The sequence below is a fragment of the Chionomys nivalis genome, chromosome X, assembly GCF_950005125.1.
Source record: "Chionomys nivalis chromosome X, mChiNiv1.1, whole genome shotgun sequence".
Classification (NCBI taxonomy): Eukaryota; Metazoa; Chordata; class Mammalia; order Rodentia; family Cricetidae; genus Chionomys; species Chionomys nivalis.
This window is the reverse complement of record NC_080112.1, coordinates 37,634,829-37,697,888: the sequence shown is the minus strand read 5'-3', so window position 1 is coordinate 37,697,888 and position 63,060 is coordinate 37,634,829. Positions and strand designations below refer to the sequence as shown.

Sequence of the window (63,060 nt, the reverse complement as noted above, 5' to 3'; positions counted from 1 at the left end):
TTCTCTGCTTCTCTCTGGGGTTTGTGGCTTCTCTGCTTTCATCTTGTGTGTTGGCTGAATGCTTCTCTTTTCCCTTCTAATCTAATTATGGATGGTCTCCAACTTGACATACATGTAGACTAGGGTTGTAGCTCAAGGTTAAAATACTTGCTGAGTATGCTGTAGGTTCCATTTCAGCACCAAATACTCAAAAAAAATTGCATGTTTCTGCTTGCTTCTCTCTTTTCCTCTCCCTCTCGCCCCCTTTCCTCTTCCTCCTTCTCCCTGGCTAATAAGCATGTAAGGAAATAACCATCCCTGGCACTGAGATTTTTGTTTAGCAACTTACAGATTATGGAAACATCTTTTTTCACCCATACATTGTACCTTCATTCAAACTCTTGTTTGCTTTTTTTGAGATAGGATCTCATATAGCCCAGACTGAGATCGAACTCATATGGTAGCCAAGAATGACCTTGATCTCCCAATCCTTCGATCTCCTAAACACTAGGATTATAAGTGTGTACCATGTCTGGCTCACTCAAACTCTAAGCATTATTTTGACTAAAATTTGCAGGCGTAGGCTTTTGTAGGATTTTTATCATTCATCATGGTAGGTATCATCTGCATTGTAAAGCTTCTAAAATTTTTATAGGTGTCCTGGCCCTTATAACCCCATATGATTTCCCATACTTGCTTCTTTGGGTGTTGCTCCCATGCTTTTCATATGTGTTTCTAAATCTGTAAAACACTCAGAGGTTAGTATTATATATAATCTATGTAATGAAATTACATTTTTGTGTGTGTGTGCATGCTTCAGAAGACAACTTGCAAAAATTGATTTCCTCTTTCTGCCATGTAGTTTACAGGGCTAGAACTCAGGTCATCAGGCTTGGTGATAGGAGCCTTTATCTACTGAGTTATATATCACTTTCCCTATACCACTTTACAAAGGGTAGTCAGGATTATTAAAGGCCCAATACTTACCATTCTAAGCAAGTGCCAATGATCTCAGGAATCAGCTGCTAAGGGGATAGTTAAGAAAAATTTTACCAAGGTCCAATACAGAATGAAAAGATTCCATTACTTGTATCATTTTCTCGAAAGATCAGAGGTAAATTAATGACTTGATGGGAGGCACTATTTGAGTTATCCCTCCACAATGCACAGTCATTCTCCATGAGCCTTTTTGCCTCATCCTAGAATATGCCATGGGACTCCATATGTCTCCCATCTCTGAAGAACTAAGTGGAGCTGACTCTTACTGCTTCGAACAGCTTGAAGCCAGGGGGATGTAGGGCTACACTCTCATCTTCTGTCTATAAGGCTCCACATACTTGACAGCCTTTAGGCCAATGCTACAGCTGGCTTCTGCCTCGCCATTGACCATATTTGGCTGCTGAAAGGGCCCCAAGCTAGATAAATAATCTCTACTTGGCATACTTTATTTTATTGTTCTTAATTATGTGTATGTGTGTGCCAGTAGGTAGTCATGGACGCCAGAGGTATCATCTCCTTGGAGCTAGTGTTACAGGTGAGTCATCCAATTGGGTGCTGGAAATTATATTTGGGGACTCTCTTCAAGAGCGATTTGATCTCTTAGCCACTGAGCCATTTCTCCAGTATCCAGTATACTTTTAAAAATTATATATTCATTTTATATGTATGTCTATGCAAAATGTGTGCAGTGCCCATGCAGGCCAGAAGAGGGTATTTCCTGGAACTGGAGTTAAACAGTTAGTTATGAGCCACCACGTGGCTGCTGGAAATTGAAGCCAGGTCCTCTGAAAGAGCAGCCAGTCCTCTTAACTGCTGAGGCATCTCTCCAATCCCATCCCCAGCATACTTTCTTTTTCTACCCTTTCTTCTTCTTTTTGTTTTTGTTTCTTGAGACAAGATCTCACTATGTGGGTGGCCTAGAACTCACTCTGTAAACCAGGCTGGCCTTGAACTCACAGAAATCCACTTGCCTCTGCCTCTGCCTTCTGAATGCTCAAGTTAAATACATGCACCACCCTCCTAGCCTCACTTTTTGTTTGTTTTGTTGTTTAGATGGTCTCACTATGTAGCCCTGGCTGTTCTGGAACTTGCTCTGTAGACCAGGCTGGCCTCAAACTCACAGAGATCTGCCTGCCTCTCCCAGTATACTTTCTTACAGACAGGAGAGAAACGTGTAGTTAACTCTAGGTAAGTGTAATTGCCTACTCCTGGAACAAGCCATGTTAGGATTGCTCCCATGGATGCTACCTGCACCCTGGGGTGGCTTAGCTTCAGTTAGTTGTATGTCTCTTCACCTACAGTAGAGATAATGTAACTGTTCCTCCCCAAATTCATCATTGTCATGTCTCCGGGTGCCAAGTGTTGCATTAACTTTTCCTGGGGAGACAAGAACAAGCATATTATCTATTCACTCCAAATAGTTCACCAAGGACAAACTGTGGGGAGCTGAGGAAGCCCTGCGTGTGTGAAGTCCTGAGTGAATGTGTGCTGTTAACATAGCTATGGCCATGTCAAGGACCCCGATACCTCAAGTCCATGGGAAAATGGTAAAGCCTTTCCCAGGCCTAGCTTGGGGAAATGACAAAGGCTTCTTTCTTCCTGGTCCAAGTGCAAATGTTGATGGTGTATACAGAAAACGTCCACTATAGCTTTCTCCACAGTTCCATATTTACATTCGGAAGACTCCTACCCCTACAGAGACTGCTCCTACTGATATTAGCTAATTCTGTCTTCTTCATTCAGCTATATTCCATAAATCCTGGCTCCTTATTTATCTGGATGCAATAATACCTTCTCTCATATAATAAGCAAGCCATGCTTCTTAGAATACCATGTATGGTTTCTCCATCAGAGAGCCCAATCTACCAGATTCCAGCTTTTCTGTGTGTTTGTGTTTTCTTCACTCCATTGCTGCCCCAGTCAAGTCCATCCTTGGAGAAATGTACTGGAGAAACATTTTCACCCAAATCTAGCTTGGTAAACCTGTAGGTTTAATTGGGGGTTACTTACAGGATCATAGGTGAGGGGTTCAACTGTTTTCATTTTAAGATAGCAATGGCAATTCCAAGCCTGGAGAACAGCATTCCACCGGGATATAAATTCTAGAGGGACTGGTGTCAGGTGCATTCTGCTCAAAGCAGTGCTCAGCATAGTGTGTGCTTGATGAGCATTTGATTCATTATCATGTCTCAGCCTTTTAGCTAATATGAAGTTTTGTATCTATTCTTAACCAGTTTACTATCTGACATGTCCTTTATCTGAGGAAAATGTACTAAATAAATTTTTTCTATTTTTTTTAATTTATTTAATTTTTATTGAAAATTTCCACCTCCTCCCACTTCACTCCCCTCCCCCCACTCCCCCTTCCCCCCCTCTCCAGTCCAAGGAGCCATCAGGGTTCCCTACCCTATGGGAAGTTCAAGGTCCTCCCTGCTCCCCTCAGGTCTAGGAAGGTGAACATCCAAACAGACTAGGCTCCCACAAAGCCCATCCATGCAGTAGAATCAAAACCCAGTGCCATTGTCCTTGACTTCTCCATCAGCCTCCACTGTCAGCCACATTCAGAGAGTCCGGTTTGATCACATGCTCCATCAGATCCAGTCCAACTAGCCTTGGTGATCTCCCATTAGATCAGTCCCGCCATCTCAGTGGATGGACGCACCCCTCGCGGTCCTGACTTCCTTGCTATGTTCTCCCTCCTTCTGCTCTTCATATGGACCTTGGGAGCTCAGTCCAGTGCTCCAATGTGGGTCTCTGTCTCTATCTCCATCCATCACCGGATGAAGGTTCTATGGTGATATTCAAGATATTCATCAGTGTGGCTATAGGATAAGGCCAGTTCAGGCACCTTCTCCTCTGCTGCCCAAGGAACAAGATGAGGACATCTCTAAATGAAATTTTTAAATTTTTTTTATGATTTATTTATCTTTATTTTATGTGCATTGGTGTAAAGGTGTCAGATCCCCTGGAACTGGATTTTCAGACAGTTGTGAGCTGCCATGTGGGTGCTGGGAATTGAACCCAGGTCCTCTGGAAAAGCAGTCAGTGCTTTTAACCGCTGAGCCATTTCTCCAGCCCTCTAAATGAATTTTTTTAAACAAGGAGATGGAATAGCTGGTTCTGTCCATTCCATGCATGAATCTGGTATTATAAAACCCCTAGAAATTAATTCCTTTGGGGGATTTAAAAAATTGTTTTATTACCTCTTGTGTAGATGACACTGATCTATCCATGATCTTCTGGCTTATAGATCAAGAGTGAATGCCTCTTGTTCTCCCAAGTTCTACTTCATCAAGTTCTCAGCCCTTGAGAAGTTTTCATTCTTAGCTATACATGAATTAAATCCTAAAACCTAGAGGTAGCAATTATAAAAAAAAAAAGGCACAGAAAGGAAAGGCAAGTTCCCAGTGGACTGTCAGGTTGACACTAAGCATTTTATTCTTGTCACATGATCTACGATACTGGTTTCATGAAGATGAGGGAAGGAAGAATATGGTCAAAGTATATGACTTGCTTGAAAGAAATTGTCTGTATAAAACTCAACACTACATACAATAAATATATGTTACATATTCATTAGGGGAAAAGCAGTCTCCTTGCTCTGATGTTCAAAGTGCAATTTTTCCCAATAAACTTTAAAATTTTTTTTTATGTCCATGGATGTTTTGCCCACATGTATGTATTGCACCACATGCTTGTCTGGTGCACAAAGACAACAAAAGATGGGATCCTCTGAAACTGGATCGTGAGCCTGCATGTGGGTGCTGGGACTCAAACCTAGGCCCTCTGGAAGTATAACCAGTGCTTTTAACTCCTGCCCCTGCAAAAACTGTTTTGTCAAGGCAGGTTTTCACTATGTAGCTCAGGCTGACCTTGAATTCTGTGATTTTCTTGCCTCAGCCTCCCAAGTACTGGGATTACAGGTATATGACACTATTCTGGCTCAGTAGAATTATTTATAAAATTTAATGCACAGAGAGGAAAATGCCTACAAAGCTCATTTTCTTTTTACAAATTAACCACAGCTATGTGATTAGCTCAAGAAACAATATGAGGTCAGGTTGTGGCAGTGCACACCTTTAATCCTAAGCACTTGGGAGACAGGCAGGCGAATCTCTGAGTTCGAGGCCAGCTTGGACTACAGAGCAAATTTGAGGACAGCTAGAGTTGTTACACAGGGAAACCCTGTCTTGGAAAACCAAAAAGGAAACAGAATACAAGGTCGACTTATTATTATTGTGTGTGTGTGTGTGTGTGTGTGCACAAGTCTGAGCAAGCACATACATGTCCAGAAATGAAGGTCAGAGGACAACTTTGTGGAATTTGTTCTCTCCTTTTAATATAGATTCCAGGGATTGAACTCAGATCACCAGGCTTGTATGGCAAGCACTTTTGCTTGCTAAGACACCTTGCAGGCACACTCTCCTAACTTCAAAACTATAGACGCTGTCGATTTTTTTCTTAAAGCTTTTACTTTGAGACATCATGGAAATAAACCATACAGGGGCACATAGAAAAGACGTGATTACAGAATGAAGTTAACACATCAATGACTGTCAGCTGAAGTTCTGGGAGTTTGATATGATCCAGGGCCTGAAAGAACAAAATTATGGAACACTTAATGAATTTGTGTGTTATCCTTGCGCAGGGGCCATGCTAATCTTCTCTTTCTAGTGCTTGCTGCCGAAGCAAGCACTTGAACTACATCAATTTTGAAGTTCCTATAGTGTTCTGCCTGCATGTACACCTGCAGGCCAGAAGAGGGCACCAGATCTCATAGATGGTTGTAAGCCACCTTGTGGTGCCTGGGACCTCTGAAAGAGCAGTCAGTGCTCTTAACCTCTGAGCCATCTCTCCAGCCCTTGGGTTAGTTTTTATGTGTGTCTGTTAAGAATAATTCTGTAGCCAGGCAGTGGTGGCGCACGCCTTTAATCCTAGCACTCAGGAGGCAGAGGCAGGCAGATCTTTCTGAGTTTGAGGCCAAGCCTAGTCTACAGAGTTAGTTCCAGGACAGGCTCCAAAGCTACACAGAGAAACCTTGTCTAAAAAAAAAAAAAACCACAAAAAAAAGAAGAAAAGAAAAGAAAAAGAAAACGTAATTTTGTGTTGGAAATGGAACCCAAGGTCTCTTATATGCTACGCACGTGCTCTACCACTAAATGACCTCCCTGGGCTTCTATGGGCATTCTTTTTTTCCTGATCCAAAAGAAAGGCCTTGGTTTTGCTTTGTAATTGATATCAAATTGCTTCATTTTCAGTGTAGGTGACAGGAAAAAAGAATTGAGACCTGGGTTCTTTTATGATATTATGGCCTTCACAAAGCTCCAGGGAAGCTGTACAGAGTTCTGAGACTTCAAAAGAATTTTACAAAGATCAGGTGGAGGGAGAGGAGGAAGCTCTGGGCAAATGTGTATTTTGACATAGGCATGTCCTGTCCAGTACTCTGAGACCAACTGACCCCATGGTAAATTGGCAAAGCCATTACCCATATGGGCTTTGCTCAAGAGAGTTAGCAAAGCTTTCCTGGAAGTCTGAGTGTTTAGGGATGATTGACCAGTGTGCAAAGACTAGCAACTGCAGCTTCTTCCTCTATGAAGTTTAAAGCCTGAGACTGCTCACTGAGAGGGATCTCCTAAGGAGACAAGTTAGCCCCTCCCCCTGCTCTTCCTAACAGAAGTGCTGAGGTTCCTGGCTGCAGCTGTTGAAGAGTATCACTTGAGCCCAGCTTCACTGCCAGTCACTGTCTTCCTTCCCTCAAAGCCCCTAGCCAGGGTTTGGACCCAAGATTTTCCCTAAGGCAGCCAGGGTTGTTGAGAGGAAATGACCAGAGAAGAGGGCTCCATTCATGGGCCTGCTCAGCTTGGGGCTGCCATGTGTATGGTGGAGAAGGCGGCCTGGCCTGAGATTTCCCCCTCGTTCTCCGAGTGCCCCTTGGCCAGTGTGGTTTGATTCCACCAAGGGCTTAACTGAGAGAGGAGCTGGAAGGTAGTGTGGTCTGGCTACTTCACAAGGTCATTGTGCTTGTGCCCTGGAGCCTGAAACTATAGGAAAAGTGTTCCAACAGGTCAATGATAGCTGCTGAAGGGCTTGGGGCTGCTTCCTGAAGCCACAAAGTGCTGTTGTCCACAGCCTAGGGCAGGGTACACCTCCTGCAGCTGTATATCCAGGTCATTCAGGACTGTGAGACTGGGTTTGAGGATCTTAAGGAGACTGTTGTTAAAAAAAAAAAAAAAAAACTATCAGAATGGTTTGAGAGTGAAGAACTGAAAGATTTGGCTTCTGGGGCTGGAGAGATAGTTCAGTGGTTAAGAGCAATAGCTGCCCTTCCAAAGGTCCTGGATTCTAGTCTTAGTACCTACGTGGTTGCTCACAACCGTCTGTAACTCCAGTTATAGAAAATCCCATGCCCTCTTTTGGACTCTGTGGCCACCAGGTATGTCTGTGGTACATACATGCAGGTAAAACACCCATACACATAGTAAAATAATTTTTTAAAAAAAGTTTCTGCTTTGGCCAGCCTTTAGTGAGAAGGCAGGAGGTTCTCAGAAGATCAGGTGGTAGGAGGCTCAAGGAAGTGAAGGACATGAATGTAGGCCCACTTTCAGTGCCAGGGATCAGATTCCATTACCTGGGGACAACTGCAAAGATTTAAAATCCTGAGAGTAGCCGGGCGATGGTGGCGCACGCCTTTAATCCCAGCACTCGGGAGGCAGAGGCAGGCGGATCTCTGTGAGTTCGAGACCAGCCTGGTCTACAGAGCTAGTTCCAGGACAGGCTCCAAAGCCACAGAGAAACCCTGTCTCGAAAAAACCAAAAAAAATAAAATAAAATAAAAAATAAAATAAAATCCTGAGAGTAAACTCAGCAGACGGCCTAGCCTCTAGAGCCACCTATTTGCCATGCAGTTCACTACTAGAGGGACTAAAAACTCTGAGACAGGGTGAAAGCTTCTCCAAGTCTTCAGCCTCCTCCCTTCCAGAGGGTGTTAAAAGCTAAACAGAATTTGCAAGCACTGAGACTGGTCCTCCAGTCTAGATCTCAGTGCTGTTTCCTTCTTTCACTCTCCAACAATTGTTAGCAACAATCCTGTGTGTCTTCGGGCATCATGGCTACAACTGAACAATGTTCAGAGAGAGAGAGACTTTGGAGCACTCATAAATGGGATGTCTTTACCAAACTCGTCCCCTCAAGGCTCAAGGATATACTCAGAAGAGAAGGCAGAAAGATCATAAGAGCAAGAGGTGTTGGAGGACGCCAAGGAAGTAGCATCTTCGAGACACAACAGGGGTGATACACATAGGAACTCACAGAGACAGTGACAGCACACATAAGGCCTGCAGAAGTCCAAGACAAAATCTCAACATGAAGGGGAAAAGGACACAAAACCCCACCCCTTGGCAAAAAGGTATATGCAATTGATAGCTTTTGGGAAAGGTAAAATCCATTTTCTACAATGGAGTGTCACTGGAGTAGTTGACCAACACAAAATGGACTCCATGTTTTTATGTGCTTTTTGTTTTGGTATCATTTTTTTTTGAGTGTGGAGTTTATTGAGATAAAGGGAATGGGAAGGGAAGAGAGAATAGGAGAGAGACAGAGACAGACGCACACAGAAAGGCAAAGGCCTGCTTGCCTCTTCAGAAGAGCAGCAGGGAAACAGAGCTTGTTTTGGTATCATTTGTCTTATTTGTTTTGTTGTTGTCATTGTTTATTTTGATTTTTCAGTTTTTTTCTTTTTGAGAAAGAAGGAGGGAGGGAGAGATGAGGGAGGAAGGGAGGGAGGGAGAGAGATATTTGCATGTGTAGGAAGGATCTGGGAAGAGTTTGGGGAACAGATATGATCAAAGTACACTGTATGAGCCAGGCGGTGGTGGCGCATGCCTTTAATCCCAGCACCCAGGAGGCAGAGGCAGGTGGATTTCTGGGAGTTCGAGGCCAGCCTGGTCTACAAGAGCTAGTTCCCAGGATAGGCACCAAAACCACAGAGAAACCCTGTCTCGAAACCCCCCCCCCCCAAAAAAAAGTACACTGAATGAAAACATTGAAAGAAAGCCTACCATAACCATAACCAACAGCAACTTGTCAAGGAAAGGGTTCGTTTTAGCTTACCATCCTGAAATCACACTTCATCACTGAGAGAAGTCAGAGCAGGAACCTGGAGACAGGAACTGAAGCAGAAGCCATGGAGAAACACTGCTTACTGGCTTGCTCTACAGGGTTTGCTCAGCCTACTTTCTTATAGACCCACGACAACCTATCTATGGGTATCACCACCCACAGTGGACTATGCCCTCCTACATCAATTGCTAATCAAGAAAATGCCTCCACAGACTTGGCTATAGGCAACCTGATGTAGTCATTTTCTCAGCTGAGCTTCCTTTTTCCAGATAACTGCAGCTTGTGTCAAACTGACAAAAAAACTACCCAGCACATATTAAAATGGCAATATTCAGACATGTTAGATACTTGACTTAAGAGCTTGACTCCAGTAGAGAAGTGAAGAATATCAGTAACACTGAGTCCTTTGCACAAAACCCTCATCAAATACTGCAACAGGGAGGGCAAGATTACTCAGCAGGTAAAGGGAGCTGCCTCTAAGCCTGACGGGCTGAGTTTGAGCCCTGGGGCTTGCAGTGAAAGGAGAGAACTGAGTCCCACAAGTTACTTTATGACCTCATAAATAAATGAAGTGTAAAATTTTTAAATTGCTGCAACAGACTCAGCTCCAAGAGGCCTTGCTACTTCAAAGGGACAAGAGCTCTATGCTGGCTGGTTTTATGTCAACTTGACACAAGCTAGAGTTATCTGAAAGGAGGGGACCTCAACTGAGAAAATACCTCCATAAGATCTTGTTGTAAAGGTTTTTTTTGAAATAAGATATTTCTGTCTAGCAACTCTGACTGTCCTGGAACTTGCTCTGGAGACCAGGCTGGCCTTGAACACAGAACTTGCCTCTTGCTGGGATCAAAGGTATGTGCCACCACCACCCAGGTTGTTTAGTGTCTTCTTTGTTTAGTATCTTATATAGAGATAGATTGTTGCGATAATGAGGGTCACATTCCCCCACAAATTCTTGGCACATCCAAAGCAGATGGAGTTACAGCTTAATTAGATTACTGGATATGGGTAACACTGAACTTGTTTGCCCAGTAGGTGGCAATGTTATGAAAGGTTTTATTTCTCCTGATTAACCAGGACACCTTAAAGCAATTTTCTCAGACTGTAATGACAGTAATGTCTGAATGGCCCTTTCACAGGGTCACCTAACACCTTTGGAAAACACAGATATTTACATTATGATTCGTAACAGTAGCAAAATTACAGTTATGAATTAGCAATGAAAATAATTTTGTGGCCGGGGTCACTACAACATGAGGAACTGTATTAAAGAGTCACAGCATTAGGAAGGTTGAGAACCCCTGCCTTAAAGGGATGTGTGTATGCCCTAATTGGATGTGACCAATCTTACTTACTGTGGTGGTTTGGAAGAAAATGACCCTCAAAGGGAATGGCACCATTTGGAAGTGTAGCCTTGTTGAAGTCGGTGTGGCCTTGTTGGAGGAAGTGTATCACTGCGGAAGTGGGTTTTGAGGGCTCAAATATGTTCAAATCATGCCCATGGAGACAGTTTACTTCTGTTGCCTTTGGATCAAGATGTAGGATTCTCAGCTCCAGCATGTCTGCCTGCATACCACCATGTCCCGCCATGATGATAATGGACTGAATTTCTGAAATTTTAAGCCTCCACCTCAATTAAATGTTTTGCTGTGGTCATGGTGTCTCTTCACAGAAATAGAAACCCTAATGAAGACACTTATGAAGGTCACTATTCCTGAATCTATTCTACATTGCTGGCATAAATCCTGGTATGTTCTTTTTTAAAATTGTTGTTGTTTTTGAAACAAAATCTCACTATGTAGCCTTGGTTGACCTGGAACTCAGTCTTTGCCTTTCTAATGTTGGGATTAAAGTTGTGCACTACTGTACCCAATCTGGTCATTCTTTTTTGGTATTTTGAGACAGGGTTTCTCTGTAGCTTTGGTGCCTGAACTGGAACTAGCTCTTGTAGATCAGGCTGGCCTCGAACTCACAAAGATCAACCTGCCTCTGTCTCCCGAGTGCTGGGATTAAAGGCTTGTGCCACCATCACCTGGCTCTGGTCATGTTCTTAAAGCTTGTGGGTAAGGTACCTAAGTTCCTTGGCCTTATCATTTATATAAGAAGCCCACTTGCAACATAATATTATAGTTAATATTGTCTTATTCTGCCTATGCCTTCAATGCAATCTAAGTTCCTTTCAGGACCCAGATGATTCTGTTGAGATCAGGCTGTTCCCTGCTCCAAGTTACTCCATATTGTGTGAAAGTCTTTTCAGACTGTAAATTGCTCTGAAAAACCTCACTACAATTTTTAATATATTGCTATTATATGTATGGTGTGTGTGTGTGTGTGTGTGAGTGTAGGAACATACATGCCACAGTGTGAAGATCTGGTTCTTTCCTTCTACCACAAGATCCTAGGGTAGAATCCATGTTATCAAGCTTGTATGGCAAACACTTTTACCTGGTAAGCCACCTTACTAGCCAGAGAGAGTCTAAGTTGCTTTTGGAGTCCATTTTGAGAAGCAGGATAACTCTGCGCCCGAGTGGAAAGATGAATGGTGCCATATGTCTGGTACTACCCACATAGCACAACCATAAACAGCTTATTCCTAGGCGTGGACAAGATGCAACTCCATGAACTTTTTGAGTGAACTGGGACTGTAGGGGCACATGAGCATGTTAAAATTATATCAGAAAGCCAGGCCCCAAGAACTTAGTGGACATATCAGACCAAGGAAAAAGTGTAACTACTTCACCCAGATCCCATGAAGAGATGGACATTGTGGTGGTTTGAATAAGAATGGCCGCTGGGCGATGGTGGCGCATGCCTTTAATCCCAGCACTCGGGAGGCAGAGGCAGGCAGATCTCTGTGAGTTCGAGACCAGTCTGGTCTACAAGAGCTAGTTCCAGGACAGGAACCAAAAGCTACAGAGAAACCCTGTCTCGAGAAACAAAAAACAAAAAACAAACAAACAAAAAAAGAATAAGAATGGCCTCCATAGGCTCATATATTTGAATGTTTGGTCACCAGGGAGTGACACTAATTAGAAGGATTAGGAAGTGTGGCCTTGTTGGGCTAAGTGTGATCTTGTTGGAGGAAGCGTGGCACTGGGGCTGGGCTTTGAGGTTTCAGAAGCTCAAGCCAGGCCCAGTGGCTCTCATCTGCTGCCTAGAGATTTGGATGTAGAATTCTCAGTTACTTTTCCAGCACCATGTCTGCCTGCACACTGCCATGCTTCCTGTCATGATGACAATGGACTAAACCTCTGAAACTGTAAGCAAGCCCTAATTAAATCCTTTCCTTAGACAAGCAGTGGTGGCACAGGCCTTTAATCTCAGCACTCAGGAGGCAGAGGCTAATGTATCTCTGTGAGTTCAAGGCCAGCCTGGTCTACAGAGCTAGTCCCAGGACAACCAGGACTGTTATACAGAGAAACGCCGTCTCAAAAAAAAAAAAAAATCAAAGCCAGAAAAACAAACAAAATCCTTTCTTTTCTAAGAGATTCCATGGTCATGGTGTGATGGAGGAAGGTCATTAGTTAAAAAATAAAGAAACTGCTTGGCCCTCATAGGTTAGAACATAGGTGGGTGGAGTAAACAGAACAGAATGCTGGGAGGAAGAGGAAGTGAGCTCAGACTCGATAGCTCTCCTCTCTGGGGCAGATGCGATGAAGCTCCAACCCAGGATGGACGTAGGCTAGAATCTTCCCGGTAAGCGCATCTTGGGGTGCTACACACATGAATAGAAATGAGCTAGTCCAGGTGTGAGAGTTAGCCGAGAAGAGGCTAGATATAATGGGCCAAGCAGTGTTTAAAAGAATACAGTTTGTGTGTTGTTATTTCGGGATATAAGCTAGCCAGGTGACCAGGAGCTGGGGCGGCAGGAACACAGCCCGCAGCTCCCACTACAATGGTGTCTCTTCACAGCAAAAGAGCAGTGACAAATATAGAAGTTGGTACTGCTGTGATACAGCTGACCATGCTGCTTGTCGGTGGAACGTGGACTTTGGGACTCTGGATTGGGAAATCAGTTGAATGCTTTAGCTAAAGCAGAGCTTAATGGGCCATAGTAGTAGTGCTGGGAGCAATGATGACCCAACTTTATTATGATCCGGCTGAAGAAGTTTCAGAGAGAAAGAACATTAGCAAGTAGCCTAGTGGCTGTTCTTATGACAGTTTGGCAAGGAATATGGCTGCCTTCTGCCCTTGTCTCAAAACCGGGTCTGAGACTAAACTGAAGATTTTATACTCATGTCATTGGCAGAGGAGATTCCAAGGCAGCCTAGTATTGACTGTGTCCTGTGGATATTAGTGCTCACTCTTATGCAAATCTATAATGAAAAGAAGCAAGCTGAGCAAGGAAAAATACAAAATGTACAGTTTTGGAGAGAAGAAGCACCAGAAGTATAGTGGAGCTAAGCTCAGGTTCAAGGAGATAAGAAATTTAAAGAAGAATCTGGTGCTAAATAGAATAATTGGTACTGGTGACTTCAGGAAAGACCCAACTCAGTTTGGCAGTGAAGGAACAATCAACAACAGAAAGTTGATGCAGATGCAATTGAAAGAGGGGGCCATGTTCCAGCCCCAGAAAACAGCAGAAATTGGCAGCTTTGGCCATGTGGTTCTGGCTTTTACAGTCAAGGATAGAAGAAGGGGGTTGTAAAATCTTCATCCTTGATTAAGGGAAGCTACTGAGGCCAGGCATGTGTCAGGGATGTCCCTGAGTGGAGGCTCAGAAAGGCCATTGTGTGATGCTGTGAAAGAGAAGTCTCATTGGAGACCCCAGGATGTTGGAGATGCCAGAGTCATGAGAAGTGTGCTGCATTCAACAAAGCTGAAGGAGTTGGAGATCTGAAGAGTGCTTGGACATCAGATATGGAGATGCAGAGTTTGCAGTTTGCCCAGCTGGTTTTCAGTCTTTCTTTGGTCCAGTGTTTCCTCACTATGTTCCTTTTTCTCCCTTTTGGAATGGTAATGTATATTCTACACCATTGTGTGTTAGAAGTATGTGATCTGCTTTTTTATTTTGATTTTATGGGGGATTACAGTAAAGAGTCCCAGAAGCAACTTTGGACTTTGAAGCAGTTTTAAGACTGTGGTAGGCTATGGGGACTTTGAAGTTGGACTGAATGCATTTTTGCAGTATGGTATGGCTACAAGCCTATGGGGGGTCAGGGAATGGAAGGATGTCTCTTTACAACAATAGGACACTGACTAACACAGACGCCTGGCACTGAGATAGTGACAGCCCTTATTGACTTGTTATTTGGCTATTTGGTGTGTGCACCAATGACTGCTGAGCAGAGAACTTTTCACTGTTCAAGGAACTTAAGCTCCTCTTGCTCCCTACGGTTGATGTGGCTTACTTGAATTACTGCTTGCTCATCCTCCTGCTTACCTATCCAGACCTGCCATCTGTTCATCCATCTGCCTGTTAATTCTTCTGGAGCTTGTTCTACCCTTTCATGTCTGTAGCTAGACTCAGCTCTACAACTCATCTTTGATCCTGTGGTTCAAACCTAAGGCCGCTATCTAGCAGCCAGTTCTCAGCTTTGTTCAGTTGATACCTTATCAATACAGACTTCATTTGAACTTTCATCAGCTTCTGTGCTTTTCATTTCTCAAAAACTCTTGAACTCACCTATAGCCTCTGAACTCTTTACAACTATTCTATAAACTTTATATACATATATGTATCCATATGCATACATATCTGTATATGCATATATATTTACTGTATGCTGTGTAATATATATCTGAGAGTTAATATTATTACTAATATTGGAATTAAAGAATATTATGGTTGGAGAGATGACTCAGCAGTTGCGATTGAGGACTCCCCTTGTAAAAGACTTAAGTTTGATTCCTAACATACAATTGCCTGTAACTCCAGTTACAGGGTATCTGATGCCTTCTCCAGAACTCTGCAGAAACTCAGCCAGAAATCGGAAACAACCTATGTGTTCCATAACAGAAGAATGGATAAAGAAGGGGCTGGAGAGATGACTCAGTGGTGAAGAGTACTCACTGGCTGCTCTTCCAAAGGACCTGGTTCAATTTCCAGTACTCAGATGGCAGCTCACAACTGTCTGTAACTCCAGTTCCAGAGGATCCTACATTATCACAAAACATCCATGCAGACAAAACACCAACAGACATAAAAAAAAAATTTTAAAAATTTTAAAATAAAGGATGTAGTGGCATTTCATTTGTATTTTAATAAATCTTGCCTGAAGTTCAGAAAAGTAAAACAGCCACACTGGCCAGCCTTACAGGCCAAGTAGCAATGACACACCCCTTTAATCCCAGTAGCCACAATGACACACAACTTTAATCCCAGTAGCAACAAAAGCACACAGTCTCATTCTGAGATTCCTGGAGGCAGAATCGCCATTTCAGACTGAAGTAAACGTAAGAACCAGTGGCTGGCTATTTTCTTTTCTGGCCTTCAGGTTGAACCCCAATTTCTGTCTCTGAGTTTTTATTAATTGTGATTCTAAAGGATAAGGGACTGGAGAGATGGCTCAGAGGTTAAGAGCACTGGCTGCTTCTCCAGAGGTCCTGAGTTCAATTTCTAGCAACCACATGGTGGCTCACAAGCATATGTAATGAGATCTGGTGCCCTCTTCTGGTGTGCAGGCAGAATGCTGTATACATAATAAATAAATAAATCTTAAAATAAGAAAGGATAAACCTGGCAGTGGTGGTACACACCGTTAAACCCAGCATTTGGGAAGCAGAGGCAGGCAAATCTCTGTGAGATTGAGGCCAGCTTTGTCTACAGAGCAAGTTCCAGGACAGTAAGGGCTACACAGATAAACTCTCTCAAAAAAGAAAGGATAAAGAAAATGTGGTACATTTACACAATAGAGTATTACTGAGCACTTAAAAAAAGACATCATTTGCAGGCAAAAGGATAGAATTAGGAAAAAGACTATCTGAGTGATGTATCCCAGACCCAGAAAAACAAACAACATATATTTGCTTGAATATGTGAATATTAGCTGTTAAGTCAATGAGGACAAAGCTACAATCTGCAGAACCACAGAGGGCAGGTATAGAGTATAGAGGGAACAGACAGACTTTGTTAGGGAAGGGAAATAGAATAGATAAATTATCGATTAACTGGCCAGGTAGTTAATCTCAGCACTTGGGAGACAGAGACAGGAAGATCTCTGTGAGTTTGAAGCCATCCTAGGCTACAGAGTGAGTTCCAGGACAGACTTCAAAGCTACAGAGAAATCCTGTCCCAAAAACCAAAACAAAAAATTATTGATTGACTGGGAGGAGGAGCTGAATGGGAGGGTCAGGTGGGAGCAAGAAGGGGTTATGGGAGGGAATACAGGGAGAGATAACTAAAATTGAGGGTAGTATGGAAACCAAATACAGTAGAAACCTCCATATATGTATGTATATATATACACACACACACATATATTAAGGTGATCTAAATGAAGCTGCCAAATAATGGGGGAGACAGAGTCCCAGCTGACCATCTCTTGTCACCAATGAAGCTTTGGTTTCGGTTACATCTAATTGAGTTACTGGCCAAATGGGTACCACAGGGATTGGATCCCCAAACAACCTAGGCTGTTGCCAAGACTATAGGCTGCTCCCCACAAACTGACAGCAAGGTCCCATGACTGAAGACAACACCTACACAATTCCTTGAACATGGAGATGTTGAGATTTGAGCTGGTGCCTACAAGGTGCCTCTACTCCTACATTCTATTTGCTGTTCTGTAAGCTTCTTGTATCTTCATAGGCATATCTTTCTTTAGGTAGGGAAAGTTTTCTTCTATGATTTTGTTAAATAAATTTTCTGGGTCTTGGCTCTGGCCTAGTTCCTGGGAGGTCCTGGACTCTCACCCAGACCCACCGGGGTGTTGGCTTAGGTCTACTCCCTTGAAGGTCCCAGATTCATGTCCGGACCCTCAGTAGTCTCTGGCTCTGGCTCACTCGCTCAGTGGTTATTCCCCTGTACCTGTTCCGGTGGAGATCGCTGACTCTGGATCTGGTCACTGGCTGAATCCTGATCCGCCCATGTCCCAGGACTGGGTTTGCTCCTGGCTTCTGCTCCTGGTGGAGCTTGTTCTCTCTGTCTTAGGTAACTGGTTCAGTCCCACTCCGGTTCAGGTGGAGATCACAGACTCAGAGTCAGGTTGTTGGCTCAATGTTGGTCTGCCAGTGTCCCAGGACTGGGTTGGCTCCCAGGACTGGATTTGCTCCTGGCTTCTGCTCCCAGTGGAGCTTGTCTCCAAAGCTGCTGTTCTTCCACCTGAAAAGAAGCCTCTGTGTCTCAATCCTGGTACTCCCCGCCAGTCTCGGCATCCAAGCTGCGCTGGCGCGGCATAACACTGCTTGGATATTCAAAAACCTGAGACTAGATAGCCCAGGGACCTAGGTTAAACCCAAATAATAGTGCTCAAAAACAAAACAAAGCAAAACCCCCACAAAATAAACAAAACCAAAAAAATGTAGTAATAAAATGACTCCTAATGATACGACATTCTACTCTTCTCATAGACCAGAACCTTGTTCAGCCATCATCAGGGAAACTTCCTCCAGCAGAAGATGGCAACATATACATATACTCACAACCAGATATTACACTGAGAGTGACAATCTTAGACTGCTCAGACCTAAATGGGAGGTCTCCATCAACTCCCTCCTCTTCGAGCTCAGGGAACCTCGTGGAGGAGGAGCAGAAAGAATCTAAGAGTCAGAGGGGATGGAGAACAAGGCCTCTGAATCCTCACGGTTCTCAGATTTTGTGGGTTTTTTTTTTGGGGGGGGGCTCTTTTCTTTCTGTTTGTTGTAGTCTTTTAAAATATGAATGAATGTAAACCTAGCCACTAGGGTAAAGGTTAACAACTGAACTGTCACTTACACCTGTTGGGAGAGGGAAAGTCAGTTTCTTCAATGGCATAACACTGGGTATATCATCAGCCTCACATTCAGGAGAAGTCCAACCTATAATTCTACAGGGTTATTTTGTGTGTGTGTGTGTGTGTGTGTGTGTGTGTGTGTGTGCTTTTATCTGTTAAAGTTTGGTGGTTTTCTTTGCTTTGATTTTGTTCTGTTTAGGTGTTATTTTATTTTGTTTTCTTAATGGGGGCTTTGTTGTTGTATTGAATTTTTGTTATTTTGAGGAAAAAAATTGGGTTTGTTGGGATGGGAGGACTTGGGAGAGGAGATGAAAGTAGGGTAAAAAGCTGATCTTGATTCCGGACTTGAAAACCCAGTAATCCCTGGGTTCAAAAACCCATCTCTCTGCAGGGCAGTGGTCATGCACACCTTTAATCCCAGCACTTGGGAAGCAGAGGCAGGAGGATCTCTGAGTTTGAGGCCAGCCTGGTCTACAGAGTGAGTTCAGGACAGCCAGGAGTACACAGAGAAACCCTGTCTCTGAAAACCAAAAGAGAAAGAAAGCAACCCATCTCCTTGAACTCAAAATCCCTGGGATCGCCCCAAACTCAGAACTTGAAATTCTACCAATCCTTACCCTGGAAATCTTCACCCTGGAAAACTCCTCCCCCAAGAAGTTCTATTTAAGCCTGTCTACTGTTCAGTTCTGCCTCTCACTACTTCTCGCCCTAGCAGAGGCAGCCACCCTCTTGAGTACCTCCCAATAAATCTCTTGTGTGAGTTTTGTTGTACGATGTGACATTGTGGTATTCTGCCAGGATACCTTTCCCCTCAGAACTGCAAGTCTTCCATTGGGGAAGCCTTTCTATTCAGAGCTGCAACATTTACAAAGAATATGATCAAAATATATTTAAATTTAAAAATTGTTGTAAGTAATAAAATAAAAAAAGAGAACTTGTTGCTGTTGCAGAAGATCTGAGACCTATATGACAGTTTACAAACATTCCTAACTCCAGTTCCATGCGGTCTGATGCCCTCTTCTGATCTCTTAGGGCGTCAGGCACACAAATGATGCACATACGTAGATGAAAGTAAAATAGTTATACATATAAAATAAACCTAAAACAATAAAATTACAATAAATATTTGGCTAATTGAAAACACCACACCCTGTGAAATCTTTCTTATTCAATGAATTGTGACATTGTGGAAAGATGAAATCATATTTGCCTATGTTTGACGTAGGACACTCATGATAGGTACTGTAGGTAAAATAGGTGCCTGTTGTGTGGCTATTCCTTCCACACTGAAGCACCCCCTCCTGGTGGGGGTAGCTCCTTAAGACTGAAGAAGCTAGTGAAACTTGAAAGGGGCAGGAAGTAAACATCTTGCAAATCTCAAGGAGTTCCTGGAATTTACGAAGTTCACTCTTCCTCCCACGAGGTTACAGATACAGTAACAATTGTTGAGATGAGGAGAATCTAACTGGCCCAGCTGTCTGAGTCCTACAGAGAGCTCCAGTAATACATCTTTCAGGTATTTTGGTGCTCAACTGTCTTTGAATCACCCATGCTCCTGTATGTAACCCTTCATTCATACTCTTGTTTTTTTTTTTTTTTTTCTTTCCAAGACAGGGTTTCTGTGTAGCTTTGGAGCCTGTCCTGGAACTCACTCTATAGAGCAGGCTGGCCTCCAGCTCACAGAGATCCGTCTGCCTCAGCCTCCTGAGTGCTGGGATTAAAGGCGTGTGCCTCCTCACCTGGCTTATTCGTACTCTTGAAAGTATCTCCAGTAAACTCACTTGTTCATGAAACTAGGCTTGGGTGAAACTGTTTCTTTAGTCAAAAACAGAAGAACCTACCTCTGAGATCTGGTATTGCCATCTTAAGCTAATAAAGGAGAAACACACTGGCTTTGTCACATATACAATAGGGATAACCAGGAAACTCTGCATGGTCATATTTATCCTCTTTTAAAATTACTAATTTTTTCATATAATGTATTTTGGTAATATTCTTTCACCTCCCCAATTCCTTTCAGACCCTCTCCATTTCCCTACCTACCCAACTTTGCATTCTTTCTCTCTCTCTAAAAAAAGAAAACAAAGTAAAAAATGAAAATCAAAATAGACAAACTAAGAGCCGGGTGGTGGTGGCGCACGCCTTTAATCCCAGCACTTGGGAGGCAGAGGCAGGCGGATCTCTGTGAGTTCGAGACCAGCCTGGTCTACAAGAGCTAGTTCCAGGACAGGAACCAAAACCACAGAGAAACCCTGTCTCGAAAAACCAAAAAAAAAAAAAAAAAAAAAAAAAAAAAAGACAAACTAAAACAAGAGAACCAATAAGACAAAAATATCAAAACAAAATGAAAAGTGCACACACACACACACACATACAAAACCCACATGGAATCTGTTTTGGCTAACTCTTCTTGGGCCTGGGTCCTGCTCTGAAGTGCTTTGGTTATACCCAGTGACATTCCAATGGACAAAAACCCAACTCTTCTCCTCCTAGCAGGTATCAGATACAAACAGACTCTTGGTTAACTGATGGTCTTTGTGTCTGGTCCTTTTTCCAGGGCTAGAATTTTGTTTGGTTCGAGCCTGTGTAGGTCTAATGTGTGCTGCTGCAGTCTCTGGGAGTTCATATCGAAAGGATTGGAGACTCAACAAGACTTCCAAAGACGAAGTTCTCAGCACAAAGGATATTTATTTGACCCAGAGGGAAAAAGGACAGGGAATAAGAGACAAAGACAGGAAAGGAAACAGTTGAGGAAGAAGGGAAAAGGAGCAAGGGAGAGGGAAAAGGAGCAAGGGAGAAGCGGGGGGGGGGGGGGGGGGCGCAAGGGATATTTTCCCAGAGGGATAGAGAGGAGACAGATGTGACCCATAGATAAATTGCAGTTTATAAAGGGAAAAGGAGAAACCCCATGTTAGGATGAGTTGGTTTGTTTTGATTGGGCATGTTAATAATGGTAGCCAAAAGAGAGTATTTTAGTTAAGGTTTTATTGCTGTGAAGAGACACAGAAAGTTAGCTTTGTGTGGGGCCTGGGATGGGAGAAGGATCTTCAACAGGTCCAGGCTGCTGTGCAGGCTTCTCTACCATTTGGACCATATGATCCAGCAGACCTGATGGGACTTGAGGTGTCAGTGGCAGATAACCACGCTGTTTGGAGCCTTTGGCAGGGCCCCTATAAGTGAAATCACAGAAGAGTCCTTTGGGATTTTGGACCAAGGCCCCGCCATCATCTGTAGACAACTATTCTCCCTTTGAGAGACAGCTCTTGGCCTTCTATTGGGCCTTAGTGGAAACTGAATGTTCAATAATGGGCCACCAAGTTATCATGCAACCTGAAGTGCCCATCATGAGTTGGGTGTGGTCAGATCACCAAGTCACAAAGTAGGATGTACACAGCAGAAAGCTATTATCAAATGGAAGTGGTGTATACGAGATCAGGCCTGAGCAGGTCCTGAAGACACTAGCAAGCTACATGAAGAAGTTGCACAAGTGCCTATGATTCCTACTCCTGTTCAATGCCATCTGCTGCCAAACATGCACCTATAGGGGTGTGCCTCATAGGGTGTGCCCTATGATTGGTTGACTGAGGAAAAAATAGGGCCTAGTTTACTGATGACCCTACATGATATGCAGTCACTATCCAGAAGTGAACGGATGCAACATTTCCACCCCCTTCTTGGACAACCCTGAAAGAAACTGGCAAAGGGAAATCTTCACAGGGGGCCTAACTTCAGGCAGTATACAGGGTCATACAGTTTGTTTGGAAGGGAAGTAGGCCAGATGTATAATTGTTCACTGATTCATGGGCTGTAGCCAATGGATTGGCTGCATGGTCAGGGACTTAGAAGGAGCATGGTTGGAAAATTGGTGAGAAAGATATCTGGCGAAAAAGTGTGTGGATAGATCTCAAATGGGCAAAAAAACTTGTGTCCCATGTAAATGTTCATCAAAAGGTGACTTCAGCTGAGGAGGAGTTCAATAACCAAGTAGACAGGACGACCCATTCTGTGGAGAGTCAGCCTCTTTCCCCAGCCATTCCTGCCATTCATTTCAAACAGAGACTGGGATTATGCATGGGCTCAACATTATGGGCTTCCAGTCACCAAGGCTGGCCTGACTACAGCTACTGCTGAGTGACAGATCTGCCAATAGCAGGGACCAACCTGATATGACACCATTCCCTGGGGTGACCAGTCAGCGACCTCGTGGCAGGTTGACTACACTGGACTGCTTCCTCAGTAGAAAAGACAACATTTTGTTCTTACTGGTGTAGATACTGATTCAGATATGCATTTGCATTTCCTGCACATATGCTTCTGCCAAAACCACCATCCGTGCACTTACAGAACGCCTTATCCACTATCATGGTATTCCACACAGTACTGTTTCTGACCAAGGAACTCACTTTACAGCCAGAGAAGTGTGACAGTGGGCCCATGATCATAGAATCCACTGGTTTTACTATGTTCTCCACCATCCTGAAACAAATAGCCTGATAGAAAGATGGAATGGCTGTTTGAAGACATAGTTAAAGTACCAATTAGGTGGCAGCAGCCTGGAGGAGTGGGACCGTGTTCTCCAAAAGAAGGTGTATGTTCTATGATTTGAATAAATATCTAAACATGGTACAGTTTCTCCCATAGCCAGGAACCACAGGTCCAGGAATCAAGGGGTGAAAAAGGGAATAGTTTCACTTATTATCAGCCCTAGTGACCCACTGGAAAATTTTTGTTCCCTGTTCCCGCCATTTTTTTCTTTTGGCTTTTCAAGACAGGGTTTCTCGGGATGGAGAGATTTCTCAGAGGTTAAGAGCATTGGTTTCTCTTCCAGAGGTCCTGAGTTCAATTCCCAGCAATCACATGGTGGTTCACAACCATCTGTAATAAAATCTGGTACCTTCTTCTGGCCTGTAGGCATACATGATAAATAAATCCTTTAAAAATGTCTTTTAAAAAAATATAAGACAGCCAGGCAGTGGTGGCGCATGCTGGGATTAAAGGCATGCACCACTGCCACCCAGCTTGTTCCCCTTGTTCCCATGATCTTAAATTCTACTGGTCTAGAAGTTTTGGTTCCAGAAGGGGAAGCCCTTCTGCCAGGAGCCACAACAAACTTTCCATTAAACTGGTCTTCTTGGCCATGTGATTTCTAATGTCCTTAAACCCACAGGCTAAGAAAGACATGTGTGAGGAGAGGTGATTAATCCAGATTACCATGGGGAAATTGAATTGTTTCTCCACAACAGAGCTAAGAAAGATTGCATCTGGAGTGCAGGAGATCTACGAGAAACTACAGCCTAATCCAGGCAGGATGACAAAGGGCACAGATCTGTCAGGAATGAAAGTATGGGTCATTCCTCCAGGAAAAGAGCCAAGCCTGATGAGGTGCTTGCAGAGGGTAAAGGAAATACAGAATGGGTAGTAGAGGAAGGTAGTTCTAAATACTAGCTAAGGTCACATGACCAGTCACAGCAATGGGGATTGACATGAAAATTTCTGTTTTATTTTGTTAAGACTGTATTTTTATATGTTTTCTTTCCTGTATTTCTTTATCATATGTTGTAATATCAATTAAGAATTATCAGTAATTACCATATTTAAGTTTGAGATACTAAAAGAATGTTTCTCAAGGGACAATGCCACCTATCCTCTATTTATAATGCGTTGCGGTCATATGAGGGATAGTTATATCATGTTAGGCTTCATTATGGCCTGGTTAAATATATAATGTGCTTGTGATTGTATGTGGTATAGTTATGTGTAGGAGTTATTATGAGCTGGTTATTGTTTTCATTTGGAAATTAATCATGACATGAGGAGATATGATTTGTGTCAAGTTGACAAGGGGTGGATTGTGATGGCTGTTCTCGGTTGTCAACTTGACTGTATCTGGAATGAATTATAATCCAGAAACGGTCGCAAACCTGTGAGAGATTTTTCTGCTTGGGTTGAAGTAGGTAAATCCACTTCTAGTTGGACCTTTGGAGGCAGGAAGACATATGCCTTTAATCCTGGCCACACCTTTTTGCTTGAAATCTATATAAGGACATGAAAGGAAGACTTTTTTTTTTTTTTTTTTTTTTTGGTTTTTCGAGACAGGGTTTCTCTGTGGTTTTGGAGCCTGTCCTGGAACTAGCTCTTGTAGACCAGGCTGGTCTCGAACTCACAGAGATCCGCCTGCCTCTGCCTCCCGAGTGCTGGGATTAGAGGTGTGCGCCACCACCGCCCGGCAGGAAGACATTTTTGTTCTTTACCTGTTTGCTTTCTCCCTCCCTGGGATTAGATTCTTGGACTTGTTCACAGTCAGTCATTGTTGGATTAGCTAGACTTTAACCTGTAAATCATTTAATAGATCATATATATATGTATATATATGTATATATGTATATATATATATATATATATATATATCTGTGGTGTATGTCAGATTCATTTTATAAGTTCTGTTCCCCTAGAGAGCCCTGACTAAGACACTCATCAAGTACCTGTGGCAGGAGTTGTAACAGCTGCTCTTATCACCCTTGACCTTTCCTAGCTCCTAGCTTCCCCCTTACTCTTCCTACCACCTGCCTTTACAACAGGCTCAACTAAACTCTTTCCGTGATTTTCTGACTGTCTTCAGACTAAGCAATAATTCAAAAGTCTGGGTAATGCTTTAAACACGTTTTCTTAGGTCAGCTCAAGTACAGTCTGGTTGCTCTTCCCTACCCCATCTCATGCCCTTCCCTTGGGTCCTTTGGCATCTGGCCTAGTGCTAAAACATGAGCTCCCACCTTACTCTCTGGCAGGTCCCAGATTCGATCTGCCTTCTAAGAGGCTGGCTCCAAGTCTTTATTTACATAGTATGATGGCTAATTCCGGTTATTAATTTGACTATGACCGGAATCAACTAAATCTCAAACATGCCTGTGTGGGGATTTATTGATTGGATCATTTGAGGTAGAAAGACCCACCATAAGTCTGGCCTCACATTCTGGTGGCAGTCCACATAAAAAGGCAGGAAGTTTTGCTTTTTGCCTGCTTGCTTTCTCCTTTCCTGGCAAGTTCATCTACTCTGCTGCTGAGGCATTTATTCACTGGTGTTAGAACCAACTTCTCAAAACCCCTTCTCCCCAAATGGAGAGTTGTGGAGGCATCCCAACTGATACATCTACATAACAACTCTTGCATCTGAGGCACAGGGAACATTTCAGAAGACTGTAAGAACCAGAGAAACAAGGAGTTTGCTGTGACAATGTAGCTTCCTAGAATGTCAGAAACTACAGCCATAATGTTTCATCACCATGACTACCTAAGCAGGAGTTGAACAAGAACCACAATAGGTGTGCCAAAATGGAAGGGGAAGGCTCAGGAGGCCTCAACCCTATGCAAAGAACTATAGGCAACTAAGGAATGCTGAGAGAGGGAGAAGTAGCCTTCCGTGGAGTACAGCATACCAATTGGTTGTTCATTACCAAAAAGGTCAGCCCCCAAAACACATACAAAATTGCATTATACAGACTGAACAGGTTATATTTAGGAATATATATGCATATAACAATAATTAATGAAAAAAGAGGCCATGAATTTGAAAGAGAGCAAGGAGGAGTGCATGGGAGCGTTTAGAAGGAGGTTTTGAAGGGAGAAATGATGTGATTATATTATAATCACAAAAGTAAAGGAAATAATTTTTAAAGTAAAGAAAATGGGAGGGGGACTTGTTTGGGAAAAGGCTACATTGGGAGTAGGAGAGAGATGAGAGTTGGCAATGGGACTGAAAAATGGCCCAAATCTATTATATACATGTATGAAATTGTCAAAGAGTAATAAATCAATAAGAAAAATGACTGGATATATCCAAGAGGCTAGACAAAAACCTTTCAGGAAGCATTAGAGTCCGCAAGGCCGTCCAAAGCCTACCCTATGCCTCCCATCTGCAAGTAGCTAACAGTACTGACTGGCTTTGCCCCAGCTCACTGCAGGGGCAGGAAGAGCACCAGAAGGCTTCAGAGGCTTTTCATGAGAGAACACGTCTGAGAAGTTCACAGGGCCCAATGCAGAGTGCTCAGAAGTCTTTTATAAGAGGTCTTTTATATAAATAAAATGTCTGAAGTCCTTAAGACACACTTCCCCAATATCAACTGCAACAGCCAGCTAATAAATTAATGTCAAGTAGATCATTCCAACTGTTGTCTTATCCATACCTAACTCTGACCCTGACTCCAAAATCAATATTTGAATGCTGACCTCAATCAATACATGATCCTGGTCTTGACCATGAGCCTGACTTGCCCTTCTCACTAACCATAGCCTTGAAACCCACTCTAAATCTGACTCTAAACTCTCAGCCTGAACGAAACAATGAACTGCATTCCAAACACCACCTCATCATGACGCTGGCTGGCTCTAACCCCTGACCTAAATGATGCCAAATTTGATCTTTTTAAATATTTATTTATTTATTTATTTATTATTTATTTATACAATATTCTGTCTGTGCGTATGTCTGCAGGCCAGAAGAGGGCACCAGACCTCTTTACAGATGGTTGTGAGCCACCATGTGGTTGCCGGGAATTGAACTCAGGACCTTTGGAAGAGCAGGCAATGCTCTTAACCACTGAGCCATCTCTCCAGCCCCCCCAAATTTGATCTTTAACCATGACCCTGCTCTAACCCGAGTCAGAACACTGGTACAGACTCTGAACTAGACCTAATACTTAACTCTAACCTAGACCCTGATGCTACACTAAGGATAGCCCGAATTTTATCTTTGACAATAAACCACTCATTCTTACCTTCACTCTGAAATTGTAATTCACTTCTACTGACCAAGAACCTGACTCTGGCCTCATACTGATGAGGAATTAACTTTTTTCTCTGATCTTGATCCTAAATATAACTATAACCCTAATATTATTCCCTAGCCTAGCCTTAACATTGATTTTATAGGAGAATGTATATTTAGGAAGTGGCTAGACCCTATCTCAAAACAACTCTGGGTTCAAATCGTTTCACTGGTTAACTTTGTCAAATATTTAAAATTAAGCAACAATAATTGTATGCAAACTTTTCCAGATATATGCAAGATCTAGTGAAAGACATTGAATAGTGAGCCATGCTATGTTCTGAAATCAATGATAAAAACCAAAACTCTCTGAGCACTGAAAAGCATAAAGATGCTGGGATGTTAAGTCTTTATTGTCAACTTGACAGAACTTAAAATAACCGAAGAAATATGCCTCTGGGAGTGGGTATGAAGGCATTTTTCACTAAAGGTGGAAACCCACCATGAATGTAGGGGGAACCATTCCATGGTCTGGGGTCCTGGACTGAACACAAAGGAGCAATAGAGGAAAGCACCAGAATTCTTCATCTTCAGGTTCCAGAAAGCAGATGCAATATGCTTCCCCAGTGAGTTTCCCTCCCACCATGCTTTCCCCTCCATGAGGAACTGTACTTGCAAACTCTGAGCTGAAGGAAATGCTAAGTTGTTTCTTTTAGGTATTTTGTCACAGCAACAAAAAGTTTCTAGCGCAGGAGCCAATTCTCTCAACTTATTCAACAACTTTTAAAGAATTTCCAGTTCACATTGGAGCACATTTATTCAAGGTGATTTAAGAATTTATAAATGGGCTGGTGTGCATTTCGGTACTAGAGCATGTTTAACATGTGCTCTAATTTTAATCCCCAGAACCCAAATATGAGTAAAATTAAATATTATTGAAGGTCAAACAAACACAACTAAAACAATTTTGAAGTTGAGCGCTGGTAGTGGTGGCTCATATCTGTAATCCCATTACTTTTGAGGCTGAGACAGAAGGACTATCATGAGTTCAAGGCCTGTTTGAGTGCCAGCGATATTTTGTCTAAAAACAGAAACAAAACAAAGCAAACTTAAACAAAATATAATAAATTTGGAGAGATCACACTATCTAGTAGTGTGTGTATATGTGTGCATGTATATAGAAGTGTGTGTGTGTGGTATGTGTGTGTGTTACTAGGTACTGAACCCAGAGCCTTATACATGGTGAATAAGCTTTTAACCGCTGAGCTATAACCCCAGGCTGGCACTACCCAATTTTAAGGTCAATTTAAAGGGACAGAAAGAATATCAGTGATCTGAGGATGGGGTAAAAGCATGCTGAAGGGCAGAAAGAAAAGATGACAGTGGGACACAAGTAAACTTTTGCTTTTTATGTGGTTGATATGAATATATATGACATATATATGAATATATGATAATTTTATACACTTTAAATATGATCAGGCTAATTATAGCTCAACAATATTACTTTTAAAAAATTCTTTCTTCCAGGTAGTGGTGGCACACTCCTTTAATCCCAGCACTCGGAAGGCAGAGACAGGCAGATCTCTGTGAGTTTGAGGCTAACCTGGTCTACAAGAGCGAGTTCCAGGACAGGCTCCGAAGCTACAGAGACACCCTGTCTCGAACCTCCCCCTCCATAGGAAGTCCTACAGCCAGTAGTTACCTGCCCACTTGGGCGTGGCCTCTTATACTATATATGCCGATGTAGAGCATGTGTCTGGCCTCTTTTCCAGCTGCGGGATCTGGTTTCTGATCTCCGCTCCAGCAGAGGATTCTGATTTGTGAGTCTGCCCCTAAATAAATAACCATCTATTTCTCAATTCTGAACTAGTCTTGGATTTCTTTTAAGCGTCCTTCTTCACCCCCGCCCCACCCGCCACAAAAAATTCTTTCCAAACTCGGCATGGTGGCACACACACATCTCTAATCCTAGCATCTGGGAAATGGAGGCAGGAGGCTCAGGCATTCAAGGCCATCCTCACCTACACAGAAAGCTCAAAATCAGCATGAACTACATGAAAGGGATCACATTTTAAAAAAGAAAGTGGAAGAGGGCTGGAGAAATTACTCAGCAGTTAAGAGCACTGGATGTTCTTCCAGAAGACCCAGGTTCAATTCCCAAGCAATGACATTAGCTCTCAAATGAGATCTAATGGTCTCTTCTGTCTGATGCCCTTTTCTGTTATGCAGGCATACATGCAAATAGCACAGTCACATCCATAAAATACATAAATATTTAAAAAGGAAGATGAGGAAGAGGAAGCAGTAGCAACACTCAGTGAGATGGCTCCGTCAATAAAGGTACCATCTGAGATCAAGTCCTTGAAATAGGATTTGCACATTCACACACACACACACACACAGACACGGATGAATAAATGTAAAAAAGTAACGTAAATTCTTTGCCATGTGATGTATTTTTTTTATATCCAGTAGGCGGCAGTTAGAACCACAGATTGTGACACGGTGTTTGTATCATATCCTGTGACAGTATTTTAGTTTGTAAAAATAACACACAGGAAGTATTCCAAAATCATTATAAATCACCAAGTTTCTATGCATTAATTTTTTGAAGCTTTGGATACAGCAAGTATGGAATGCAGGAAAAAATGGACATAGTCCCATTTCAACCCAAGAGCAATTTGCAGTCATCAGGCTGATTGATAGTTGAACAACTTTTTGCGTTTCTATAGGATTGTTTTTAATAGAAGGCCTAGAATGTGCTATTAAAGCCACTTATTCTCTGTGAAAAATGCTCTACTTTTAAAAAAAAACTAGGAATGTAGTTCACTGTTAATTTATGTTCTTAATTAATATGTCACACACTGGGTTTATTCCCCAGCACCCAGTCAAAACTATAAATTAAAGCCTAACCCTGCTATATCATTGTCTCATTAAAAAAATAGATTGAAATTTCATTGATTTAAGTCCCTTAGTTCTCCAGTTGTCTTTAAAGCATTTTCTTCTGACAGCAAGGAAGAGCTGCAGTTTACCCTGCATAGGAATATGGGGCGATTCCTTTGACCCCAAGACCAGTTATCTGTTGGGAAAAAAAAGAATGAAACTGGTAAATTATAGTCTTCAAACCATTGTTACAAATCCAGGCATGGTGGCTCATACTTGTAACCTCAGTACTTGGGCGGTTGAGGCAGAAAGACTACATAGCTAGCCTGGGCTATGGAGTGAGATCTTGTCACAAACAAACAAACACCAAGCAAATTGAGATAATATGTCTAGGGGCTGGAGAGAGGGCTCAGTGGTTAAGAGCACTGACTGCTCTTCTAGAAGACCTGAGTTCAATTCCCAGCAACCACATGGTTGCCATATATATATATGGCAACCAAAGCTACAGAGAAACCCTGTCTCGAAAAACTAAAAAAAAAAAAAAAAAAAAAAAACTAAAAAAAAAAAAAGAGGTATTACATGGTTCAACCAGTCATTCACATACATTCTAACTAAATGAGCAAGCATGCACACTGATATAGAACAATTTAGTTTTAGTTCTATTTTTCTCACCTATCAAGAAAGGTTTTTTTTTTTTTTTTCTTTTTCGAGACAGGGTTTCTCTGTGGTTTTGGAGCCTGTCCTGGAACTAGCTCTTGTAGACCAGGCTGGTCTCGAGTCTCGAACTCACAGAGATCGGCCTGCCTCTGCCTCCCAAGTGCTGGGATTAAAGGCGTGCGCCACCACTGTCCGGCTAAGGTAGGTTTTTATTTATTTGTTTCGGTTTTTCAAGACAGGGTTCCTCTGTGTAGACCAGGCTGTCCTGGAACTCTCTCTGTGTAGACCAGACTGGCCTCAAACTCACAGAGATCTGCCTGCTTCTGCCTCCTGAGTGCTGGGATTAAAGGCATGCACCACCACCGCTTGACTCATGTAAGATTTTTAAATCAGTGTTTGCTCTGTCACAAAAAATTGTTAAAAACCTGCACATCTTTTTATAACATCAGAACAATCAGATGATCTTACAAACACTATTGAAGCATGCAAATATTTCAAAATACTGAAAGTAGGTCAGACACATCATTCTGAACTTTACATAACTTATAGTCTAGATTAACATGCCAATCACATGTTTTATGGGAAGAATGCAGAAGCACTGATCAATTATTTAATAGAATACCCTCCACACCCCCCAAAAGGCCACATCACCTTGAAAATGCCACCAGCATCAGGCTGCCTCAGAAGGCCTTCAGCATCCATCCCATCCCTGGCACAGGTCACATACATTTCAGAGTAATCCTTTCCTCCAAAGCAGCATGATGTTGTTTTATCAACAGGCAACTTTACAGTTTGGAGTCTTTTTCCTAGTTCAACAAATACTTTATTTGAAATTTAGGTCTAAAAATTTGCAACATACACAATGCTTCTGGAGCTTTTATGAAGGATAGGGATGGTCTAAGAGACTGTGGGGGTCAGAATTTATCCCTTGGAAGGGCCTAATGCACATCAGAATGGCGTACCAACATGTGCAGACTACAACAACTTAAAACCTGAGGAAGCTTGGAAAGGAATTCTAGACACAAAAGAAAGCATGGCTTCTTGGTAGCCAGCATTCCCCCCCTCCATGGGCTTTACATGCTGGCAGTGAGCAGGAGCTCCGCAACTCCTTTAAGAGAAGGCTTACTGACTCAGTATAAGACATGGCAGCTTCTATCCTAATACCCAACAAAATAGACTTCAAACTAAAATCAATCAAAAGAGACAAAGTAGGACATTTCATATTAGTCACAAATCCATGAAGAGGAAATTTCAATACTGAACATCTATACCCCAAATACAAGGGCACCCTCATATGTCAAAGAAACACTTCTAAAGCTTAAATTATATATTAAACCACACACACTAATAGTAGGAGACTTCAACACTCCCCTCTCACCACTGGACAGGTCAATCAGACAAAAAATTAACAGAGAAATAAGGGAACTAACAAATGTTATGACTCAAATGGACTTAACAGACATCTGTAGAATATTCCATCCAAACAGAAAAGAATATACCTTCTTCTCAGCACCTCATAGAACCTACTCAAAATTGACTACATACTCGGTAACAAAACAAACCTCAATGATACAAAAAAATTGGAATAACCCCATGTATCTTATCAGATCACCGAAGCTTAAAACTAGAATTCAACATCAATACTAATTCCAGAAAGCCCAAAAACACATGGAAATTAAACAATGCTCATCTGAATCATCAATGGGTCAAAGAAGAAATAAAGGGAGAAATTGAAGATTTCCTAAAATTCAATGAAAATGACCACACAACATCACCCAAATTTATGGGACACAATGAAAGCAGTGTTAAGAGGAAAGTTCATAGCATTAAACACCTATATAAAGAGGCTGGAAAAATCCCACACTAGTGAATTAACAGAACATTTGAAAACTTTAGAACAAAAAGAAACAAGCTCACCTAAGAGAACTAGAGGCGGGAAATAATCAAATTGAGAGCTGAAATCAATTAAATAGAAACAAAGAAAACAATACAAAGAATCAATGAGACAAAGAGTTGGTTCTGCTAGAAAATCAACAAAATAGACAAACCTTTATTCAAATTAACTAAAAGGCAGAGAGAGAATATCCAAATTAACAAAATCAGAAATGAAAAGGGGGGGCATAACAACAGACATGGAGGAAATCCAGAGAATCATCAGGCCATATTTCAAAAACCTATACTCCATAAAACTGGAAAACTTAAAGGAAATGGACAAACTTCTGGATAAATATCACTTACCAAAATTAAATCAAGACCAGATAAACAAATTAAACAAACCTATAACTGCTGAAGAAATAGAAACAGTCATCAAAAGTCTCCCAACCAAAAGAAGCTCAGGACCAGATGGTTTCAACTCAGAATTCTATTAAGATTTTCAAAGAAAACTAATACCAATACTCCTCAAATTGTTCCACACAATAGGAACAAAGGGAACATTGCCAAACTCTTTTTTTGAGGCTACAATTATCCTGATACCCAAACCACACAAAGACATTGTTAAGAAAAAAATTACAGATCAATTTTACTCGTGAACATTGATGCAAAAATACTCAATAAAATACTGGCAAATCAAATCCAAGAACACTTCAGAACCATCATCTACCATGATCAAGTTGACTTCATCCCAGAGATATAGGGATAGTTCAACATATGAGAATCTGTCAATGTAATTCACCATATAAACACACTAAAATAAAAAAACACATGATAAATCACATTAGATGCCAAAAAAGCTTTTGACAAAATACAACATCCCTTCATAATAAAGGTCTTGGAGAGAGCAGGAATACAAGGAACATACCTAAACATAATGAAGGCAATATATAGCAAGCCAACAGCCAACATCACACTAAATGGAGAGAAAGAAATCAGAGAAACATCACCCTTCACAATAGCCGCAAATAGCATAAAATATCTCAGAGTAACTCTAACCAAACAAGTGGAAGACTTGTATGACAATAACTTTAAATCTTTGAAGAAAGAAATTGAAGAAGACACCAGAAAGTGGAAAGATCTCCCATGCTCTTGGGTAAGTAGAATAAGCATAGTAAAAATGGCAATCTTACCTAAAACAATCTACAGATTCAATGTAATGTCCATCAAAATCCCAGCAAAAACCCAGACACAGAAAGACAATTATCACATGTCCTCACTCATAGGTGGTTTTAAAACATAAAACAAAGAAAACCAGCCTACAAACCACAATCCCAGAGAACTTAGACAACAATGAGGACACTAAGAGAGACTTACATACATCTAATCTACATGGGAAGTAGAAAGTAGGAAAAGACAGTATCTCCTGAGTAAATTGGGAGCATGGGGACCTTGGGGGAGGGTTGAAGTGGGGAGGGAAGAGGCAGGGAGGGGAGCAGAGAAAAATGTAGAGCTCAATAAATATCAATAAAAATATCCCAGCAAAATTCTTCACAGACCTTGAAAGAACGATACTCAATATTATATGGAAAAGCAAAAATCCAAGGATAGTCAAAGCAATCTTGTACAACAAAAGAACTTCTGGAAAGATCACAATCCCTGATTTCAAATTCTACTAACAGAGATACGGTACTGAAACCAGCCTAGTATCAGCATACAAACAGACAGGAGGACCAATGGAACCAAATTGAAGACCCGGACATTAATCCACATACCTTTGAACACCTGATTTTTGACAAAGAAGCAAAATATATCCAATGGAAAATAAAATATCAAAAAGAAAGCATATTTAACAAATGGTGCTGGCATAACTGGATATCAACATGTAGAAGAATGAAAATAGATCCATATCTATCACCATGCATAAAACTCAAGTTCAAATGGATCAAAGACATCAACATAAAGCCAGCCACACTGAACATCATAGAAGAGAAAGTGGGAAGTACACTTGAACGCATTGGCACAGGAGACTGCTTCCTAAATATAACCCTAGTAGCACAGGCACTGAAACAACTAATGAATGGGACCTCCTGAAACTGAAAAGCTTCTATAAAGCAAAGGACATGGTCAATAAGATAAAACGGTAGCTTACAGAATGGGAAAAGATCTTCACCAACCCTGCATCATACAGAGGTCTGATCTCCAAATCAAGAAATTGGTCATCAAAAGAACAAATAATAAAAAAAAAAAAAAAAGGAATACAGACCTAAACAGAAAACTCTCAACAGAGGAATCTAAAATAGCTGAAAGACACTTAAGGAAATGTTCAACATCCTTAGTCATCAGAGAAATGCAAAGAAAAATGTGGTACACTCACACAATGTAGTTCTACACAGCAGAAAAAAATAACGACATCTTGAAATTTGCAGGCAAATGGATAGAGCTAGAAAACATTAATTTGAGTGAGGTAACCCAGACACAGAAAGATAATTATCATATGTACTCACCCATAAGTGTTTTTAAACATAAAGCAAAGAAAATCAGCCTGCAAATCACAATCCCAGAGAACCTAAACAACAATGAGGACTCTAAGAGAGACATACATGGATCTAATCTACATTGGAAGTAGAAAAAGATAAGATCTCCTCAGTAAATTTGGAGCATGGGGACAGACCTTGGGGGAGGGTTGAAAGGGAGGGGAGAGGCAGGGAGGGGAGCAGAAAAAAAATAAAAATCAGTAAAAATATAAAATATATAATATAAAAAATAAAAAAAGAAATGGTAGCTTCCTGGTTTTCCTTGTTCATGATGCCAGCATGAACTCTGACTCTTTCAGGAGGCTGAGCACTTAAATGGGGTTTGTGAGCAACATGTTGCTAATTGCTTAATGGTGACATAGACTGGCTGTGACCCTGGAGCTGGGGCAGTGTGTATGGCTCTCAGAGGCCTCCACCATGTTGGATTGGGTGAAGCCAACAGGTAGGACTGTGGAGCTGGTGCTAGCAATGCCTGCTAAGCATTTTTAGAAGTGGTCCTGGTCAGAAAAGTACTACAGATAAAATTATGTTTTGCAATAAAAGCAAATTCAGATGGAAAAGACCTCTAAATAGGTTACATTATTGGATATATGTACATGGGTTTGAGAGAGAGAAGAAAATTATAGAAAAAAATAAAACATAGTCTTTAAAGAGAGTACAGACAGTCATAGATTAAAGGAATAAAGAAAAATAAGCAGTGTATAGCTGGAAAATACACAGAGTACAAATTATGTATAGTATTGTGTTTTCTTTTGAATTTTTTGACTACAGAGAGATATTTGCTTTGGGGGCTGCTAAGCTAAACAAATATATATATATATATTAAATATATATATATTAAAGGTATTTTGACTTCAAAATTTGGGTTGCTTTGGAAAGAGGTCCTGCTTTTGTGGATTCTTTCCAGACTAATGTGGTTTGATGAACCAAGACCATCCAAAAGGTCTCTGTGAACTCCCAAAATTACTTTGCCCAACAAAAAGCAAGAAACGGTTTGGAAAAAACTATGCACAAATTACCTAAATAATTGTTTATAAATGTCTGTTTACATTTAAAGGGAGATATCCTATAGAGATTTGTATTGGTATGGATTTTGGTTTATTGATACAAATTTAAGATCAATTTTGTTATATGTGTATTTCGGCTCTTGTTTAAGGTATTGTGTTCGTGCAGCTCTTTTAAAAATGTAATGTATAATAAAAAATATAGGTTAATAGAAAATCATCTATGATAGTCAGATTTGTAGTCATGTGTTAGGTTTTCTAGATATATAGAGATATATTTCAGTTAGATAGGTATTCTTCAGATCTTTCAAAGACTAACAAAATATGGTATTTAAAATGTTTTAAGAACTTAGGACTTTTCATGACAATGAGATACATCTGCTCCTGGCAGCACCAATTTACTTCAAGAAGATGATGGGCATCGAAGAGACACCTTATGGAGTTGGTTAGCCATTTGGGCAAGAAACTGCTCTTGCCTGAACTGCTTGATGTTCTGTTGTATGAAAAGGATATGCAGGACCCACAGAAAAATGACTGCCGAACTTGCCTAAAGATGAGATGGTCCTTCAGGGTTCCTGCTTCATGAAAAGAGTCTGCCAGACATTCTTCAGGATACAGAAGAAAGTGACTGACAAACTATCAATATAGGGGGAACCGTCTTTGAAATTTCCTGCTTCTTGGAAAAGTCTGCTGGATACTATGGGCCTGTAGGGTGAAGATGGGTATCCCAATGTTACAGAAGAACTTTGGGTGTCTGTTTAGGCAGTGAAATGTCTCTGTCAATTTTAGAGTTTTGGAAGTTACTTAAAATGCACTTCCTGTTTACTTAGGTAATATTATATACTTCTGAAGTCTTTGATGGAGTTAAACAATAGATAATTATAATTATAGTTTTCCTTAGTTATGATAAAATATAAAGTAGATATAAATATTGTAACTGTAATTCTTGCTTGACACCTATTTTGTTACATGTAATTTTTAACTAAACCTTCCTTTTTATTTAGACAGAAAAGAGGAAATGATGTGGGAAGTCCTTCTGTATATATATTGCTTTTATTGGTTAATGAATAAAGAAGCTGCTTTGGCCTATGATAGGGCAGAGTTAGCTAGGTGGGAAAACTAAAGTGAATGCTGGGAGAAAGAAGGCAGAGTCAGTGAGAAGCTATGGTGCCGCTGTAGAAGACAGATGCTGGATGGTCTTAACCACTGAGCCATCTCTTCAGCCCTACAGATGCTGGATGGAACCTTACTAGTTGGCTACAACCACGTGGCAATACACAGATTAATAGAAATGGGTTAATTTAAAATATAAGGCTAGCTAGTAATATGCTTAAGCTATTGGCCAAACAGTATTGCAAATAATATAGTTTCTGTGTGATTACTTCGGATCTGGGCAGCTGGGAATGAACAAGCCATCTCTGACTACAAACTCCCACATGGCTTGACTGACTCAAACTCACCATCCCCTTGGTTTAATCTCCTGTTTTCTAGGTTTATATATAAGCTACCATATTACCTGGCTCCCATCCATGTATTTAACTTACCTTCTCTGACAATTAACTTTTGGCAGACTTACTTCCATAGAAATTCTTGACTATAAATTTGGCGTTGTGTATTTTGCCTTCATTTCCAAAATTGCCCAGTTAAGACCACTAACATAACTCTAACTGTATTAGTAATGATCTCTAGTTTTCTGGACTGGGTAGGGTGTTCCATTTTGTTTCCAGCCTACCTGTCTCAGGATCTAGACGAATTACTCTTCCTCCATTGTAACAGGCCACCCAAAGCTTTCCCTCAGCATCAATGCACATTCCATCTGGGATTTGTTCATCTTTCTCCATCTTGTAAACAATTCTGCGGTTGGCTGCAGTTGAAAACCAAAACCAAAACACGACAAAACAATGGGTCACACAATGCTGACGAGTAGACAGTGCACTCTCAAGCTGCTTATAAATACTGGTCACTTATGCTTGTCTAGTGACTGGCATGTGAACAGAGGATTTTTACTGCATGATTGAGATAGATTCACTCCCTTTTGTCTTTATAGATATATATGCCTAAGATTTCTAAGACTTCAGAGGAAAAGAAAAGTTTTCTTTTCTTTTTTTTTCACTTCTGGAAATAGAACTCAGAGCCTCGTGTATGGTAGACAAATGCTCTACCACTAAGCTCAATAAAGCTGCATTATTTATGTAGATACAAGTTTTCATTTTATATCCAAGGCTGGCCCAGAATTCATTGTGTAGCCCAATCTGTCTTTAGAGTCTTAAAATAATCTTTCTGCCTCAGACTTGTGAGCACTAGGATTAGTCTTGAAGGAGCGGTCATCGTGTCATTTCCGAATTCTTAGTAAAGTATCAATAGGTAGCTCTCTGAGGCTGACCAAAACTAAGCTTTGCAAGTCTATCTCGGACGTTCTTCAGTCTGTGCTTAGATCACTCTCTTAGTTACCAACACTCCTGCTTTTACTAAGCTGAAGATTTATGGCAGCCTAATGGTACCATATGAATAATGCATGTACAAAACCTGGGGAGCCACTCATTATTTTTCTTACTTGCTACAAAATCAAGAAACAATATTTAAAGAGCTTACTTATTAAAAAGGGCATTCTAAAATCCTCAGGCTGCTTAAAGGAGATCCAGAGTAAATAAACAATGGACACTGAAAGGTAGAGGAGGGCTGGAATTGTACCTTAGCACACATACAAAGAAATGAGTTTGGTCTCCAGCACCTCAAAAAAAAATGCAGAAGAATAGACAGCGACAAAATTCAGGTCATTCCAGCAATCAGATTGAGGTATAATGGAAAAATGTTAAAACCATGTGTAAGGAAATTGGGTAAGAATAGTCATAAAAAAGAACACTACACACTTCAAAGAAAAGCCTCTGTACTGGAAGAGTTTGCCCTTGATTAAATCTACATAAAGCCTTGTGACTTTTTTCAAGTCATTTTTATGATTGGTTTTGCTCTTCCTGTATGGCACTTTTCATCAAACAGTTTCAAGGTCTCCGTTTTAAAGTCTTCTAAATAATTTTTTCCCTAGAAGTTCCCAGTGATGGCTCATTTTACAGAACATTGATGGAACTGAACCAACCTGGAAGCACTTTTCTGTTATTTTTCCGTTTCAAAGGTTGTTCATTTGCCTATGGTTAACTAAAGATCAAATAAGAATCGGGCACCCAAATGTTCAGAGTTTTCCCTCTTTTCTCGCACTCTGTTGTATATTATGTGCCTCTAGGCACTATCTGATAGGTTAAGATTCATTCTCCAGGGAGGAGATGGAAAGAAAAAGTTCATGCCTAGTTGCAGTAGGCCAGCTATAGCCCTAGTCCCAAATAGAAGAGTTCAGCTGTGCTGGGGACCACAGTTTGACTGGCAGCTCAGTCAAGTCTGAGTCATCTTTAATTTCAAAGTTCTGTAGTTGACAAATAAATACTTTTTCACATGGACTGTGGGAGAGATTCCTTACTGATAATTAAGATATAAAAATGATATGAGTGGTATTATAAAAAATAATAAAGATGTTCTTACAGATCTGTCCTGTATGCAGGTCATAGTCAAAGGCATCCACAGAGTAGGACAGGCTGTCAATATAGTAGAAAATTTTATGGTCCAGGGACCAATCCAAACCATTGGAGATGTCTACTTGGTCAAAGTATTTCTTAACGTTGTGATCAGGAAAGAGGGAGTACAAGGACCCTTGGTGCCGCTCAAGTACTGCTGGGGCTGTTTCCTCAGCCATGGTGCCTTTGGGACACAAAGAACATTAGCTCAGTCCTGTAGATGTTCATCCTGTACAACCCCCATCTTCCCTCATTATGGATCATGATACCAACACTTTAGATTAGGAGACACGAGGGTGAATTTGAAACAGCTTGGTGACTTTGAGGTCCAGCTGACCCCCTTCCTCAAACACACTCTCTCTCTCTCTCTCTCTCTCTCTCTCTCTCTCTCTCTCTCTCTCTCTCTTTCTCTCAAACATGCACACACATACACATATACAAAAATGCACACACACACACACACACACTATTTAGCAATTTAGAGATATGGTTTCAAATAAGAAGGGATAAACATGAACTAACCTCATTTTCTCCTACTGAGCATAAGTATAAAACCTGAACAAAATGCATGGTATACCCTAAGTGTGGTGGCCCCTCCCCTGTAATCCCAGCACTCTGGAAGCCGAAGAAGGACGATCAGAAGATTGGGGACAGCCTGAGATATGTAAGAAAGTAACCCCTTAAAAGAGATTTGTGGACTCCTAGGCTCATCCTCAGCCTGTATCACATGTTCTAAAGGATTTAAACAATGTGCAGGGTCTCATAACACAATATTCATAATCTCTAGGATATAAGCTAAAATTATTTGGTGCTATAATTTGGCATTGAATGTCTCTGAAAGCCCATGTGTTAATGGCTTTTGAGATGCTGTGACTTTTTAGGGGGTGGAGCCTAGTAGAAGTCTCAGGTTATTGGATGCATGACTTTTAAGGGGGTTGTGGAACATTGGCCAGTCTAGTCATCCTTTACTTGCTGGCTCACAAGATGTGCAATTTGCTCTACCACACATTCTCAACACTATATGTTTCCTTATCAGAGGTCCAAAGCAATAGGGTCATTTGATGATGGACTAGAATCTTTAAAAATGTGTATCAAAATAACCTTTTTTCTCTTTATAAATTAATCACCTTAGCTATCTCATTATTGTGATGGAAAGATAACTAATAAATTGAGCAACACAGAGAAGGAAGGGTGGATGACTCAATAAGTGTAGGAAATCATAGATTATGAAAATCATATGGCACAGATGTTGGAAGGTTTTGTTAAAGACTAATGCAAGTTTTATAAAAAAAATAATTGTAAAGAGTCACGAATCTCAGAATAGAGCACATTGCCAAAGTATTAGAAGCTGTGAAGAATAACCAAACAAAACTAGAGAGTGCAATGGACCAACTCAATAGCAGAAGAGCATCCACAAGAACAAAGGGTCAGTGTAGTCTATGTTAGAGCAATGGAAATAAGGTCATGGGCTGGAGAGATGGCTCAGTGGTTAAGAGCACTCCCTGATGTCCTGAGTTCAGTTCCCAGCAACCACAGGGTGGTTCATAACTATAATGAGATCTGTAGGTGTACATGCAGGCAGAACACTGTATACATAATTTTTAAAAAGCTTTTAAAAAAGAAACCAGGTAAAGTGAAAAGCAGAGCCAAAAAGCTTTGGAAGACAAAAAGAGTAGATCCTGTAGCCACAGGACAGCAAATGGCTAATACCTCAGTGGGTGCCTAGAGAAAAAGAAAAAGTGCAGGCCAAAGGTTTTTGAAGGTTATGTGGCTCAAAACTTTCCAGATTGGAGAAAATTATCAAAGTTTTCAGTAGACTTAAGAAGCTGAGCAAATCCAAAACATAATGAACAGAAAGGAACCCAGACCCCCACACACTCTGTGATCAAATTGCTGAAACCCAAAGTCAAATAAAGATACTTGAAAACAATGAAGGAAAAATGTCATATTACATATGGTGGGCAAAGAGGGGAGTTACAGGTTGAAAATGGCCAATTCACTAAGAATACACAGTAATTTTAAATGTCTATGTATTTAATAGTAGAGCTTTAAAATACACAAAGAAAAATTTGTCATACCTGAAAAGAGGTAGAAAAATACTGAATTATACTGGGAACAATTAACATCTTTCTCTCAGTGGCAGAAGGTAGATGAAATGACGGCAAGGCCGTAGAAGAACTGAGAGCGGAGAGTTACTGCCGCTTACAGAATGCTTTGCCCAGCAACAGCAGCGTATGCATTCATCTCAAGTACTTCATTCCCTTAAGTCGGTGTTCAGTATTCAGGGAGATGGACTGGGTGACACATGCTCTCAGAGGCCAGAGCAGACTCTGATTAGAGCAAAAAAACTGGGAAGCTACTATTTCATACTTCATTTGAAAGAAGAGGAAAACAGATTGCAAATAGGAGAAGCAAGCTTGAGCGGCAAGAGGACAGTGAATAGGTCCCCCTTCTCTATACACACATACACACATACATACATGTATGTATATAGTGTATATGTCCTCTATATATGTATATAGTATATAGGTCCTCTCTATAGGTATATAGTGTATAGGTCCTCTCTCTATATATAGGTATATAGTGTATAGGTCCTCTCTCTATATATAGGCATATAGTGTATAGGTCCTCTCTCTATATATAGGTATATAGTGTATAGGTCCTCTCTTCTGTAAAGCAAAGGACACTGTCATTAAGACAAAAAGGCAACCTACCGATTGGGAGAAGATCTTCACCAACCCCGCAACAGACAAAGGTCTGATCTCCAAAATATATAAAGAACTCAAGAAACTAGACTTTAAGATGCTAATTAACCCAATTAAAAAATGGGGCACTGAACTGATCATAGAATTCTCAACAGAAGAAGTTCAAATGGCCAAAAGACACTTAAGGGATCATATTCTTTAAAAATGACAATGCCATAAAAAAGAGAGAAGGGGAGAGGGTCAAGAAAATGCTTCATTAAGAGGATGAAAAGACAAGTAAGTACAATATGTGATTCCAGACTAGATCCCTCACTGGAGAGGAAAATTCCATAATGGACATTATTTAGTCAGTTGACATACTAGAAATACAGACTTATTGAATCAATGCTAAACTTTTGTAAGTCGCTTACTAAATTGTGTGCATGCCATTCTCACCAGGCATGGCACGGTGGCACACACTTTTTTTTTTTTTTTTTTTTTTTTTGGTTTTTCGAGACAGGGTTTCTCTGTGGCTTTGGAGCCTGTCCTGGAACTAGCTCTTGTAGACCAGGCTGGCCTCGAACTCACAGAGATTCACCTGCCTCTGCCTCCCAAGTGCTGGGATTAAAGGCGTGCGCCACCACCACCCAGCCACACTTTTAATTCCAAAACTCTGAAGGCAGAAACAGGTGTATTTCTGTGACTTCAAGGTCAGCCTGGTCTACTTAGCAACTTTCAGTCTGGCCAAAGTTGCATAGTAAGACTGTGTCCCAGAAAAAAAAGTCACTTTCCTTAGGGAACACACAAAACACCCACACATACACATGCAACCCTAAATGTTTCTGGAGAGAGAAAGGCTCAGATAGAGTACATATGAAAACAAGAACAAAATGTTTACAAGTTACTCTCTAACTCTAGGTAAGGTTTAATACATATATATGTTCATTATATAGTATTACTTATTTTGGTAGAACACTTATCTAGTATATATACATTTTTTGTTTCATCCCACAGCAACACACACACACACACACACACACACACACACAGAGTAAGATTCAAACACAAGAAATAGGGGCAAAAAAAGAGAGAAAGAAATCATACCAGCAAAGTATCTCCCAGCAGGATCTACCTTCCCATCATTGAATCGATTGTTTGTCTTATCTTTATCCACCGTGGCTAAGACAAATACTGATTGATCTTCCCAGTTCAAAGCACAAAATTTGGTTCCAATGGTGGCAACATAGCCTCCCAACTGTCGAAGTGCCACTGAGCTAACTGGGGCATCTGCAGAAGTAAAGACAATACCTAGAAGGTAGTAGGCAGTCTGGTGGTCCAGCACAGAGGTCACTGTGTCATATTTCATTTCTTAGACAGGGGTTCAGTGATTTTTTTCTTTTTTTTCTTTTTTGCTTTTTCGAGACAGGGTTTCACTGTTTAGTTCTGGCTGTCCTAGAACTTGCTTTGTAGACCAGTCTAGGCTGGCCTCAAACTCACAGAGATCCACCTACCTCTGCCTCCCGAGTGCTGGGATTAAAGGAGTGCACCACCACCCCGTGGGTCCAGTGATTTTAATGGTACTAAGATGTTGTCTGACTATGTAGCTGAGGGGTAGCCCCAATCTCAGTATTCTCTTGCCTCTTGCCTCTACCTTCTGAATACTAGTATTATTGGTGTACACTGCCGTATTAGTTAATACCATGTTGAAACAGTCCTTATTTTTAATATATTTAATTACAAATTGTTTTTCATTTTCCAAATATTTTTGAAAGTATGCATGATAAGAATAATACGATTATATATGCAATGAAATACAACCCTTATATCTCTATTATATTCCTATATTTTTATTTTAATAGTTAGCTTTTCTGGTTTTAATATTCTTCTCTGTATTAAAAAGAAATCATTTTAAGTGGAGAGAGATTATCATGTTGAGTATCACAGGAAATACACTTATCTGAGCTTGTTTAGAAACATTTCCCAAGCACCTCATCAAAGCTAAATGCTCTTAGCTCAAAGCCCTGCTCAGAAGTTGACTCAAGCCCTTGGGGACCCTGGGAATATACAAGACCCTATAAGGAGGGTCATGCTCTTTTTTTTTTTGTTTCTTTTTTTTTTATTCTTTTTTACTTAAAATTTCCAACTGCTCCTCGTTTCCCATTTCCCTCCCCCTCCTCCCACATATTGCCCCCTCCCCCCGCTCCCCTCCCCCTATCCCCACTCCACTTCTCCTCCCCCTAGTCCACTCCCCCTCCCTCTCGATACTGAAGAGCAGTCCAAATTCCCTGCTCTACAGGAAGACCAAGGTCCTCCCACTTCTATCTAGGTCCAGGAAGGTGAGCATCCAAACAGGCTACGCTCCCACAAAGCCAGTTCATGTATTAGGATCGAAACCTAGTGCCATTGTCCTTGGCTTCTCATCAGCCTTCATTGTCCGCCTTGTTCAGAGAGTCCAGTTTCAACCCATGCTTATTCAGTCCCAGTCCAGCTGGCCTTGGAGAGCTCCCAATAGATCAGTTCCACTGTCACAGTGGGTGGGTGCACGCCTCGTGGTCCTGAGGATAGGGAACCTGAAATGAATCTATCCTATAATCATACTGAGGGTCATGCTCTTAACAAGGAATCTAACTACAGCCTGAGATGCCTCCTGATAATTTAGCTTTCCAAACTCCTGCTAACACATAGACCCTTTGCAAGACTGGGAGACTGCTAATTATGGGTAAGAATTTGGGGAATGCTGGGAATGAGGGACCAGGGAAGGCAGAGGCAGAAGCATTCTGCTTGGAGCTATAAACACATTGATGGGTAAGTTTGAAGCTGCTTCTAGTGGAAGCAAGAACCTGTGAGTTCCACATCAACCTTAGCTATATATCAAGCCCTTGCCTTATAAAGAAAACGGTTCAGTAGGTAAGGGCTTTTTGCTACCAAATCTGATAATCTGAGTTCAATCCCCAAAACTCATATAGTGTAAAGAAAAGAGTTCCAAAAGTTATCCTCTGACTTTATATGGTGGAAGGAGTGGACCGACTCCTGCAAGTTCTTCTCTGACGTCAACATGGGTGCAGTGGAACCAGTATGCCCCTCACACAAAATCAATTTTTTCAAATGAATGCAGCTCGTGGTGTGTGTGTGTCCTGGTTTCAATCTTCAGCACCAGGGAAACATGCTTTAAACTCACAGTTGGATTCATGGGAAAAGAGCAGAAACCAGAAATTCCCTTTGACTTAAGAAAATCCTGCTATCTCTTCCCAAGGATCCAATAACAAAAACAGAAACTTGTTTGCCTACTCGATAAGCACTTCCCGCCCGTTGCCTTGAGACATAGAAAGCCCTAAAACTCCTCTGAAACCACAAAGCTCTCTTGGGAATCCTGTCAGTAATCTCACATTTGTGCAGGGAGTAAACAGTACTGGTTGATGCTTTTGAAGCCTAGGAACTCTTTTTTTTTTTCCACAAAGAAGTGATACATCTGTTTATATTGTTGGTTTTTTTTTTTTTTAAAATGGAGGTCTTGGCCTAACCAGAGCAGATAGCTTTTGCTATGCCACTAATGGAGTGTTCGCCATGGATACTGTTATCCGAAGGCAATTACTATACTGAAAGAGACACTATATATAGTACCTCAGCATTAAAACAAAAACAGGGCACTGGAGGCATAGTTTGGTGGTAGAGTACTTGCTGAGCATGCGTGAAGTCGAGGGTTCCATCTCCAGCATCACAAACTAAAGCAAAGGAAGGTGGGAATGCTGTGCTCCATGCAAGAGGATGAGAAAAATATTGATAATCATCATTGGGTTCAAGTGGGAACACATGGATCGCAGGCACAGAGACCATGATAACCCAAAAGATTTCAAAGTATCTTTAGTCAGGCTTTAAGAAGAAGGACCCAGCCGGGCGGCGGTGGCGCACGCCTTTAATCCCAGCACTCGGGAGGCAGAGGCAGGCGGATCTCTGTGAGTTCAAGACCAGCCTGGTCTACAAGAGGTAGTTCCAGGACAGGCTCCAAAACCACAGAGAAATCCTGTCTCGAAAAACAAAACAAAAAACAAAAAAAAAAAAGAAGAAGAAGGACCCAAGGCAATGATGTCCCCCTTATATTCCCCCAAGCTGGGAAAAGATGGCTAACTGTGAGGAAAGGAGCTCGGCTTTCATTCTTACCCACGGGCACTCGTTGCACATGCTTGCTGAGTGAGTCCCATCGACAAACCTTCTTTGCAGGGATGTCTACAAACAGCAGACAGTTGGATGCCTCCTCCCATACTGGAGACTCCCCACACCTGCAGTTCTCCCGTAAAACACATTCGATCCTGATGGAAGACATGGTCGCAGGAAAAGTCTATTAAAGGGAACAGAGAATAAATGAAAGGCAATTATATGGAGCAAATTCAGCACAAGACCCAGAACAGACGGCAGGGATACCTTGGTTTCTGGCATCGTGCAGATACGACAATTTTCTGAAATTGCAGGTTAATGGCAATCATGCATCAAGCAATTCTATCTGCACCAGGTTTCCAACAGCTCAGACAGTACTGAGACCTTTGAGCAATAAAGTATTTTTTTTTAGTTAAGGTATGCACAGTAGCACTTCTGTACACTGTAAATGTAGCTTTTATATGCAATAGGAAGACAAAAAACCTGTTAATTGTTTTATTATAAAATTAATTTTATTAAGGCAGCCTGGAACCAAATGTGAAATCTCCTTGAGGTATGACAGTATTGGATCAGAACAAAAAGGCGAGTGCACCCCCCCCCCATCAGAGCAAGGCGTGCAGCATGGCAGCAGGTGGTGAGGAGGAAAAAGAAGGGCTAGTAGGACACGGCATGAGGCATCTTCAGTCAACTTACCAGTGAGGGTCTTTTCAGGCTGCCTTTAAAACAGAAAAGAAAAGAAGCACTCTGCCACCCACACCTTGGTGGTACTAACTCAGCAGGAGTGCTGGTCAGCCTTTTATGCTAGCACCCTGACCTCCAAGGGGCGGGCAGCTCCCTTATTGGTGGCCCCTCTGGGTGTCTGCAGGTCACCTTTTTATGCTCTCACTCCTCCCTCATCAATGGATGCTATTGATCTCCTTGGGGGGGGGGCAGCCAGTTTTAGAAATATATTCATCAGTGATAATATACTGAATTAAGTTACCAGCCAGAGGCTTGGTGTGTGGCCAGGGTAGAAGAGTTTCCTAGCGCTAGGGCTTGGGGTTAATATCTAGTTCTGTCCCTCCCTACCTCCCCCCAAAAGCCCATGTCCATTTTCAATTCAGACAGTCGCAGGTGTGAAGGGCATTTTCCCTGGTTCGTGGTTTTTTTTTTTTTTTTTTTTTTTTTGTGGCAGTACGGGGCGGGGGTGCGGATAGAACCAGGACCTTGAAAGCGCTTTGCGACAGCACTCTGCCTCTCGCTCCCTTAGTTGTTGAAGCTTGACTCCTTGAGGCTAGTTGGCAGGGAGCCTTGAATCCGAATCCGACAGGCAAAGAACAATCTAGGCTTGAATTTTAGGCCAAAGACTGTAACCAGTGAACTGGGAGAATAAAAAAGAAAAAATATCAGAAAAATAGAGATCTGTCAAGAATTCTCCCTTGAAGGAGCAGGAAACTTTGCAAGTCTGCCCCAATAGGCCTTAGTGCTGATGGGAACTGCGGCACATCATGCTTCTCCCAGGGGTCTACCTGCTTTCAACTAAGCAGTTCCACGCATGGGTGGGCAAGTGAATACAAGGGTCGGGGGAGAACAAGCTTTGGTTTAATGTTTCCTTCAACAAATTGCATGATTTTAGAAACACAGCTCAGACCTCTGTCTCAAAGTATTAACTACCAGCACTGTAGCATTTGCCATGTTTCATTGGCTGTTGAAAATTGGCCCAGGCTCCAAAGGGCTTTCATGCTATCAATCTTAGATAAGCCGCAAGATCAGACGCGGGACTTTTGCAATAGTATTTTTAACCCCACAGTCTGTCCTGCAAGCAACGTGTGTGGGGGGGGGAGGGGGCAGTCGCTGCCAAATGACCCATTTTTTGCCCGGGTTGGGGGGAAGGGAAGTTCTGACCGGCGGCTTGGATGGGGGTGGAGTACCTGTGCCAACGGGAGGGTTCTTCGGACACTGCTGCGCTTCCCGAGGTTGGGGACAGTGACAGCAATGACAGAGCTCTGGGAAGCTGACCGCCACCGAGCCTGCCTTGCTCCTGGCACGGGGTCTCCGGCTGGTCTCTGCGCAGGGTGGGAAGACAAGGGTGAGCGAATCTAGCTTCCCGGTCGCCTGGGAATCTAGCTTTCTTGCCTTCTCCACTAATGCTGTCCTGTCCTGGATATTCGCAAGGCTAGTGTGACAGCGCAGGCAGCTCAAAGGTCACGCAGAGAACCTTGGGAAGGAGAAAAAAACTCGCCAGGCAGGCCTCACCTTTCTCGCTCCTTGGGCTTACGCTGTTACCCTCATGTCTCCCACAGCAACTGGAAGCACTCAGCTGAATCCAGCCGGGGCAGGCGTGAGAAGCGGCAGGGGCACAGCAAACGTAAACTTTGGAGTTTGGATAGCTATCTAAAGTTAATCTCTTAGTTCAACAAACAGAAAGAAGTTGTTAAATGCCTAAGGGATTGGGACAGGGATCTGGTTAAACACAAATAGGTTAAAAAGAAAAGAACAAAGCGGTTAAACAAAGCCCTTCCTCTCCCTAGCTGGGAAGGCCTTGGTGGCAATAGGCCAACCCTTACAAAATATTTTTGGAAGGGGAAGAAAAATGACTTTATTTGATATGGTTTAAAAATCACATGGAATAAATGATCCTAAACAACAGTTAGCTTTCCAGTCCCCACCGAGAGCTATACATAGCTACACACTTCTCCAAAACACCCCTGAGTTTGTGCTGATTCTAGAAGTCAGTAGTTATAGTGCTCAACTGGTATGTCTGGAAGTTTCAAAGGTACTTTCATGTTATTTCTTTTCCCTTCCTTGTTGTAGGGTTACGGTGAAACTCAGGGCCACCTACCTGCAGGTATTCTACCACTGATCCACACCCCTAGTCCTTAAGAAATTGTTGCTTGACAGTCTCATTGTATATCACCAACTCCACATCAAAACTCAGCCCCCCACCTTTCTTTTCTTTTGAAACAGTCTCAGGTAGGCTGGGCTGGCTTTAAACTGGTTATGTAGATAAGAATAGCCTTGATTCCTCTTACCTCTGTCCCACTTTTCCCTTTTTTTAAAAAAATATTCATTTATTTTTATGTGTGTGTGTGTGTTGCTTGCATGTATATAGGTGCACTGGATACATTCATGCCTAGTGTCTGTGGAGACCAAAAAAGGGTGCTGGATCGGGTGCTGGGAGTAGAACCCATGTCATCTACAATTAGTAAGTGCTCTTAACTGCTGAGTAATTTCTCGAGCCCCAATTTTTTTTTCTTAAAAAGCAATGGAGGGGGCACCAGGAGACAGGGTCCAGGAACCCCAGGCATGCCTGTGCTTGCTTGGGCAGTGAACGAGGGCTGCCAGTTTTTGCTGATAAAAAATAACTGCAAAGCCCCCCCCCGAAAAAAAAGCAATGGAGGGAGGTGGCTATGGTGGTACACAGAGGTGGAAACAGGAGGTCACTGAAAGTTCAAGGACAGCCAGGTTTAGGTGAAGAGTTCCAAGTCAGCCATAGATGCATAATGAGATCATTTCCAAAATTCAAAATTAAAATAGGGGCCGGGGACTTGGTGTATGTGCATGGGGACCCAAGTTTGGATCCCAGCACCTACTGAAAAAGCCTGGCGTAGCAGGTGGCTTCATATCTGTAACTCTGGAGTAGAGAATGGAGCATCTCTGGCCAGCTAGCCTAGCTAAGTTGGTGACTTCAATCCCTAGGACCCATTTGGTGGAAGGCACGAACAGAATCCCACTAATTTTCCTCTGACTTACATGCACAGACTATGACATAAGCATGATACCCCTCCCATAAATAATAAGTGTAGTTAAAAATAAACATCTAGTATTACACTTGAGATTTGTGTGCTTTATTGTATGTAAATACTCTAAGATCGCCTATCCTGAATATACTGACTGTCCCATTCGTTGCCTTCTGAATGATTTGAAAGTCATCTGACACATTTAAAACACCATTGGCTTGGCATAGTTTTAATTCACTAAGTAAGAAAAGAATAAAATGAGCAACCCAAAGTACAAGATACTCCAGACATGTTGGACACAATCAGAACAAACTCATTTCAAAGTTTTCTTTCTTTGGGGACAGTACTGGGGATGGAACCTAGGCTTTGTCCTTATGCATCACACACACATAGTAGCCCTGAGCTGTACTCCCAGAACTCAAAGTTTAAGGAGAGGGGGGAGTTTAAGGACAGGGTGGAAGGGGTGGGGGGAGAGTTTAAGGACTGGAACTTGGAAAAACCAGTTTTTGACTGCCTTCACCCAAGGATATACTTAAAACAATCACTATAATGTGTTCTCAAACATCTGCAAAGGAGGGAGCCTCCCAAACTGTTCAACTGGAGAAAAGCCTCTGGCAAGCATACTAAGCCATCCAGAGCAATGTGGGAACTTTTTTTTGGAGGGAGTGAGAAGGGTTTCACTCTATATCCCAGACTGACCAAGAACTCACATTGTAGCCCAGGCTGGCCTCACACTCAATGTGATCCTCCTACCTCAGCATCGCAAATGTTGGGGTGACAGCATGTGTCACCACACCCGACTTCTGCTCTACTTTCTAGGCAGTCTCCTTTTGTTCCTGTCTGGTCTTCCTCTGCCTCCTGGAATGCATATGGCTCCCTCCCTAGTCTGTATCTCAGCCCTGATCTTTCCCAGAGCTATATCAGGAGATCAACCTCTTTCAACAGTCAGCAAGCCTGGTGAACAGGCCCAAAGCAATCTCAACAAACTTCCTGCCCTGCCTTCATGAGTGGGAACATCCAAACTGGGACATCTCACCATTTCTTGTTTCCTAATTAAAGTCCATAGAAATGGTCCTTCTGACCACCTGAGATGAATCCAGAACCCACATGGTCATGGTAGAAGGAGTGAGAACCTAGTCCTACAAGTTGTCCTCTGACTTCCAGAAGTGTGCCCTGGCGCACACACGCAATGAACAAAATTCCCTATAGTGTAGCCATGGTTGAAAACTGGGTCCTCTACTCTGGTGTAAGTTTATACAAAATGGTGCAGATGTCAACAAGTCTGGCTTTGGTGAGGTTGCCTAAAGTAGCGGTGTGACCCCTGACCAAAGTGCAACAATCAGCAGCAACCAGAATTGTTGCTTTCTTCAGCACAGGCACTAAGAGCGTCCTAGTATCTCTGGCTGGAGATTAGGTGCAGAAGCAAGGAGCCACCTTGCAGGGTTGTTGTAGGGTCTGCTGCTCTCTCAGAAGCATTTCCACACAAACACAATGACAGTTGGGCCAAGCCAAGGGTCTGCTTCTGCATCAGCATGATCTTTAATGGGGTTGGGGAAGATGAATCAGTAAAGTGCTTGCTTTGCCAATGTGAAGACCTGAGTTCAAAGCCTAGAACCTGCCGGCCGTGTATAACAGCATGTGGTTGTAATCCCAGTGCTGGGAGGTGGAGGCAGGAGGGTCCCTGGGGCTCAATGACCAGCCAGTCCAGCCTAATTGGTGAGATGTGAGCCAATGAGAGACCCTGTCTCAAAGGAGGGACATCCCCCAGGCAAAGGTTATTTATTTTATTTATTACTTATCTCAGACTCTTAATGGTTGGAGAGGGGAGACAGAAGCCCCCCTCTGTAAATTGATCTGACCAGATGACTTCCATGAGTCTGCAGCCTCAGCCCAGCTAACTACTGTGGCCTCAAGGCTGCTGCTGCAACATCCATGGAAGCTGCTGTGGCCCCCATGCCTAGTCCAGGAGTTCTGTGATCCTCCCCATGGTGCTATCTGCCATTTGGTGTTATCACCAGGAAAGAAGAGTAATCTCCCTTTAATTGCCCGATGGTTTTGACATTCTTTTTTTTGTTGTTGTTTGTTTGTTTTTTGAGACGGGGGTTTCTCTATAGCTTTGGAGCCTATCCTGGAACTAGCTCTTGTAAACCAGGCTGGCCTCGAACTCACAGAGCTCACAGAGATCTGCCTGCCTCTGCCTCCTGAGTGCTGGGATTAAAGGCATGCACTACCACTGCCTGGCTGTTTTTGACCTTCTTTAATTCATTCAGGCCTCCACTATTTCACTCCTAGACTTCTGTCATCCTCCTGGGGACTTCATCTCAGCTCTCTGGATCTGCTGCTGGAAAGACTCACTAGACAGTCATACAGGTCTGGGAGTGGTGTTTGTCACCTTTATTTTCTGTCACATGCCATGCTGACAGTTTGTTCAAGTTGTTACTGTTGTATTTTTTTCACGGAGGGATAACCTTATTTTTAATTTTGGCTTTTTTGAGACAGGGTTTTCTTATGTGGCCCTGGCTGTCCTGGAGCTCACTCTGTTGACCAAGCTGCTCTCAAACTCTCAGAGATCTGACTGCCTCTGCCTCCTGAGTGCTGAGATTAAAGTTGTGTTTCACCACAGCTAGCTGGGACAATTTAGAAAAAAAATTTTCATCTTACAGAACATTCGTGTCCTGGTTTCATTTCTGTTCTATTTTAGGGGAAGAAGGGGCTTGTTTGGCTCATAATTCCATTACAGCCCAGTACTGAGATGTCAAGGCAGAAACTCAAGAAACTAGTCATAACAAATCAACAGTGCCACAGGCTACTCACTTGCTAGCTTTGCCAAGTTTCCTCACTCTTGTGCCTAGCCTAGGAAATGGTGCCTCTCACGTCATCCTCACTGGATTCCTCCCAGGTGATTCTAAACTAACCAGCACAAGTTGCAAAACTAGTGTAAAGAATTTCTGATTATCTTTTAGCTGGATTCTGCAAATGTTCTCTCTCTTTCTCTCTGTCAGTCTGTCTTTGTCTCTCTTTTTTGGGGGGCGGGCAGCACTTGAATCTAGGGTCTATTCATGCTACTACATTACTATATAAACTACACTACTGACCTACATCTTAATCCTTCAAGGGTGTTCTTTTACATAGCCATAGCACAATAGCCACAATCAAACAAACTTAAGTTCTCTGACTCATGGCTACGAGAAAGGAGAGCACACACCATGGAAAACTGTGCCATATTGCAGCAACAAAGTTTTGGACAGAGACTATAGAAGGTTTTGACCTTGTCTAGGGTGATTTCATGGAGAGTCTGAGGACTGGATGCTGTCAGGGAATAGGAATAATTATATGATTGGGTATTTAAATTTTTAAATTATTTATTATTTTACACGAGTAGGTCTCTTGCCTGCTTGTAAGTCTGTGTACTATGTATGCCTGGTAGCTACAGAGCCCAGAAGAGAGTGCATGATCCCATGACCTTGGAGTTACAGATGACTGAGCCACCATGAGGGGACCGGGGATTGAGTCCAGGTCCTCCAGAAGTGCTTTGACAAATCTGCTGAGCCATTTGCCAGGCCCTATTTAGAAAATTGTTAAAAATATATTTTGTATTTTGGGTCTTTTACCTGCGTGTATATCTGTGCACCACACATATGTCTGGGACCTGTGGAGGCCAGAAGAAAGAGGTGGATTGCCTAGCTGTAATTGGCTAGAATAGTTGTAAGCCTCTATGAGGGCACTGGAAATTGAACTCTGATCCTCTGGAAGAGCACCTTAATCATCAATCTACCTCTCCAGCCCTTATGATTGGGTATTTGAATTCTAGTCTAGTAGATAAGGACAATGATAGAGAAATAGGACTCACTAGTGCAAGCCAGGGTAGGGTAGTTTTGGTCATTTCTGTGAATTGGACAACTTCTATAACTAGTCTTTTCTTTTTTTACATTTATTTGTGTGTGTGTGTGTGTGTGTTTCTGAGAGAGAACCCATGACCTTGAACATGCTTTGCAAACATCCCATCAGTGACCCATGTCCCTAGCCTGAAACAATATTTATGAGACCATTGTAATGATAGGAAGAACTTCCCAAGCAGAATGAGCCTCCAAAAAGAAATGGGCTTGTTAAAAATGTTTAAGGGAGAAATAATGACATTTTGGTCAATCAACAGTTAAATTCAGGAGAAAGTCATCAGAGTGATTTCTTTTTTCCGCCAGGTGTTGTGGCACACAGCTGCCATCCCAGCATTGGGGCAGGTGTGTTAGCTACGGCAGAGGCAGAGCCCCAGCTCTATCCTGTAGCCTGGAGCACTCTCGGGAGTTCTCCTAATCAGGCTGGGGATCTTGACTAGGTACAACCAGATCCTTGGTCCCAGCACAGAAAAGGCTTTCAGGATGAGTGGGTAGGGAGCAGAGTTGGAGTTCAATAGAAATGGGAAGACAGGCAGGCAGGGGAAGAAGCCAGCACAGCCAAGATTATGGGTATGAGCTTCTGGAAGATGAGTCACTTTGAAGTCTCTTGGCATTGGCTCCATATACAGTTTTGATGGCTCGCTTAAGTTACATTTCAAAGGGCTTCTAAGCAATCCTTGCATTTTTTTGATTAAAAACTTGGTGGCTCTGGAGGAGCCTGATAAGATAAAATCAGGAGCCACCAGGTCTACAAGATTAGGATGGATCTTTTTACTATAGAAGGGTATCTGGTGAGATTCCTAGAAAATTCTTAAGTTTTTATCTGGGTCAGGAAAAACCTTCATCAGCTGTTAACTATGATGAAAAATTTTAAAGCTTTATTTTATTTTTAATTATGTGTGTGTGTCTTTGTGCGGGTATGTGCTCGAGGGTACAGGATCCCCTGAAGGTACAGTTAAGGGTGGTTGTCAACTGCCTGCCATGATTTCTGGGAGCTGCACTTGGGTCCTCCACATTCATTGTTAACCACTGAGCTATCTCCCGCACTTCGTGCTGGCAATATTGATTCTCAGTTGTTGAAGGGCTTCAACCAGACTTTGGGGTGAGGGACTCCTTTCCCTTCATGTGTTCCCATAATCTCCCCTGTCTTTCTATCCTGCCTCAGGGATGGGAGGATCTGGAGTTCAAGGAAACCCTTGCCACTAACAAACAAACAAAAGTATTTGTTTTTTCTAAAATGGGAGAAGCCTCTAAGGTAAAAAAAAAATTACTGAGTGGTTATAAATAACTCTATTGTGCTTCCCATGGTGCCCAGTATGACTTTTAACTCCTGCTCCTTCTGCCTCTCCATCCCAAGTGCTGCTGTTAGAGGCAGGCATGACCACCTGGCTGTTCTGGTTTTTATTTATTTGTTTATTTATTTATTTTTCTTATCTTTTTTAATTAAGAATTTCCACTTCCTCCCCTCCTCCCATTTCCTTCCCCCTCCCCCTCCCTCTCCAGTCCAAAGAGCAGTCAGGGTTCCCTGCCCTGTGAGAAGACCAAGGTCCTCCCCCTCCATCCAGGTCCAGGAAGGTGAGCATCCAAACAGGCTAGGCTCCCACAAAGCCAGTTCATGCAGTAGAATCAAAACCCAGTGCCATTGTCCTTGGCTTCTCAGTCAGCCCTCCTTGTCAGCCACGTTCGGAGAGTCCGGTTTGATAGCCTGCTCCATCAGTCTCAGTCCTGCTGGCCTTGGTGAGCTCCCATTAGATCAGCCCCTGTAGTCCAGACTTGCCTAGAACTCACTGTTTAGTTCAGATTGATTTCAAACTCTGGGCAATCCTCTTAGCTCAACTTCACGGGTCCTGCAGCTATAGTTATGTGCCACCATGAGTAGCAATCCACCACTGAACAATAGATAAACTTTTTTTTTTTTTTTACAAAAAAGAAAAGCCATTTCTCAAAGTCACAGGATCAAGAAAGGAATGTATACTGATAGGGCTTCCAGCTGGTTGCTGTGTGAAGTAGAGCAAGCGTGATAAAGGTGGGGGGGGGGAGAAGGGAAGAAAGACTGAAGAAACAGGAAATTAGCCTTGGACTGACACGATCTATTTGTCAGCAGCTTTTGGAGGGTTCCTAAGAATTCTTAGGATTTCTAGACAATGTGTTTAATTCCAGTACTCAGGAGACAGAGGCAGGTGGATCTGAGTTCAAGTCCAGCCTGGTCTACACAGAATCAGGACTACACAGAGAAATCCTGTCTAAAAAAAAAAAAAAAAAAAGGAAAGAAAGAAGGAAAAAGAAAAGAGAATAGAATCTTAGGCTTTTTTTTTTTTCAGAGGTGGGGTAGAAGTTGGGGGCAAGAATTCAAACAGGGCCTGGTACATGCTGGATAAATACTTAATTTAGCTACATCCCAAGCCTGACTTCTTAGCTTAAAGTTGCCTTAGGGAATAATGTTCAATGGTGGTCACAGCAAAGGGATGCTTACTTGTCAAGTCAGGAAACTGAACTTTGCACAAATGCCTTGGAATTTGGTGTGACGTCAGTAACCGACAGTTCCTGACAAAGTCTTTCCTTTAAGGCTCAAGGGCAGTTTTTCTCTGGCATTTTTTAGAAAACCCCACCTTCAGGTTTGAGATTTTGTACAGGCTTGAGGGCGTTTTATCTTTTGTAGCTTTGATGATGAAACTCAGGGAAGCCCCCTCCTGCTGAACTCCATTCCCAACACTTGTGCCTACTGGGGATGAAGCTGGGGTCATATCTGAGACCCAGAAATAGTTGGCCATGTTCTCTTGGGATAAAGCACAGTTCAGAAGTAGGAGTATTTTCCAAGTACCTGATCAAACTCCTTATTTAGCACAGTACCTGATCAAACTCCTTATTTAGCACAGAAGGAATCACACTTGGGACTGCCAGAGGAGACAGCTTTTTGTCATCAAGATGACAGCAAGCCAGGCACATACCTGTAATCTCAGCACTTGGCAGGTAGAGACAGGAAGATCAAAGCTATTCTCAGCTACATACAGAGTTCAAGGCTAGCCAGGGCTACATGACCCTATCTAAACAAACACTTTAAAAATGAACCAACTATTTATCATGAATAATTAACTTAATTATTTTAATGGCTGCATTTTAATTTTCATTTATGTTGTATTCACCTGTGAATGTAGTCAGTACAGGAAAATACGGCCATAGTTTTTGATAGAAACACATGTTAAAAGTAAACAGTTTGAAGATTTTTTTAAATTTTAATGATGAAAGAACATAGCCTAGAATTACACTTCCAGAGGTGGATGGAAATTGCCCTCTTTAAGGTGCCATTCTTCTTTATTCTGATTTAATTAATTAATTGATTCTCTCTCTCTCTCTCTCTCTCTCTCTCTCTCTCTCTGTGTGTGTGTGTGTGTGTGTGTGTAGGTTAGAGGAAACTTTCAAGACTTGGCTCTCTCCTTCCTCCTTGTGGGTCCTTAGAATTAAACTCAGGGCAACAGTCTTGGCTGTAAACATCTTTACCCTATCTTGCCAACCCTAAGGGCACCATCTCAAAAGCTAAGAATTTGGTATTTGAAAGTTCACCTTCAGGGAATGACATGTAATATAGTTGAAATAAAGGTATAACCTTAAGAGTATTATAACTGAAGACACCGTGGGTGAATTGGTTAAATGTAGTGACTTTGATAAAGAGTTCATGCACAAGCAAAATGTAGTCATTAGATTTTCCTGCAGTGATGCAGTACAATTAATAAAAACCCAGAGACAGATATTGGGGTTCATCCTGAAGGTCAGAAAAGCAGAACAGCCAGGCACTGGCTCTTACCTTGACCTCATTCTGAAATAGCGATCCTGCCTCCAGGAATCTCAGAATGAGACTGTGAGAGCTGTCTCCTCCGTCTTATATTCTTCTTTAGGGCTAGGATTAAAGGCGTGCACCACTACTGCCCAGTTTCTACAGAAAACTAGTGTGGCTACTGGGATTAAAGGTGTGTGTCACCATTGCCTGGTCTGTAAGCCTGACCAGTGGATCTGTTTCACTCTCTGATTTATTAAAATATAAATGAAATATCACTACATAGTGATCTGTTTTTACTTTGTTATTTGTAGTCCTCAAATGGCTTTTATTGCAAAAGTAAGATCTATCCCTACACTCAGGTTTCTTGTTCTTTCTTTGAATAATGTCAATACTTTAGGCTGCTAATATTCTAGGGGTTTCTGGGAGCCTTGGTAATTGTAATTCCATCAGTTCTCTGTACTTCTCATGAATTTATGCTTGATAAGAGTGGTGTCATTCTAGGAAAGAAGAATACAAGATTGCATTCAGTGGCCAATATATCTCTATTTGAACTGTCAGTTTCTCATCTGTCCATTGTATTTATTAAGCAATTCAGTATTTATTTTTCAAAAGTGAATTACATTTGTTTACTTATTCAATGCATGTGCCTGCACAAACATGTATAGGCACATATTTGCCACATCTGGAGATCAGAAGACAACTTGTGGGAGTTGGCTCTCCACTTCTACTATGTGGGCCCCGGGGATAGAAGTAAGATCATGAGGCTTGGAGGTAAGTGCCTTTATCAGTTGAGCCATCCTGTTGGGTTCCCAACTTACTATTGTATCTAAGGTCTTGGAATTAGAGTTGGAAAATGTCCATTCATGCTAACACTTGAAATTCTTATCATTTGTAGCAACAATGTAAAGGTTTTATAAACTCGGACTTTCTTCTAAGACATCTGTTATTATCATTCCATATAGCTGTTCTCATATGTATGTATCTGTAGAAACAATGGAGACTCATCTAACTCCTGATGGCATAGGGGCTGGCTGTGGAACTAAGTGGCAAAGCACTTACTCCATAAGAATGAGTGAGGCTAGCCGGGCGGTGGTGGCGCACGCTTTTAATCCCAGCACTCGGGAGGCAGAGGAAGGTGGATCTCTGTGAGTTCGAGACCAGCCTGTTCTACAAAAGCTAGTTCCAGGACAGGCTCCAAAACCACAGAGAAACCCTGTCTCGAAAAACCAAAAAAAAAAAAAAAAAAAAAAAAAAAAAAAAAAAAAAAGAATGAGTGAGGCTTCAGCTTTCATTCATAGCATTAGCAAACAATAAGAAAATAGAACAGGGAATTTTTAAAAGTTTAACTAATGTACCCCTTATTCTGTATAAATTAACATTACATATATGGTGTTGACAATTTAATTTTACTTCATTTTTTGAGGGGTGCAATGAACTTTATTGATGGTATTCAAGAGAGTAGGGCTCTCTAAGCCCCTCCTGCTATCTGGGGATCTGGGATTGAAACTGTGAGGGAGACGCTCAGTGTTAAGGGTTAGTTAGGACAGGGACTGCTCAGCAGCCGAGGGCCTCTCTCTTGCTGTGTCCTTGCTGGGATGGGTGGTCCAGGGCGGGCTTCTTACTCCTTGGAGGCCATGTAGGCCATGAGGTCCACCACTCTGTTGCTGTAGCCGAATTCATTGTCGTACCAGGAAATGAGCTTTACAAAGTTGTCATTGAGAGCAATGCCAGCCCCAGCATCGAAGGTGGAAGAGTGGGAGTCACTGTGAAAGTCACAGGAGACAACCTGGTCCTCAGTGTAGCCCAGGATGCCCTTTAGTGGGCCCTCGGATGCCTGCTTCACCACCTTTTTGACGTTGTCATACTTGGCAGCTTTCTCCAGGCGGCATGTCAGATCGACGACGGACACATTGGGGGTATGAACGCAGAAGGCCATGCCCGTGAGCTTCCCGTTCAGCTCTGGGATGACTTTGCCCACAGCCTTGGCAGTGCCAGCGGATGCAGGGACGATGTTCTGGGCAGTGCCACGGCCATCTTGCCACAGCTTCCCAGAGAGACCATCCACAGTCTTCTGGGTGGCCGTGATGGCATGCACTGTGGTCATGAGTCCTTCCACGATGCCAAAGTTGTCATGGATGACCTTGGCCAAGGAGGCTAAGCAGTTGGTGGTGCAGGAAGCGTTGCTGACAATCTTGAGGGAATTGTCATACTTGTCATGGTTCACACCCATCACAAACATGGGGGCATCGGCAGAAGGGGTGGAGATGATGACCCTTTTGGCCCCACCCTTCAAGTGGGCCCCAGCCTTCTCCATGGTGGTAAGGACACCGGTCAACTCCACAACATACTTGGCGCTGGTATCCTTCCATTTGATGTTGGCGGGATCTCGCTCCTGGAAGACGGTGATGGCCTTCCCGTTGATGACAAGCTTCCCATTCTCAGCCTTAACTGTGCCTTTGAACTTGCCATGGGTGGAGTCGTACTGGAACATGTAGACCATGTAGTTGAGGTCGATGAAAGGGTCATTGATGGCAACAACGTCCACTTTGCCAGAAGTGAAGGCAGCCCTGGTAACCAGGCGTCCAATACGGCCAAATCCGTTCACTCCGACCTTCACCATCGTGTCTCTGGAATGAGGCTGGCACTGCATGAAAAGAAGCGGCTGTCTCTAGAACAGGGAGGAGCAGAGAGCGTACTTCACTTTTTTTTTAATGCTGTGGATGGAGTCCAGGGCCTTGTCCATTCTGGACAATAACTCTGTTACTGAATTGCACCTCCAGCCTTTGGTATTGTTTTTAAATGGTCAGTAAACGTTATGAGACTCGTAGTGGTGGGTGAGCTAGCCATGCACGCACGCCTTTCCCATCAGCGCTCTGGGAGGCAGAGGCAGGCCTGGTCTACACAGTGAGTTCCAGGTCAGTCAGGCTATGAGGTGAAAGCCTCTCTCAAAGCAACAAAAACAAAACCACAAAAGACTCAGTTGTGTCAGAAACTCTTCTTTTTCTTGGAATTAAGTTTCTTTCTTTTCTCATAACCACAATAACAAAGTCTTCTTGTCCTGTAAAAATATTTCCAGAACTTACAAAAAGAAACACAATTTAATAATTTTTTCTTTCCTCCCTTTGGACACAATACACTTGACATCACATTTGACATTTTCTAGATACCATATTCCTAGAGTGTACCTAGAGCAACTAAATGGTCTCTTTTTTGGATTTAATCTTTAACGTTTCCCCAAGGAGAGTAAAAGACAAGAAAGACAACATGAACAAAAACTTCAGAGGGAGCCAGCTTCAGCAAGCATGCAGTTATCCCTGTAAAGGCTTTGTTTCTTCTCGGAGGACAGACTAGTGGGATAGACAAAGTTCATTCTGACAACCACTGTGAGCGAAGGGAGATTACAGCAGCTTTAGAGGACAACTTGAGACCTTGACATTTTATTTTTGTAGCACGGAGATGGAAGGTCTTGCTTGTATAACTCAAGTGCACTACTGTGGAGTGCCAGTTTCTCTGTCTGTGTGTTTAGTTTTTCTTCTTTAGATAGGATATATCTATGTAGCCCTATTAAGTCTCGAACTCAATATGTAGACCCAGATAGTCTTAAACTCACAATCCTCCTACTTTGGCCTACTAAATTCTGGGATTACAGACACAAACTATCATACCTAGCTTCAGTACTTAACAGTTTTATCAATCTGAAAAAATTTAAAGTAAGGAGTAGTTAAACTTGAAATAGGTTACGCCGATGCATTTTTCTTTCTTTTTCTTTTTGGAGACAGGGTTTCTCTGTGTAGCCCTTGCTATTCTGTAACTTGCTCTGTAGACCAGGCTGGTTGCAAACTCAGAGGCCCGCCTCTGCCTCCCATGTGCTGGAATTAAAGGTGTGCGCCAACATGGCCAGGTTTAGATTGATTTATTTTATTTTTTTATTGATATTTATTGAGCTCTACATTTTCTATGCTTCCCTCCCTGCCTCTCCCCTCTAGATTGATTTTTTTAAATGTTAAACTGACCCTACTTTTGAGATAAATCCCGCCTGGTCATGATCCATCATCTACTATAGGATTCAGCTTACCAAGTTTTGGTTTTTTAAAAAATAACTTTTTAATTTTTATTTTATGTACATCGGCATTTTGCCTGCATGTATGTTTGTGTGAGGTATCAGATCTTGGAGTTACAGACAGTTGTGAGCTGTCATGTGTGTTTTGGGAATTGAACCTGGGTCCTCTGGAAAAGCAGCCAGTGCTCTTAACCACTGAGCCACCTCTCCAATCCCCAAATTTTGCATTTAAGTTTTTCTTAAGAGCTTTCCATATATACTTATGTTACAAAACCTGTGATTTGCTTTAGTGTTTGTTCAGTTTTGTTACCAGGGTAATGCTGGCTTCCTAGAATGGGCTGTGAACTATTTTCTTTTGTTCATTTTTGCGGATTTTTTTTGTTAAATCAGTCAAATTTATTCTTTGAAAGCTAGTTAGATTTTACGAGTGATGTCACCTGGACATGGATTTTCATTAAGCAAGATTTCAGCTGAGTTATTCAATAATAAAGAGCTATTCAGGTATCCATTTCCTCTTTAGTGAGCTTTTAATGTGTCTTGGAAGGCATCTAGAAGATGTCTGTCCATTGTCCATGTGTTCATCTGTCATCGACCTTTTAAGGTATGTTTGTTCATCATATTTTGTTGTTATCCTCTTAGTGTCTATATTATTTCCTCTCTCAATTTGCCTTTCTTTCCTTTTTCTTTATTGGTTTTTTCAGAAAGGATTCTCTGTGTAACAGTCCTGGCTGTTCTGGAACTCACTCTGTAAACCAGGCTGGCCTTGAACTCACAGAGTTCAAGCCTGTCTCTATCTACCTCCTGAGTGCTCAGATTGAAAGGTGTGTGCCACCATCACCTGACTCTCTTGTTTTTCTTGAAAAGTATCACAGGACTTTAACTATCTCATTTTAGTTTTCCGAAGAACCAACTTTGGATCCTATATCCCCAGCATTCAGGAGACTGAAGCGGGAGATCAGTATAAGGTCATCCTCTATTGCATAGCCAGTTTGAGGCTAGCCTGAGCTACCTTGCCTCAATAAATAAATAAATAAATAAATAAATAAATAAATAAATAAAATAAGTAAGGGCTGATATTTATAATTTCCCGTCTTCTACTTACTTAGAATTTCTAAACATTTACTCATTTGTTCACTGTTTATTTATATATGTGTGGTATATACACTTGTTGGTGTGGGGGTGTGCACGTGTGCATGCATGTGAGTGTATTAGGCCAGAGGTAGAGACATCAAGAGTATTTTCTGCTGGCCGGTGACAGCACACTCCTTTAATCCCAGAACTGTGGAGGCAGAGGCAGGTGGATCTCTGTGAGTTCAAGGACAGCCTGGTCTACTGAGTAAGTTCCAGGACAGGCTCCAAAGCTACAGAGAAACACCATCTCAAAAAAACCAACCAACCAACCAACCAACAAACAAACAAACAAACAAAACCCAAAAACAAAAAACCATCTTTCCTGGATTGTTCTCAACTTTTATTTTTTGAGACAGGGTCCCTCTTTGAATCTGAAGCTCATCATTTCAGCTGTCTT

The 63,060-nt window shown here is 42.0% G+C and overlaps 2 protein-coding genes and 1 pseudogene across 4 annotated transcripts; all 3 read right to left on the bottom strand.

The window, feature by feature from the left end:
* Nucleotides 1-5,581: 5,581 nt before the first annotated feature.
* On the bottom strand, nt 5,582-5,672 carry LOC130868695 (U6 spliceosomal RNA; annotated as a pseudogene).
* A 23,408-nt stretch (nt 5,673-29,080) lies between these two features.
* Rgn (regucalcin) lies at nt 29,081-48,421 on the bottom strand. 2 transcript variants are annotated; one of them, XM_057760078.1, is made up of 8 exons: nt 48,321-48,421; nt 47,996-48,130; nt 46,092-46,269; nt 43,038-43,220; nt 39,218-39,433; nt 37,419-37,550; nt 30,925-31,079; nt 29,081-29,812 (listed from the first exon to the last, which is right to left on the bottom strand). In XM_057760078.1, the coding sequence occupies exons 3-8, from the start codon at nt 46,252-46,254 to the stop codon at nt 29,762-29,764; spliced, it is 900 nt and encodes a 299-aa protein (XP_057616061.1). In that variant the 5' UTR covers nt 46,255-46,269; nt 47,996-48,130; nt 48,321-48,421; the 3' UTR covers nt 29,081-29,761. The 2 variants fall into 2 exon arrangements, with proteins under 2 accessions (XP_057616061.1, XP_057616062.1); XM_057760079.1 differs by lacking the exons at nt 47,996-48,130; nt 48,321-48,421 and adding an exon at nt 47,291-47,328.
* Nucleotides 48,422-59,007: 10,586 nt separating this feature from the next.
* Nucleotides 59,008-60,131, bottom strand: LOC130867332 (glyceraldehyde-3-phosphate dehydrogenase-like). 2 transcript variants are annotated; one of them, XM_057759193.1, is made up of 2 exons: nt 59,970-60,131; nt 59,008-59,915 (listed from the first exon to the last, which is right to left on the bottom strand). In XM_057759193.1, the coding sequence occupies exons 1-2, from the start codon at nt 60,120-60,122 to the stop codon at nt 59,091-59,093; spliced, it is 978 nt and encodes a 325-aa protein (XP_057615176.1). In that variant the 5' UTR covers nt 60,123-60,131; the 3' UTR covers nt 59,008-59,090. The 2 variants fall into 2 exon arrangements, with proteins under 2 accessions (XP_057615176.1, XP_057615175.1); XM_057759192.1 differs by having other exon boundaries at nt 59,008-60,131.
* Nucleotides 60,132-63,060: the final 2,929 nt, after the last annotated feature.

Bases quoted from the DNA above. Each gene is read 5' to 3' on its own strand.
- Rgn (XM_057760078.1), bottom strand. From the start codon at position 46,254: ATGTCTTCCATCAGGATCGAATGTGTTTTACGGGAGAACTGCAGGTGT. The intron at 43,221-46,091 runs GTAAGAATGAAA...TTACTTCTGCAG, and splicing joins TGTGCAACGAGTGCCCGTGG to ATGCCCCAGTTAGCTCAGTG. The intron at 31,080-37,418 runs GTAGGCTGGAAA...TTGTTGAACTAG, and splicing joins TCGTCTAGATCCTGAGACAG to GAAAAAGACTCCAAACTGTA.
- LOC130867332 (XM_057759192.1), bottom strand. From the start codon at position 60,122: ATGCAGTGCCAGCCTCATTCCAGAGACACGATGGTGAAGGTCGGAGTG.